General features: G+C 37.5%; 1 pseudogene; it reads left to right on the top strand.

The window, feature by feature from the left end:
• Positions 1 to 20,458: 20,458 nt before the first annotated feature.
• On the top strand, positions 20,459 to 33,966 carry LOC101084374 (annotated as a pseudogene).
• Positions 33,967 to 72,089: the final 38,123 nt, after the last annotated feature.

Genomic DNA, 72,089 nt, shown 5'->3' with positions numbered 1-72,089 from the left:
ATCGGTGTCTTCTATTTTTCTGTGCTTCATGCACAACTGTGTTCAGTGTGGTTTTTGTGTTGCAGAACTTCTGCAGCCCTACATAGCCAAGAATATATTTTCATACCCTCTATCTAAATGGCAATTTTCTGCAATAAAATTCTAAATCCTTTTCCCTCAAACTTTAGAAATACAATTCTGCCATCTTCTCTCATTCATGGTATAAGCTATTGTCCATCTCCTTTGTCTTGCTCTTTTATCTGTCGTCTCTTTTTCCTTATAATCTTGTTTGTCTTTCATGTTGTAAATTTCACTCTATATGAAGGACTGAAGTGTTTCTTATCTCTCCTCTTTGCTGATGCAACAGCCTTTTCAATAGCAAAAGGTGTCTTATTGTTTAATAAGTACCATATCGTTTCTTGCTTTATTTTCTTATTAGACTTATCTCTGTTGTTTTTCAAATATTTTTTTTCTCTTCATTTGTATACCCCAGTCATTATGAGACTCCTATAATCTGAATAGCATATTTCCATTTTTATACTTCATATGTCTTATGTTTCCCTTTTGGGGTGTCTCCTTCAGTGAGATTTCTAATTCTGATTTGACAATTTTCTAGTCTACAGTTTTATCTGTTCCATCTATTGAATTCTGTATTTCAACTCTCACATTTTTCATAACTAATATTTTACTTGGATCTTTTTTATCTTTTTATGAAAATATATTTTCTTATATAACTTAGTGTGATTATTAGGTTACTATAAAATAGGATGTTCTGTATTGATGTTTCTGCTCCTGATACAAATTGTAATGCAGTGTACTTTTGTTTTGTTTTGTTTTCCTGCTTTATTGAGGTACAACTGACAAATAAAATCACATACACTTAAAGTATAAAACATGATAATGTGATATATGTATACATTGTGAAATGATTACAATTAAGTTAAGTAACCCATCCATCTACAAATCCATTGCTATCGCTATCATAATTCCAATGGCATTTGGGGCAGAAATAGAAACAACAATCCTAGAATTTGTATGGAGCTACACAAACCCCAAAGAACCAAAGAAATTCTAAGAAAGAATACGTCTGGAGGCAGCACAATTTTATAATTTCCAACTCTATTACAGAGTTATAGTAATCAAAACAGGTATGGTACTGGCACAAAAGCAGACACATAGACCAATGCAACAGAAGAGACAGCCCAGAAATAAAAGCACCATATACAGTCAACTAATCTTTGTTAGGGGTGACAAGCGCACACATGGAACAAGAAAAGTCTCTTTAATAAATGGTGGTGGTAAAACTGTGAAGCTGGGGAGGAGACATTGGCACCTAAGGAAATGAACCTAGGTCTGAACCCTTCTGATAGCAAGGCCAGACTCGGGCCTGGCTGGGCAACTCCCACCTACCTTTGGGTTTGCTGGATTCCACAAGGAGGGTCAGGCATGTCTTTTATGTTCCTATATCCTTGATCTTTAGCATTTTTAGATCTTATCAATACTTACATAGTGCCTTTTACTATGTCAGTTAGTATTCTAAGTGCTTTATATAAAACCTCAAAACAATCCATTGAGACAGGGACTACTATTATAATTCCCATTTCACAGAGAAGAAAACTGAGGTGTGCAGAGGTTAGGTCATGTGCCCAAAGTCACTGATCTAGTAAAAGGAAGAGACAGATTCACAACCTGGGAATTCTGGCTCCAGAGGCCCACAGGTTTAAGAACCCTCTGTGTTAGACTGTGCCTCTGTTGTAGCTTCCTGTTTTCTCGTTTGGTGGCCCTCCAGACTATAAACTTTGTTTGAATAGGGTCTGTGTCAAGTTTTTCATCTTTACTTCCTTGGTAGTTGGCATACTGTCCAGGTCCTCAATAAAGAAAAAAACAAAGAAGACATACAAATGGTCAACAGGTACATGAAAAGGTATTCAAGATTAGCAATCATCAGGAAAACACAAATCAAAACCACAATGAGGTATCACCTCACATCTGTTAGGATGCCTATTATTAAAAAGACGAGAGATAATACATGTTGGTAAGGATGTGAAGGGAACCCTTATATACTGTTGGTGGGAATGTAAACTGGTACAGCCACCATGAAAAACAATATGGAAGTTCCTCAAGAGATTAAAAATAGAACTATCATATGATCCAGCAATCCCACTTCTGGGTATTTATCAAAGGAAACAAAATCATTATCTTGGTAAGATATCTGTACTTTTATGTTCTTAGCAGCATTATTCACAATAGCCAAGGTACAGAAACAACCTAAGTGTCTACAATGAATGAACAAAGAAAGAAAATGTGATACAATGGACTATTATCATTCAGCTTTAAAAAAGAACATCTTGTCATTTGCAACAACTTGGATGGACCCTGGCATTATGCTAAGCGAAATAAGCTAGACAGAGAGTGACAAATTCTGCATGGTAACACTTATTTGTGGAATTAAAAAAATACATATCAAACTCATAAACAGAGCAGAAAAGTGATTGCCAGGGATGGAGAAAATAGGGACAGTTTGGTAAAAGGGTATAAAATTTCAGTTATAATATAAATGAGTTACAAGGATCTAATGAGGAACAACAACAAAAGAAGAATGAAACTAGAACCCTATATTATGCCATTCACAAAAATTAACTCGAAATGGATTAGACTTAAATGTAAGACCCAAGACTGTACAACTCCTAGAAGTAAACATAAAGTTCCCTTTTCTTTTGAAAGAGATGCTCTGCAAATGTTATTTTGTTTTGTGAGCTCATTTTCCTCTGAGATGAATAGCTTCCCTGTTGAATATTGTGCACAGGGAAGGCAGGGTACAATTCTGATCCGCTCTTATGAGTCTAAGGTAGTGGCAGACGAGTTTCAGTCTTTCCTAGGGGAAGGAGCCAGCATTCAGGTTGGTTAGCGTGTTTTCCCACAGCACTCTGAATTTTAGAGGGCTCACAGATGTGGAGAAGATACCAAATCAGACCGCCAGGGAAGCATAAGTAGGGAAGAAGAGATTAAAAAGATAGTATGTTGCTCTGGCTGAAGGAAAGGTTCCAAGAAAGTTGTGCTAATCAAAAAGAAGTAGACCAGTAACTAGAGAAGGGGGATACAAAGATGTTGTTTGTAAGTTTGGAGAAATTAAAGTCTACACATTCTGTGCCAATATCAAAATTCTCCAGAATAGAGTCGGTGATGTTAAACTTCACTAAGTGATCATTTTATTTCAATTTGTAGTCACAATATACTCCCTATAGGTTAGTACTGATGATATCTTCTTTATTTCTGGAAAAATTATCCAATTTTTCTATTTCAAAAATATATATTTCATTAAAAAATAAATGCTAAGAAAGCTCAAAAATACATAATTTCATATTTATTTTTGACTCTAAGGCTTCTCATTATCCATATAAGTTTTGTAAATATGAACACCTTTTGAATTTTTATTCTCAGCACTGTTTCTGATTCTAATGGCTTTTAACCAATTGAGTCATTTGAGAAGACAAATCAGAAAATGTGTCAGTGTTTATTTAATTGCCATTCAACTTTAATCCATGCTTATCTATGCCTGTTTTGATTCTAGTTTAGCATGCTATTAGGAAATAATGTGCTTGTATTTATTCATGTTATAACTGTCCTGTTGCAACAATTAACTACCAGTAATGCCAATACAAAGGTTCATTACAAAAAGACTAATTTATTTAAGTAAGTATTTCACTGTGTGACCCCATAATCATTCAATTTGACACGCCAGCTAAACTGACAAATAATGCTCCCACTACATTACTTATTTTTTTTTAATTTGTTTTTCTTCCAACGTTTATTTATTTTTGGGACAGAGAGAGACAGAGCATGAACGGGGGAGGGGCAGAGAGAGAGGGAGACACAGAATCGGAAACAGGCTCCAGGCTCCGAGCCATCAGCCCAGAGCCCGACGCGGGGCTCGAACTCCCGAACCGCGAGATCGTGACCTGGCTGAAGTCGGACGCTCAACCGACTGTGCCACCCAGGCGCCCCACATTACTTATTTTTTATAAATAAATAGTGAGTGTGAGCAATCTTGCCCTCTCTGCCTTCACCCCACAATTCATTGTTATGCTTACATCTAAATTCTTACACCAACTCAAGTTGGTGGGCACATACTATGGATAAGTGGGTGTTTGCATGTCTCCAGAATGGTTCTGAAGGCATATATTGGCAAAAGCACTAGTCAAGCATGTTTCAAAGCAAATAATTGGTGTGGAGACTCTTAGCAAGCCTTGTTCATAAAACTAGAAATATAATTGGTATTATAGATCACCAGGTGTTACTGTTGTCTTCTCAAAATCACATGTGCAATTCTAAGCAATCAGTTCTGAGCTGATATATGTTGCATATTTTCTTTGAAATAAATAAACTTTATCAAACTAGTTTCACATTATTGAATAAAAGAGGGAAAGGGAAAATTTGGCAATATGCTGAAGTTAAAATTTGCCTTTGGATTCATAAAGACTTGAGTCTAGAACTTGCCTCTGGCAACAATTAACTATGTGATCTTAGGCAAATTATTTATCTTCTGTGAGCCTGATTATTTTTTATCTTTTGAAATATAGTTGTATCTTTCAAAGAACGGTGATGGATTTATGAACAAGAAACAAATCTCTGCAAGAGGGCTTCTAGTAGTCCTTGTCATTTAAGAAATGTTAGTGTTTTAAAAAATATATTATGCTATGTTTGATAGGTTAAATGAAATCAGAACCAGGTATACTTTGTAAATTTGTGAAATTTGTAGTAATCATTTCTCTTTCATTGTCTCTGCCTCCCTCTCTTCCTCCCTCCTTTCCTTCTGCCCAGAATCTTAAACTTTTCCTACGTTTGTGGAATTGTCTTATTTTGTTGATATCTTTTCTGCATAACAATCTCAAAATATAGTGGCTAAACAACAATGTATTATGGGTTCTCATGGTTTGAGGATTCCCTAGATTCAGTTGACCAGTTCTTGCTTGTGATCTCTTCAAGGGGTGGCAGTCATGTGTTATTTGAGACTACAGTGGTCTTACAAGTTTGACTGGTCTGGACATCTGACAGCTTACTCACATGGATGGCAATGGCTGACAACTGAAACTGGCTATTGGCTGGAAGTTCAAGTGAGGCTTTTGATCAGAGCATCAACACATGGCCTCTTATGTGTCCTGGACTTATCACTGTATGATAGGTGGGTTTTAAAGTGAGAAACTCCAAAGTAAATGTCCCAGAAGACTCAAGTAGAAGTCATAAGGATTTTTTTTTTCGCCTTACTTCCATCACATCTTAGCAGTAAAGAGCAAGTTGAAAAGTCCATCAGACTCAAGCACAGAGTTCCACAAAAAGATAGATAAAAAGTAGAGGGGAAGTCCATCTTTTAGATGGACTACCAGATCCCCTTTACCAATCTTGGGAGAAGTAACACTAAGAAGAAGCTGAACATGCCAGATACAGGCATGTTGTGGGAGATATTGTGTGTTTGGTTTGACCACTGCAATAGAGCAAGTATCACAATAAAGCAAGTCAAATGAATTTTTTGGTTTTCCAGTGGATACAAACATTATTTTTACACTATACTATGCCCTAATAAGTGTGCAATAGTATTATATCTAAAAAAACAATGCGCATATCTTAATTAAAAATATTTTATTGCTAAAAAATGCTAACCACTCTCTGAGCTATCAACAAGTCCCAGTCTTTTTGCTGGTAGAGCATCTTTCGTCAATCTCGATGGCCACTGATCAGAGGGTGGTGATTGCCGAAGGTTGGGGTGGTTGTGTTAATTTTGTAAAACTAAGACAGCAGTGATGTTTGAGGCATCAATTGACTCTTCCTTTCAAGACAGATTTCTCTATAGCATGAGATGCTGCTTGATAACATTTTACCTACAGTAGAATTCCTTTAAAAATTGGTATTAATCCTCCCAAACCCTACTGCTGCTTTACCAACCAAGCTTGTGTACCATTCTAAGTCCTTTGCTGTCATTTCAACAGTCTTCACAGTATCTTCACCAGAAGATTCCCTCAAAAGGGAATTAACTTTCTGTGCTCATCCATAAAAAGCAACTCCTCATCCATTAAAGTTTTACCATGAGATTGCAGCAATTCAGTCACATCTTCAGGCTCCACTTCTAACTCTAATTCTCTTGCTATTCCCACCAAATCTGCAGTTACTTCTCCCACTGAAGTCCTGAACCCCTCAAAGTCATCCATGAGGGCTGGAATCAACTTCTTCCAAACTCCTGTTCATATTGATATTTTTACCTCTTCCCATGAATCACATATGTCTTTAATGGCATCTAGAAAGGTGATGCCTTCCCAGAAAGTTTTCAATTTGCTTTGCCCAGATCCATCAGAGAAATGACTATCTATGGCAGCTCTAGCATTTCAAAATCTATTTTGTAAATAATAAGACTTGAATGTGGAAATTACTCCTTGATCCGTAGGCTTCAGAATAGATACTGTGTTAGCACGCAGCAAAACATTAATCTCATTGTACATCTCCATCAGAGCTCTTGACCGATCATTGTGCATTGTCAATGAGCAGTAATATTTTGAAAAGAATCTTTTTCTGAGCAGCAGGTCTCAACAGTAGGTTTAAAGTTGTCAGAAAAACATGTTGTTAACAGATGTATTATCATCCTGGCTTTCTTGTTCCATTTATTGATCACAGGCAGAGTAACTTTAGTATAATTCTTAAGGGCCCTAGGATTTTCAGAATGGTAAATGAGCACTGGTTTCAACTTCAAGTCACCAGCTGCATTAGCCCCTAACAAGAATCACCCTGCCTTTTGAAGTTTTGGAGCCAGGCATTGACTTCTCCTCTTTAGCTACCAAATTCCTAGATAATATCTTCTTTCAATAAAAGGATATTATATCTACATTGAAAATCTATTATATCTACATTGAAAATCTATTGTAGCCACCTTCATTAATTATCTTAGCTAGATCTTCTGGATAACATGTTATGGCTTCTACATCAGCACTCACTGCTTTATCTCATACCTTGATGTTATGGAATAGCTTCTTATTTCCCATGAACCAACCTCTACTAGCTTCAAGCTTTTCTTCTGCAGCATCCTTACTTCTCTCAGCCTACATGGAATTGAAAAGTTAGGCCCTTGCTCTGGGATAGGCTTTGGTTTAAAAGAATGTTGCGGCTGGTTTGATCTTCTATCTAAACTGCTAAACTTTCAGCAATAAGGCTGTTTCACTTTCCTATCATTCATATATTCACTGGAGTAGCACTTTTAATATCCTTCAGGGACTTTTCCTTTGCATTCACAACTTGGCTAACTATTTGGCACAAGAGGCCTAGTTTCCAGCCTACTTTGGCCTTCAACATGTCTTCCTCATTAAGCTTAGACATTTCTAGCTTCTGATGTAAAGTGAGAGACATGTGACTCTTTCTTTCACTTGAACACTTAGAGGCCATTGTAGAGTTATTACTTGACCTAGTTTCAATACTGTTATGTCTCAGGATATAGGGAGGCTGGAGAGAGAAAGAAAGATGTGGGAACAGCCAGTTGGTGGAGTAGTCAGAACATACACAACATTTATCTATTAAGTTGACCATCGTTGAGGAAACAAAAGCGAAAATGAACTTTTGGGACTTCAACAAGATCTTCTGCACAGTGAAGGAAACAATCAACACAACTAAAAGGCAACCTATGGAATGGGAGAAGATATTTGCAAATTACATGTCAGATAAAAGGTTAGTATCTAAAATCTATAAAGGACTTATTAAAATCAACACCCAAAAGACTAAATAATCCAGGTAAGAAATGGGCAGAAGATATGAATATGAATAGGCATTTTTCCAAAGAAGACACAAAAATGGCTAACAAACACATGAAAAGATGCTCAACATCACTCATCATCAGGAACTACAAATCTACAATGAGATACCTCCTCACACCTGTCAGAATGGCTAAAATTAACAATGCAGGAAGCAACAGATGTTGTTGGTGAGGATTTGGACAAAGCAGAAATATCTTACACTGTTGGTGGGAATGCATCCTGGTGTAGCCACTCTGGAAAACAGTATTGAGGTTCCTCAAAATGTGAAAAATAGAACTACCCTATGATCCAGGAATTGCACTACTAGGTATTTTTTCAAAGGATACAAAAATGGCTGATGCACCCCAATGTTTATAGCAGCATTATCAACAATAGAAAATTATGGAAAGAACCCAAATTCCCATTTACTGATGAGGGATAAAGAAGAGGTTACACACACACACACACACACACACACGGATATTACTCAGCCGTCAAAGAGAACCAAATCTTGCCATTTGCAATGATGTGGATGGAACTAGAGTGCATTATGCTAAGTGATATAAGTCAGTCAGAGAAAGACAAATACCATATACTTTCACAAATATGTGGAATTTGAGAAACAAAATAGCTGAACATGGGAAAAGGGGAAAAAAAGAGAGGGAGACAAACCATAAGAAGCTCTTAACTATAGAGAACAAACTAAGGGTTTCTGGAGGGGGGTAGGTAGAGGGATAGGCTAAATGGGTGATGAGTACTAAGGAGGCACTTGTGATGAACACTGGGTATTATACATAAGTGGTGAATCACTAAATTCTACTCTGGAAACTAAAAACACACTATATATTAATTGATTTAAATAAAAACTTGAAATATTAAAAAAAACCCACATCTGGTGAAGAAGGAATAGCCCATTCTACATGAAATGTTCATTACTACACAGTTTATTAATGTTAATGGCTTTCAATTCTTCTAAAAATTTTTCATCTAAATTATTTCTAAAATAGAAAGCAAAGTTTGCCATCTTATATGGGCATGATTCGTGGCACTCCAAAACAATGACAATAACATAAATGATTACTGACCAAAGATCACCATGGCCAACATAATAATAATGAAAAAGTGAAATGTTGTGAGAATTACCAAAATGTGACACAGAGACATGAAGTGAGCAAATACTGTTAGAAAAATGGCACCAGTCAGTTTGCTTGCAGTAGGATTGACACAAACCTTCAATTTGTAAGAAATGCAATCAATAGTTGCAAAGCAGGGTAAAGTGCCATAAAATGAGGTGAGCTTGTACTTATTTTCATGATCACATGCTTTTAAAGCACAGAATATGCCTTAGACTTAGCCAAAACATACAGCTGCCCTGGTCTTAGAATCTGTAGATAATGGTCCAAGAAAGTATTGCTGCAGGAAGTCATTTCTGGCAGTGGTTTCTCCAGTAAATAAATCTGAAAGGTTAGAGTCAGGGCACTGGAAATAATGTCTAGTCCTCAGCCATGATGGAGCAGGCTTAACTAGTCTTGACATTGGATGGGACTCCATGTTTACATTTTCTGACTTTCACCTAGAGGCGAAAGTGATTCTTTTTGCCACCAGTGATCTTTTAATATACTCAATTTTTGCTTACTTCAGCCAGGTTTAATTTTTATTTCTTATATCTAAGATTTCTGATTGATATAAAAAGAATTATCTTTAATGAGTTTTTTTTAATTAAATGGGCACTTATTGCAGGCTTCATGTCCAACTACACAATCTGATCACATTTGAACAATTGCTACAAAGTTGGACATATACACCTACATTATCTGACATTTAAGGTCTTGACAATTACCATGGAATTACTGTATACTTAACCTTTATTATTCTTCCTTTCCTTAATCTCTACAAACATGCTATGATAGTCAGTAGACAGCTGAGTTAGTAAACAGCACACAGCTTAACTCTATGCCTGCCCTCTGGTTTCACATATTCTAATGCAGAAATAAACTTGAATAATTTAAAAAAGTTGTGCAAAGTATTTGTATAAGATTAACTTTAGCTTTTTCCAATTTTGCCTTCAAACTTTTTGCTTTTATTTTTTATTGCTAAAAATATTTTAGGGGCACCTGGGGGGGGCTTAGTCAGTTAAATGTCCAATTCTTGATTTCAGCTCAAGTAATGATCTGACCGCTCATGGGTTCAAGCCCTGCATCAGGGACTATCAATGAAGAGCCTGCTTGGGATTCTCTCTCTCCCTCTCTCTCTGTCCCTCCCTCCCTCACTCTCTCTCTCTCTCTCACTCACTCTCTCTCTCTCAGAGTAAATTAAAAAAATGTAAAAAAAAAATATTTTAGAAAAACCTGACAGAAAAACTCGAGGCAGTGAACATGCTGAGAAAAATTCTGATAACACTGAGTCATCTAACCCACCAACCAAAACCAGAACACCAAATACGTGTAGGACTCATATTACCAGGAGCAAAGACAAAGGGCACATACTGAACGATGGAAGTAAATAAAGCAAAAGGAAATGCTCCATGAAGGATTCATCTTAAAGTACATGCAGCAAGTTACTTATTGGTTATACATCAGATTTTTCTCACAGTGAAAAAGATGTAAAATAAACACCAAATGGCAAAGTGCCAATAGCAGAGGTATACTGTGATTTTAACTCTTGTTTTCATATTCAAAGAAAAATTGACAATTATATGAAACCGACTTGGAAAGCACAGCTGGATATAAAATAAAAGGGGGGAAAGCTGTTAACAGGTACTACTTGAGTCCTGTAGTTAACTGCAGCTAATTCACAACAAACATCATATAAGCATTGAACATGCACCATGTTTGAATACGATTCCAGAGTGAATTTTTCAGACCTTATAGTCCTATGTGGCTTCTCTCTCAATGAATAAACCATTTAGATTTTCTGTTCAGAATACATCAGATGAGTGTGTGTGTGTGTGTGTGTGTGTGTGTGTGTGTGTGCATGCTCGTGTGTGCTCAGGAGGGAGAGGAAGAGAGAGGTAGAAAAGAATTTAACAGTGTAAAATATTATGAAGAACCTAAATAAATAATGCAAAGTTCATTCATGTAAATACCTTCCTATTTTCAGCAGCAGGCCATTTACCAATGTATGGATATCAAGGCATCAATTAAAGTTCCAATTACAGTATGATACTTCCTTCTTAAAAAAAGCACTTGTAAACTGATAATTTCCCCCAAGGAGGCTGCTCACTAAGTTTCATGAAGGACTTTCTCAGTTTTGTAAGGCATCTGAAAATTCATTAGTAAGTGAGAATAAATATCATAAAATATAACATTAATAATGTTAACTGAATTAACCTGCACTTCTGAAAAATAAATAGTATTTTTAATATTCTTCTATTCCTTAAGGGACAATGACTATGGCAAAAACATTTTTTTATATCCACTACCACGTCCTTCCCAGAATTTCTCTTGCTATTAGGCATGAAGTACGGTTAGTAAATATTTACAATGGTCATGTCAATGTCACTATGGAAATAGGCTCAAGAGTAGTTAAAGAAGACCCGATGTCTTATCAAGCTATCAGCAGGATAGGGATAACTTATGACTCTTACACTGACATCCTTTAAATATAGACTCAGCGATACTCATGTATATTTATTGTAATGAATGAATTATATACAATATTTACTTTCCTTTTTTTTTTGGTGCTGGAAACAGAGAGTGAACCATCATATAGAAATATTTCAGGGGCGCCTGGGTGGCACAGTCGGTTAAGCATCCGACTTCAGCCAGGTCACGATCTCGTGGTCCGTGAGTTCGAGCCCCGCGTCAGGCTCTGGGCTGATGGCTCAGAGCCTGGAGCCTGTTTCCGATTCTGTGTCTCCCTCTCTCTCTAACCCCCCCCCCCGTTCATGCTCTGTCTCTCTCTGTCCCAAAAATAAATAAACGTTGAAAAAAAATTAAAAAAAAATAAAAGAAAAGAAAAGAAATATTTCAAATTAACTGGCTAAGATAAATGATGAAAACAACCTCATATTCCCAAAATAATTGGCAATTTCTGTAGAGATAAAAAAGCCATATTAAATACTTAAAAAAAAACGCTTTCATATGATTATAATGAACCAAATATTCTATTCAGTTAATTCTTTAGATAACCTCTATGTCCAGGTATTATTATTAATCCCTGTTTTATTTATAAGGAAATTAAGATGAGAGGGAGTTAAGTAATTTGCCAAAGATTACACTCTTAGTGTGTGGTTGAGCTGAGATTTGAATGTGGGGGATTCTGGTTCCAAAGTCAATGTCTTCAAACCTTGGTACCCTATCTTTACAGAGATACAGCATGAGGCAACTCTTTTCACAGGTCTCTGAATGCACTTATGAAGATTTACTGACTTGATGTTGTCTTTATTTTCATTCATCATTAAATGTTGTTTAATTAGGGGTGCCTGGGTGGTTCAGTTGGGTAAGCATTGGATTCTCGGTTTCGGCTTAGGTCATGATCTCATGGTTTTATGGGATCAAGTCCACTTTGGGCTCCTCCACATTCACAGTGAGCAGCCTGCCTGGGATTCTGTTTCTCCCTCTGCCCTTCCTCCACTCACACTGTCTCTGTCTCAAAATAAACAAATTAAAAAAAAAAAACGTTTTCAATTATTTAATAGTTCAAGCACTAAAGAGTGCTTTAGTTATTGAAACAAGGATTCCACATAGGAAATGGAACAAAAAGATCATACTTTGAAACAAAAGCCCTATTTTGATTTAAGAATGTGGTGAATCAACGGAATAATGCTTCTAATTGTATTTCTATACTTGAGATTCTCTGATTATGTCACTATTTTCTGTTCTAGAAAGCCAAGAGGGCTTTTTAGTCTAAAGGGGTGGTCTCTAAGGCTTTGTTATTTATGACATATTCCCTCAGAGAGAAATACTGTTTTATTCTAAAGAAAGACCATAAAATATGTATACACAGGAGTAGTCACTTGGGCACTAGCATTTTTCACTTTGTTTGCACAGCTCACACCATTTAACCAGAAGACAAAGTAAGAAATCTTATTGTAGTGGCATAATCCGAAATATAATTATTTTTCAACTCAGAAAATGGTCATCAGATAATTAGAACAGTATATAAATTAAGATTTAGGTCAGGTAAAATGTCATTTCCCCCTTTATTTCTAAATATACTCATCTTTTTAAAAATAGGAACAAATCAGTGTTTGGTTTTTAGAGCAATTTTTAATTTTTATGTTTCCTCCGATGCTTCTGTTGACCCTCACTAGTTGCTGCATAATCTCAATGATGAGATCCAGCTCAATTCCCCCCTTAAGAACAGTGTGTATGTAAATACTCGGAAATGCTACGAATAGTACTGCAACTTTTTAAAGTATGCTTGGTTGATGTTATCTATGGAAGACACCAGTTTACCTAGTTACAATTTACACAGTTTCAAATTGCATAGAAATTTTATCTGAGTTTGAACAAAAAAATTACTGGTCATAATCAGTCAGCCTCTTAATATGTCTTAGTTGACTAGTCTCATATTCTAGGGGCAAGTGACATAAAGCAAACAGACAAAGCTCATGCTTCAGTAGAATTGTACACTAGTGGGGGAAGACAGACATTCACAATTGTTTTAAATGTTTACTTATTTATTTTGAGAGAGAGAGAGAGAAGGGAGGAGAGACAGGGAGAGAGAGAATCCCAAGCAGGCTTCACACTGTCAGTGAAGAGCCCAATGCACGGCTTGACCTCACAAAGTGTGAAATCATGACCTCGGCCAAAATCAAGAGTCAGATGCCACCCAGGAGCTCCCAGACATTCACAATTTAGGTAGATATAATTTATGTTTGTGATAAAATGCAATACTTAAAAAAACTGGAGTTACGGGATGGCGATAATATTTTCATAGATGCAGTTATCGGAACCCTCTCTAGTAGGTGACATTTAAGCAAATCGGAATGAATGACACTGGCTCCCTGACAAGCTGGGAAATGTGGGACAAGATAAAGCCCTATGATGAGAGACGCTTAGTGTCCAAACGACAGCACAGACACCAGGTGGCTGAGTAGCATGAGGTGAGGAGTAAGTTGTAAAAGATAAGAAGAATGATTTGAAATTTCATTATCTATCTGTCTATCTATCCATCTATCTATCTATCTATCTAGACTACATGACGAAATTCCATATCTAGATAGATAGATAGACAGACAGATATAACTATAATGCAAAGCAACCTTTTCAGTGACCGGTAGAAGGCTAACTTTGTAGTGATGGGATTTCTAAATTGTGAATTCATATCTCTTCCCATCAAAAGACGCATAAAACACCACAGAACTCACTACTGGAACATTATGATATGATATGCAGACATCATAATTAAAGTACAACATGGAGAAAAAGACCAAATGATAATAGATGGGTACTTTTGATGTCTCTATATTTTGCAGACAGAGGTAAGACATGACTGAATATTCTAATATGACCTCATTTCAGTACTGCAGTATATTTTTAACTGGTCAGCATTCCTTCATTTTCTTCCTTCTCAAAAGCCACCACACACACACCAATTCATCTTTTTAAAGTTTGCTTTGGTAATATCTTTCCTTTGTAGAGTATATAGACAGAGGTTAAGACTTAGGTGCTGGCAAATGCAAATATATTGTTACAAAATGCCACTTTGTGAAAAACCACAAAAATAACATTAGCAACCTTTTAATATGATCTAGACACACTTTTAAACATTCTACCTGGGACCGCATCATTTAATTCCTACAAAAATCCTATGAATGCAGTTTTAAAGACTGTTTTCATATCTATTTTCTACATGAGTGAACTGAGGCAGAGAGATTATCCTTTTTCCATGATGATATAGCTGGTGAATGATTGGGTTGGAATCTGAACCCAAGTTCTCAGACTTCAGAATCTGTCTTTTAACCACTAAAACACACAAACATACATATATGACATACAATATATATTATCTCTATAATACCACATTGAGTAGTCTACCATTCTTAATTATTTGTGATGTTTCTAGAATTGCAAAAATATTTTGTTTCTTTATGACGGTATCTTTACTCTCTCAGAACATTATTTTGAATAGAGATTCTAGACAATGGGGTTAGAGTATCTAAACATACAAACATGCTTAAGTCTCTTGATACATGTATTGTTTACATTTTTTTGGCCTAGCATTTATTGCACATAAAGCCAGATGATAAATATAGGAAATAGCTATATTTCCTAATCTTTACAAAAATATATGCTGTATGCTAAGGCTCATTCCCAGGATCTGGGCCAATCTCTGAGTATTCTACCATAGGAAAACAGCCATGCAGGTGGTAACATGCGAAGTCAGCATTTAAGAATGAGTAAAACATTAACAGCTTTAAGGAGAGAAGTGAATAGTATTGTAAATTGATAATTTGGTGCCTTTCTTCTGATTGTTCTCACTTTAGAAAACATCCACAGGGGGCGCCTGAGTGGCTCAGTCGGTTAAGCATCCGACTTCAGCTCAGGTCATCATCTCGCGGTATGTGAGTTCGAGCCCCGCGTCGGGCTCTGTGCTGACTGCTCAGAGCCTGGAGCCTGTTTCAGATTCTGTCTCCCTCTCTCTCTGACCCTCCCCCGTTCATGCTCTGTCTCAAAAATAAATAAATGTTAAAAAAAAATTAAAAAAAAATAAGAAAACATCCACAGGTATCCTAACTGTTCTTTGATTAGATATCTCTATTCTCAAACGAGCTACATAAAAATTTTAAGATCAATGCATTCCAAAATCACAATATTTTAAACAACCTTCTTTTTCTTGGAATGATCAACATAAAAACTAACTGGAGTTATTTTATGTATTGCCAGAAATATTGTTCATCACTCAGCCTAAATATATTCGTCTCCGTTTCCTGGCATGAATGTGACAAAATGTGTGCTTTTCCAGAATGTCAAAGCAAGTTATCAGTCTTTCCATAATTTTTAATATTTAATGTCTAGTGACTCATGTTGACTGATTTTTGTCACGATATATTATACGTGTTAAAAATTAAGAGTGGTACTGTCAGGAAGCCATGAAGCATTGAACATATGAGCTAATGCTTTCCATAAATACATCCATGCATTCACATTCACATCTTTACTTATCTCAGATAAAAGCCTATGGAAAGAACTTCATTAAAGCATTATGAAAAAGATATTTACTGAGAGAAAGGCAAAATGATTAATGCATAGCAGTCATGAAACACATTGGAGCTGATGGCCTCGCCATTAAAAGGAGCTATAAACATCACTGCTTGAAATGGTGGTCTTCGTCAATGTAACAGCGCCCTCTATGTTCGAGAGCATGCAATATGGAGAAGAGTCATACAATCTGCATAGTTAATGAAGCCTGATTTTTCCTTATCTGGAAAATTTTACCTTTACACATAAAGGTAAAATTAACTTCTTAACTTGTTTATCAGCCAATTTCATGGTCCACCTCCATAAAGCCAAAAGGATAATATTAAGATTTTATAAGAAAAAAATGAAACAGAATTTTAAATCCACAGCTGTTAATTTCTTTGGAGAACAACCACTTACCTATCGTGCTTGAATATTAAAAGCAGAAATGATTTTGAATGGGAAAATAATACATTTTTTAATACTGAAAATGTTTAAGACTCTTAAAAGTAATAGAAAAGAATTTGACTTTGACATAAATCATAAGCATAAATTATCGGTTTCAGTTATAAGGCATCTTCTTACAAATTATAAGGAAAGCCTGGCTGAATTACATAAAAACTTTCTACAAGGAAAATTTTATCATAGAACTAATACCAGAGGAACAGGTGAAATATACTCTTTTAGAAACTACTATCCAGAAAAGAAGACTTTTTCCTTGCTACTCTTTAGTATCCATAAATATCCATTAATTTCCCAATGTAAATCTTCAGATTATTTTATAAACTTTTCCCTCAAAGTGTTAAAGGCAAGATGAAAATTAAAATAGAATAGTCCAACTTTGTAAATAGGAATAGTTTTAAATGTTTGTTTTTATTAGTAATTTAAAATATTTGATCTTTTAAAGTACTTGTTAGCTTAAATTAATTACTATAGGCTATAAATACTTGTAAAAACTGAATTGTCTGACACAAAATGAAATGCGCAAAATGGAAGTTTTGGTTGAGAGTTTTTATTCTAAATTTTCCATTTATGCAACTGTAGTGCTAACTATATTGTTAAAAATAAGAAGAAAAGGAAGTTAGAAAAATTGGATAGGGCAAATAAGGTTGGAATTTTGTATAAAGAAGTTCATCAAATTAGAAATGGGAGTGACCTTAGGATGTCTAAGAAATATCAAATGTTTCTGTCATACACTTCAAATGTTACACAGTTAAGATATTTAAAGTACTATGACAATTTAAAGAAATAGTTCTCTTTTTTCCTCCAAAACTGTTCAACTTTTTCTACATGATCTATAGTATAATGGTACTGAAATTTGAATGTATAGCATTTAAGATAGAAGCCAGGTACACCTGGGTGGCTCAGTTGGTTAAGCGTCCGACTTCAGCTCTGGTCATGATTTCACTATTCGTGGGTTTGAATCCCACATTGGGCTCTGCGCTGACCAGGCTCAGAGCCTTGAGCCTGCTTCGGATTCTGTGTCTCCCTCTCTCTGCCCTTCTCCTGCTCATGCTCACCCGCTCTTTCTCTCTCTCGCTCGCTCACTCTCAAAAATAAACAAACATTAGAAGAATAGACAGCCAAACTAAAAAAAAAAAAAAAATTAAGCCGAACAAAAATTAAATACAAATATATCACAACAGAATCTTGTGACTTCCATCAGATGTATTAACAAGCTACACACAGTTAATAAAAAATTAAGTGTAGACATATTTAAAATTGTCAGGGGGCTTAAGAATAGAATTTATTCTTAAATTTCTGTCAGATCTAAATATAAAGGTGGAACCTTTCAAATTCCCAAATATCATTTTTTTCCCAAAAGAATGAGGACTTGGAAACAGGAGTATGAATAAAGGGTCTATGTTTTTGTTTCAAGAATCTGGTGGAAGAATGAGTTATTTTACAAATTATAATTATATTCTAACTTTAATATTTTAAAAATTATTAGATTGTTGAATATATTTCCTTTTTCAAAGCCAAAAATGTAATTTTAAAAGCACGCCCTCTATAAACTTAATATAACTTTAAAAATTAAGAAAAACAGAAAAGAAGCAAATTTATTTACTTTCTCTTTCAAGGGTAGGGGTAAAACTCAAATATCTATTTGAATATGTTGTTTTAAATACTATGAAGGAGTACCAGCATTCACATATGAAGTATTACAGAACCTGCCTAGAGAAGAACAAATTGCACAGTTCAAAAAAAAAAAAAAATGCACAAATGTTTACTAAAGTATGAAGGGGTGGACCTACGCCGGCCGACCACGCCTCCTCCCCTTGAGTAACAGGACTCAGACCCTCCTCCAGCCAATCGGCCAAGGCCACAACCCTTCCCCAGCCAATCAGCTGAGGCCACAGCCATTACCTCACCAACTGCCCCTAGACCCCAATAAAACCTTTGTGCTTTTGAAACTTGCTCTCTCTCCCCGGTATCTCACCGCTGTGTCCGTGCAGGTAGGGGATTGAGCTCGAGCTAGCTCGAATAAAGGCTCTTTGCTTTTGCATCGGACTCAGCTCCCTGGTGGTCTTTGGGGATCACGAATTCTGGGCATAACATTTGGGGGCTCGGCCCGGGATCCCCAAGACCCCCGAGGGACCCCCGACCCGGAGAGCCTGACTGGCCACGGTTAGTGTCTGTTCGTTCTGTCTTTTCTGTGTGAGCTCATTTCTGAAATTCTAGTAGTGCCCAACGCGGTCTAAGTGGACGCACTGGAGGACCACGGGCTGGGAGTTTCGGAAGATGTTCTGATCCTCCCTTTTGGAGGGATGTGGAATCCCCTCGTTGGTTCTGGAGGGATGTGGAATCCCCTCAAAGGTCTGAGACGAGGCAGGTCACTCCCACCAGTCGGCGTGAGGCCGTCGTCTAGCTTTCGGTTTAGGAGGAATGTGGAATCCCCTCATTGGTTTTGGAGGGATGTGGAATCCCCTCAAAGGTCTGAGCTAGCTTTCTGTTTTGCTTCCACAGAGTTGGAAGACTGTTTCTAACGGCCCTCTGTTTGTCTGTTTCTGTGTTTCTCTGTTTTGTTCTGTGGACTTACTGTTATGGGACAGACTCAGACTACCCCTCTACCCACCCTCTTGGCTTAAGCCCTTCCTAGCCCCATTCCCTCCTGAGCCAAAACCTATTCTTGCTTTGCAGGGGACAAAGAAGAAGGAAAACAAGAAAAGTCTTACCCAGCCTTCAGCACCCCTCTACCCTGTCCTACAAGGGGGGACTAAAGAAGAATTAATTTTTCCTCCCCCATGTAACCCCCTAGAATGCCGGAAGAACACCATCCTCCCCCTCCAGGGGAGGCAGACGCTGTTCTGAGAGCGGGAGGTGGAAACGCTCCAGTGGGAAGCCCGCCCTTCACCAGACAAAGGGCTCAGAGGGAGCAATCCGCCTCCGCTGCTGACTCCACTATTCTGCCCCTGCAAGCCACTGGACCCCCCAGACGCGGAGAGGAATCAGCCCCATCACTATTGGCCTTTCGCCACTAGTGACCTCTACAATTGGAAAGCTCAGAAGCCTAAGTTTTCCGGGAAACCGGCAGGGCTTATTGATTTATTAGACTCTGTTCTTTTTACCCATCAGCCCAAGTGGGACGATTGCCAGCAGCTTTTGCAGGTCCTGTTCATGACTGAAGAAAGAGAAAGAATCCTCAATGGGGCCCAAAAACTAGTTCCGGGCACAGACGGGAATCCCACCACCAACCAGGCTCAGATAGATGCTTCCTTCTCCTTAACTTGGCCCCAGTGGGATTTCGACATGGCAGAAGGTAAGGAGAGGCTCCGGGTCTACCGCCAGACTCTAATGGGTTGTCTCCAAATGGCTGCTAGAAAGCCAACCAATTTGGCCAAGGTAGGAAATGTACAACAGGGAAAAGATGAATCTCCAGCTGCCTTTTTAGAACGGATCATGGACCTATACCCCCATGGATCCAGAGGCTCCAGAAAGCAGGGCAGCTGTTATCATGGCCTTTGTAAACCAATCGGCCATAGACATTAGGAGAAAATTACAGAAAATAGATAGACTAAGAGAAAAAAAGTCTGCAGGCCTTACTGGTGGTAGTTGAAAAGGTATATAATAACTGGGAGCCTCCTGAGGACAAGCAGGCTCGCGCCATGGCGGCTGCCAGCAGTAAGCAGACTAGAGACCTGGCCAGAATACTACTAGCTACCACTGCTGACTTCCCTGAGGAAGGAGACCGCTGTCTCCGGCAGCTGGCAGACGATGCAAGAAAAGGTAAAGGAACCACCAAGGGGGGAGACGGGGGGTGGGAAGCAGAGGCTGCAGAAAGATCAGTGCACATACTGCAAGGAGAGAGGGCATTGGGCCCGAGATTGTCCGAAAAGGGCAGGCGGGAAGGGAAGCAAGCAAGACTGATCGAGTAAAAGTCCTAGAGCTAGATGAACTGAGTGATTAGGGGAGTCAGGGTTCGGACCCTCTCCCCGAACCCAGGGTAACTCTTAAAGTGGAGGGAACCCCTGTTGACTTCCTCGTCGACACCAGAGCATGACATTCAGTCCTCTGCACCCCACAAGGAAAACTAGCCAGCAAGAAGTCCTGGGTACAAGGGGCAACTGGTATGAGCCAGTATTCATGGACTATCCGAAGAACGGTAGATTTGGGGACGGGACGGGTATCCCACTCCTTTATGGTAATACCAGAATGCCCCTACCCCCTGTTAGGACGGGACTTACTGACCAAGATTGGAGCTGAGATAACTTCCAGACAAGGGGGTCCTCAGGTCACCAATGGCAAGGGCCACCCCATCCAGGTCCTGACCATGAAACTGGAGGATGAATACTGCCTCCACCAGGAGGTGCTCCCAAGAGAGGATAATATAGGCAGATGGCTACAAGAATTCCCCTCGGTTTCGGCAGAGACGGGGGGAGGATAGGACTAGCTGCTCACAGGACCCCAGTCCTGGTAGAGCTCAAGCCAGGAGAAAGTCTGGCAAGGATCAAACAATACCCCATGTCTCAGGAGGCCCGGAAGGGGATCTAGCCACACATCCGGAGACTACGAAGCCTAGGGGTACTAGTTCCTTGCCAGTCTCCATGGAACACCCCCTTACTGCCGGTCAAAAAGCCTCACACAAATGACTACCAACCGGTACAAGACCTCCAGGAAGTAAATAAGAGGGCCACGGACATACACTCAATGGTTCCCAACCCATATACTCTCTTGAGCTCCTTGGCGCCCTCCAGGATCTGGTATACTGTACTAGATTTAAAGGACACCTTCTTCAGTCTGCCGCTGGCACCCCAGAGCCAACCCTTGTTCGCCTTTGAGTGGCATGATCCGGAGGAGGGCTACAGTGGGCAACTCACCTGGACACGGCTACCTCAGGGATTCAAAAATTTGCCCACCATCTTCGACGAGGCACTACACGAGGACCTGGGTGAGTACAGAAGGGAGCCCCCTGGCCTCACCCTTCTACAGTACGTAGATGACATCCTGATTGCTGCTGACATGGCTGAAGACTGTGAGCGAGGGACCCAGGACCTGCTGGCTACCCTGGGGGCCTTAGGGTACTGGGCATCCGCTAAGAAGGCTCAGATATGCAGGGAGAGGGTAAGTTACCTGGGATATATCCTGGAGGGCAGACAGCGGCGGTTATCAGATGCCAGAAAAGAAACTGTCCTAAAGATCCCTACTCCCCCTCCTGAAAAGAAGTAAGGGAATTCTTAGGATCAGCTGGCTACTGCCGCCTCTGGGTTCTAGGTTTTGCTGAGATTGCCAGGCTCCTATATGAAGCTACCAAAGAGGGGAAAACATTTAAATGGGCTGAAAAAGAAGAAACTGCCTTTAATCAGTTAAAAAAGGCCCTCCTAAGTGCCCCAGCCCTGGGCCTACCAGACATTATGAAGCCCTTCCACCTCTTTGTAGATGAACATAAGGGAATAGCAAAAGGGGTTCTAACTCAAGCCTTAGGCCCCTGGAACCACCTGGTGCCTTACCTGTCCAAGAAACTAGACCCAGTGGCTGCCAGCTGGCCGCCATGCCTAAGAATTATTGCGGCGACAGCACTCCTGGTCAAGGACACAGACAAACTGACCCTAGGACAGGAGATCTGGATCACGACCCCACACACCATTGAAGGGGTTCTGAAACAGCCTCCTGATAGATGGATGAGCAACACACGTACCAGAGCCTCCTACTCAACCCTCCACGAGTGCAGTTCCACCCCAGTGCAGTCCTCAATCCTGCAACCCTGCTGCCCGACCCTGACCTAGGTGCTCCACTACATGACTCTGCGGGAATCCTGGAACAAATACATGGATTCCGGACGGACCTGACCGACCAGCCCCTCCCCGATGCCGAGGCTACTTGGTTCACTGATGGCAGCAGCTTTGTGCAAGATGGACACAGGTATGCGGGTGCAGCGGTGGTCACCAAAACGGACACTGTATGAGCGGAGGCTCTACCCTCCGGAATGTCAGCCCAGCGAGCAGAGCTCATAGCCCTCACCAAGGCGCTGATGCTGGGAGCTAGAAAAGGGCTTAACAACTACCGGACTTGGGAGACCTAGTTTTACCAGACCAGCCCAAATACTCCCAGGAGGAGTTACAGCTGATCAAGAAACTCCCCATGGCCCAGGAGATAAAGGGATGGTGGTATACACCTAACAAGGAGCTCGTGCTGCCAGACCGGCTCGGAGTCTCAATATTAGAGCAAGTTGTATCTGCCTGCAAGACCTGCCAACTCACCAACGAGAGAGCCACATCAAATATAAAAGGAACCAGGCTCAGAGGCACCAGATGGGAGCCCAATGGGAGGTCGACTTCACTGAAGTCAAACCAAGAAAGTATGGTTATAAATATCTTTTAGTATTTACAGACACCTTCTCTGGCTGGGTGGAGGCATACCCAACCAAGTATGAAACGGCTCAGACGGTGGCTAAGAAGCTACTAGAAGACATCTTACCCAGGTATGGTTTTCCTGCCATGGTAGGATCAGACAATGGACCAGCTTTTATCTCATAGGTAACACAGGCAGTAGCCAAGGCGGTGGGGGCAAACTGGAAATTACATTGTGCTTATAGGCCCCAGAGCTCAGGACAGGTAGAAAGAATGAATAGAACCCTAAAAGAGACCCTTACCAAATTAACCATGGAGACTGGCCCGACCCCGACACCTCATCAGTACAGGCCGGGAGACTGGGTCTATGTCAAGAGGCACCACCGAGAGACCCTCGAGCCGCACTGGAAGGGACCCTACATCGTGGTACTGACAACCCCCACTGCTCTCAAAGTAGACGGCAGCATGACCTGGGTCCATCACACCCACGTTCGGCCAGCGGACCCCTCCTTGATCTGGAAGGACTTCGTCATGCGATGGACCATCAATCGGGACCAACACAACCCTCTCAAGTTCAAGCTACAGCGCATTCGACCCACCTAATATTGGTAACTCTGTTAATTCTGCTTGTCATTGCTCATGCTGCCGGGAGTCCCCACGCCCCCCAAAACATCACCTGACAGATCACAGACACCAGCTCGGGGACAATACTTAGTCAGACCTCCCAGAGCCACCCCAGCGACACTCGGTTCCCAGAACTTTGCGTAAACCTCCAAACTCTGTTCCCCTTGTCACCATAAATGCAGCCGGTCCCATGATTGGGTCTGTAAGCTACATGACAAGGGGGGAATGAAGGAGCGGACCTACACTGGCTGACCACGCCTCCTCCCCTTGAGTAACAGGACTCAGACCCTTCCCCAGCCAATCGGCCAAGGCCACAACCCTTCCCCAGCCAATCGGCTGAGGCCACAGCCATTACCTCACCAACTGCCCCTAGACCCCAATAAAACCTTTATGCTTTTGAAACTTGCTCTCTCTCCCCAGTATCTCACCACTGTGTCGGTGCAGGTAGGGTACTGAGCTCGAGCTAGCTCGAATAAAGGCTCTTTGCTTTTGCATTAGACTCGGCTCCCTGGTGGTCTTTGGGGATCACGAATTCTGGGCATAACAAGTATATCATCAATTTGGGAAGTGATTACACTCTAACCTCTTTTTCTTTCCTTCCCCTCCCCCATGAGTTTCTGTTAAGTTTCTCAGGATCCACATAAGAGTGAAACCATATGGTATCTGTCTTTCTCTGTATGGCTTATTTCACTTAGCATAACACTCTCCAGTTCCATCCATGTTGCTACAAAGGGCCATATTTCATTCTTTCTCATTGCCACATAGTACTCCACTGTGTATATAAACCACAATTTTTTTATCCATTCATCAGTTGATTACAAATTTTTGAGTAGATTAGTAGATATTCCGGAGGAAAGAGAGATTCACTAACCACTCACTAACATGCTATGCAGTATTTAATTGAATGTGACTATGTCCCTATAATGCCCAAAAGAAAAAACGTCCAAAAAGTTAAGGTATTCATTATTCAGTAAATAGTACTCATTTGTGAATTGAAAATCAGGAAAAAATACCCCAAACCATCAAATTTAGTCCTAATGATTAAGCAAATGCTGGGCACATTCTGAAATCAAGAATGTTTATAATCAATGATATAGCAAAGATGATGATTGAGACTCAAGGTTAAGTTAGTAGACAAGGACTGGAAATACAATGACGAAGATATACACTACCTTCCCTCCATCATTCTAACTTTACAAAAAGGAGTTGGGGCCTAAATGCCTCCTCCATCCAATACTGCTCCATTTCTGCCCCCAACTTCCTTGTTGCTAGATCCCGAATCCTTAGCTCAGGCAACCATTCTCATTTGCTACTCACTGCAGCTCCTTCTATCAGGTCTTTTCTTGCTAGAGTTTATTATTTATGTTGCAACAGAATGACCTTTCAAAACCATCAATCCAGATAATAAGCTCCATGAGGGAAAGGGCCCTGACAATGACAAATTCACTGCAGTCTAGCTCCTAACCCATGAGCCAGCACCTGGCACACAGCTCACAAAACAAGCCTTTAGTGAATATTGTTGAATGACTGAATGAACAAATAAAAAACCTACTCGTTGCATTCCCCTCAGTGGCACCACATAAATTTCAACTGTATTAACGTGACCAGGAAGGTACTGCATACACAAATCTCATCCTTTTTAAATCTCTGCCTCCATGTGCTCCCTTCCCACACAATGGCCTCTAGTATCCAACAACAGTGCACTCCTTTCAGTTCCTTAAAAAAAACGAAAAAAAAAAAAAAAGCAAGATCTGCCTAATTTTCCATCCTTTTCATTTACTTTCTGTCATTTAGAATATTCCCACACTTTTGGTCTCTTTTTCCCTCTAAACTGCCCTTCTTAAGGCTAATACCTACTCATCTTTCAGCTTTAGCTCTCTGTCAATAGATCACTTCAAATCCCTGTCTCAAAGCTCCCCAAATCCCAAGGACAAATGTCATGCTGAATTTAGCATAGAATACAATGCCAGGCACATGAGGTACTCTCAATAAATGTGTTTTGAAAGAAAGAAAGGAAAACAAATGTCAACTGATTGATAATTGATTGCTTTAAAATTGTTCAGTCCATTTGTTGATCAAAGTTAACTCCCTTTTGCACTTGTTTTACCAATTTGATTATTGCCCTCATGACAGAAGTTCACACAATCCAGTCCTTCGAACAAAGTTTCCAAGATAAAATTATTGTCTAGGAAAATGACGACTGTATCTTGTTAATATTCAATAAGTCTGTTACAAACACTGTGCAAATATTCACACAGATGTAAATTCATATATATTCATATATATTCATAATAATTATGAATTCATTTAATAAACAAAACATCACTGATTGACAGTATGTCACAATAGGACAAACATGGATCTTCATGTTATGCATCTACCTGGGCTGAAATCTTAGGTTTACCAATTCAATTTTTCTGACCTTGAGCTAGTTACCTAATATTTCAGAGGTTCATTTTTCTCATGTATAGAAATAAAAGTACCTTGTGGTGTGACTGGAAGGAACACAGAGGTTAAGGTGTTCAAAATGGGTGTCATTATTCCAAACTCCATATGTTAAAACATATACCATAGAATGTTTTATTTTAGTGAAAATGGTTATTAATAAATAAGAGAGTACCACTCAAGAATACCTTAGTAGATACCTTGATAAGTCTGTTTTCCTTTTTAAGGAGATAATTAAGATTTGACCATGACTAATTACCTTAGAGATAGGTTTCCTGCCTCTATTGCAAATTAATTTGTGTCACATAAAGTGCACTAAAACATGCATTAAATTAAGTATTCATTGTCTGGCAATCAATTCATCTTAAAAAAAAATTTAAACACTTGTAAATGTATCATTGATGCCTTTACAATTTTTTTAAATGTTACCAGAGATTATGTAAGATTTTTAGATGATCTCTTCAAACATTTAACCCTTAATCCTTTACTCAACTGGACTTACAGGTAAATATCTAGAGTGAGTCTATAGATTAAAACAGTCTCAAATCATTCAAAGTGTTTAGTTTAGCAGGCTAATTAGAATTATTTCTGATATGTTTCTTGCATGCCAGGCACAATTCTAGGCACCAAGGAGATAACAATAAACAAAATGGGGAAAAATAGCTCTACTCTCATAACAGCTGAAAACATCACCCATTTATTATTTTGGTTCTTCAGGTCAGAAGTCTGACTGGTATTGGCTGGGACCTCTACTTAGGTTCTCACAAGGATGAAAAAAAATAAGATGTTGACAGAGGTGGGCTCTTATCTATAGTTTCTGGGAAGTAATCTGCTTCCAAGATCATTCACGCTGTTAGCAAAGTGAATCTTCTTACACTTGTGGGACTGATGTCTTCATTTCCTTATTGTCTGTCAGTCTAAGATCACGCTTAGCTCCTTGTGGCTGCTCCTTCCTTGCACATGACCCATTCCATCTCCAAAAGCAGCAACAGCACATCAGATTCTTCTCTCAATTTGAAAATCTGTCTTTCCTTTTTGCTACCAGCCAGAGAAAACTCCACCTTTTTTTTTTAATGTTTATTTATTTTTGAGAGAGAGAGAGAGCATGAGAAGTGGAGGGGCAGAGAGAGGAGACACAGAATCTGAAGCAGGCCCCAGGCTCTGAGCTGTCAGCACAGACCCTAACATGGGGCTCAAACTCACAGAATGTGAGATCATGACCTGATCCAAAGTCAGATGCTTAACTGAGTGAGCCACCCAGGCGCCCCATGAGAAAACTCTGCTTTTAAAGGGCTTACCTGATTGAGTCAATTCCACCTGGATAGATGGATAATCTCTTTTATGTTAAGCTTAACTGAGTTGAGATTTTATTCTATCTGTAAAATCCTTTCACAGCAGTACCCACATTAGTGTTTGATTAAATAACCAACAGACAAATCTTAGGAAGAGGGTATCTGCCGTAGAATCTGCGTATCAGGGCACCTGGTTTGCTCAGTCGGTTAAGCTTTCTGACTCTTGATTTCAGCTCAGGTCACGATCTCTCAGTTCGTGAGATCAAGCCTCATGTTGGGCTCTGTGCTGACAGCATGGAGCCTGCTTGGGATTCTTTCTCTCCCTCTCTTTCTCTGCACCTCGCCGGCTTGTGTGTGTGCTCTCTCTCTCACTCACTCAAATAAACATTACAAAAAAGAATCTGCCTACCAAAGCAGGGGATACCAACTTTAAAAAGAAATCAGTGACATGCATATTGTGTCAGATGATGGTAAGAGCTATAGGAAAAAAAAAAAAAAAAGCATTTAAGGTATAAGAAATGATCATGTGGAAAAGTATTGTAAACTCACATTCTACAGTCTGAAACATAATACATACTTAGGAATACCTGGGCTTTTGGAGGTGTCAGGCTAAAAAGAACACTGAGAATCTCCCCGGACTTTAAAGCAGAATGTAGTGGGATAATGCTGAGTATGTCAGAGGGGAAGATGGAGGGGGAGATCATAGCAGGAGCATTTCGTGTTTGGTAACTCCATTCAACTCCTATCAGTGCTTGTTCATAGATGAAGAGAGTAAGGGCACCTTATAAAAAATATAAACTGGGGCACCTGGGTGGCTCAGTTGGTTGAGCATCAGAATCTTGATTTTGGCGCAGGTCATGATCTCACAGTTTGCGGGATCAAGCCTCACATCTGGCTTCATACTGACAGCATGGAGCCTGCTTGGAATTCTCTCTCTCCCTCTCTCTGTGCTGCTCCCCAGCTCAAGTGTGCTCTCTCTCTCTTAAACTTAAAAAAATAAACTAAGCTGTACCATTTTAAGAGAAGTACAAATAAAAGCTGTACCTATTCTCAATTGCATCTACAAATGTGAATGTGGTGTTTATTACTCCAATGCATGTTCTTATCCTGGACCCTGAAACAGAAACCATATTACAAAACTGTAAGAGGGCTCACAAAACAGATAAACTGTATACCAGCGTGACATGCTAGATAAATTATCTGAGCATAAACCTTTCAGCATCAGTTTATTTAGACACACGCAGTCCATGCTAAAACAAAGACCATCTACCCTGATAATAACTCTACAGTGACATATACTTAAAAGGTACGACTACCCATCTTCCAGTAGCTACGTATTTTACAAAATCCATTCAGTCCCTGTGAATATAACCCTGTGACTTATTTCAGCATTCAAAATGCTATCAACAACCTGCCCTGACTCCCCATTTTGAGAGTCCTCATGGTTCCTCCTAGTTTGCATTTTTCTTTGATGTAGCAAGCTAATTAACCTAACACTAGTATATTCCTGATGGCCTTAGGCTGCTGAAGCTTGGCAAGTAGAATATCCGGCCAAGTCCCCCACTGATTCTGACAGGAAGCTCAACCCTATAATGGTGTGCACATCTGAGATATTTGAGTCTCCCTCTCCTGAGGGCCACCTTGTCCGTGAGTATGAAGTTTTATTTTTAATCTGAGCTCCAACAATTTCACAGAGTTCTCAGTATTAGGTTTTCTTCTCTGTCCTGAGAAAAGTCCATACTTCCTGGTCATTGGACAGATTTGTATACATTTTCCCTTGTATGGACCTTCCACAACCTTCATGTGCCACTAAACATCCTCTTTACTTATCTATTATGTCTAAGGCTTTATGTCTCCTAACAAGGTTCAACAAATGTCTTTCTATAAAAGGACAGAAAGTGAATATTTTAGGCTCGGTGGACCAGACAGTCTTTGCTGCAACTACTCCAATCTGTGCTGCAGCATGAAAACAACCACAGATGACACGTAATAAATGCAAGAGGTTGTGTTCCAATAAAACTTTATGTTATATACACAGATAACGGTCTGGATTTAGCCTTCTCACTGCAAGTTGCTGACCCCTACATTGCAAGTTGAAGTTCAGGGGCACCTGGGTGGCTCAGTTAAGCATCAGACTCTTGGTGTCAGCTCAGGTCATGATCTCATGGTTCATGGATCCTGCTTGGGATTCTCTCTCTCTCTCCTCTCAAAATAAATAAGTAAATAAAAAAAGTTCAAGTTCAAAGGGCAGGAGACCGAATTCAGAAAAACTGGCCTTTCAAGTGGATTAGAAGCTGACAGTTTCAAAATCTCATGTTACCCTAGTGCATCACACTAATGTCCTTTGGACAAATGTTACATCAATTTACCTTTCTGACACCTTATAAAGACATTCCTCAGTATTGTCCTTATGTTCTTGAAAATATTTTACTTAATTCCCTCTGCCAGGGCTAGAGGCTTCTTCAAGCTATTAGTCTTTGGCCAGGTTCTGAAGTCATGTGGTTTCACAACTATATCCTTGTTGACTATTACAGATACCATGGAGTTTCTTAAATCTGTGTCCTTTCCAGACTAAAACCCTACTTTATCTATGTTTCATGTTACAGTCCTAGCTAATATGCAAATGTCTCTAACTGGCATAGTTTTACTGAGGGCAATTTAGAATTGCAGTGACAGAGGAACAAATTTTTTTTCATTTGAGAGGCTCCATAAAACAAGCATTCAATGAATCAGATTTTAAGGTTTCTTACAAACTGTTGGAGCTCAAATTTGAACTGATACATTCTTTAGGTTTATATAAATTTAAAACAAAAAATAAAGAAAAAAATTAAATGTTTAACTTTCTATGCTTTAAATATTTTCTCTCCAAATATAGCTTTTTTTTTCCCTCTCCAAAACAGCTCCATGAAAAGCTAGATAGTAAATTTCTGTTCTGTAAAAAGCATTCTAAACTTCAGTGAGTTAAGCTAATAGCCTTAATCTTGGTTAGATATAAGAAGAAAAGTGTGACACTCAGAACTTACAAACATAATTTAAAGAGTCTTTTAAAATTACGATTTGTGAATACAGGGATTCATAATGTGTGCAAACAAAAGTTAATTTAATATTTCTGATAAGTAGAAGGCTCTTTTTAAAAATTAGCATTACTAATAGGAGTTTTAAAACAACTCTGTATATCTTCTTCCTAACTGTAAATAATGTAAATGATATTCTGCCTTGTATAAGACTAATAATTGTAAGAGTTCTATGTATATTTTAGATACTAACCCCTATGTATATTTTAGATCAGATATATGATTCATAAATATTTTTTCCCATTCTGTAGGATGTCTTTTCATTTTGTTGGTCATTTCTTTTGTTATGCAGAAGCTTTCCAGTTTGATGCAGTCCTACTTGTTTAGTCTTGCTTTTGTTGTTTATGCTTTTGCTGTCATATCTGTGAAATCCTTGGCAAGACAAGTCAAGGACCTTTTTCCTTTTGTCTTCTTCTATGAGTTTTATGGTTTCAGGTCTTACCTGTAAGTCTTTAATCCATTTTGAGATAAATTTTGGGAGTGGTGTAAGATATGGCCCAGTCTCATTCTTTTGCATATCAATATCCACTTTTCCCAACACCATTTATCGACTAGACTCAATTTTTTTCCACTATTGTCAAATATCAGTCAAAGATCAGTTGACCATGTATGCACGGATTCTTTCTGGGTTCTTAATTCTACTCTGTTGGTCTATGTCTTTTTTATGTCAATACCATACTGTTTTTTTGATTCCTATAACTTTGCAACAGTTTCAAATCAGGAAGTGTGATGCCTCCATCTTTGCTATTCTTTCTCGGGACTGATTTCACTAGTAGGGACCTTTTGTGCTACCATACACATTTTAGCACTTTTTTCTACTTCTGTAAAAATATCATTACACTCAGTGGCAAAACACCAAACAAACAGATAACTTGATTTAAAAATAGGCAAAGGACCAGAAGAGACATATTTCCTAAGATAATCAAATGCCCAATCGGTACGTGAAAAGGTGCTCAACATCATTAATCAACAAAACAAAACAAAACAAAAAACAAAAAAAAATGCAAATCAAAACCATAATATCACCTCACACCTATTAGAATAGCTATTATCAAAAAGACAAGAGATGTCAAGTGCTGGTAAGGATGTGGAGAACAGAGAACACTTGTACGGAGTTGGTTGGAATGCAAACCAGTGCAGCTACTGTGTAAAACAGTATAGAGATTCCTCAAAAAATGAAAAATAGAATTGCCATGCGGTCTAGCAACCCAACTTTTGGATATGTACCTCAAAGACAATAAATCATTATTTTGAAGACATGTCTGCACTCCCATATTTACTGCAGCATTATTTACAATAGCCAAGACATGGAAACAACCTAAGTATCATCAGTGCAAAAATGGATAAGGAAAATGTCACACACACACACACACACACACACACACACACACACACGTACGTATTTAATGAAATACTATTCAGCCATAAAAAGAAGGATAATAGAAGGATGTCAGAAGGATTTCTGATAAAATAAGTCAGAAAGAGAAGATATATTATTTCATTTATATGTGTAATCTAAATCAACAGATCTCCTAGAAAGAGAGAACAGATTGGTGGTTGTCAGAGGCAGGAGTGGCAAAGTTTTCAAGGGTACAAATGTCCAGTTATCAGACGAATAAATTCTTGGGATTTAATGTACATGGTGACTACAGTTAACAACACTGTATTTTATATTCAAAAGTTGCTAAGAGAGTATATATTAAAAACTAAAAACAATTTAAAAAAGACAATTATCTTATAATTTGAATTACAAATTTCAATATTTACTTTACATATGAATCAAAATATATTGTTTCTAAAATTTGGGTCATGTTACATACCTGTTCATTTTGAAGAAATGTAAAAACAAATGTATGTTAGGTATCAGGGTATATAGGCAGAGCAATGGATATTCATTGGTTTATCCAGGAAAAGAAGAGATTAAAAGAGAATATTTTCTTTTAAAGGGAGACAGTGTGGTTGTTTCAAAATGTAATAGAAAATAGTGAAATATATTTGAAGACATACAAGAAGCGCAGAAGGTACGAATGAAATGAATTTTGTGTGCCTGGTTTTATGGTAAGTGAAAATAATGAGACAGAAGCAATGAAATGTACTTAAAATTTAACAAAATTGGCTAGATATGATAGGTTTATTCACAAGGGATAAAAAAATGCTTGTGACTCCTTACTATAAATTGTTCAATGTATGACTGCAAACAAAAAAAAAGGAGTAAATAGAATTCTAGTTTTCTCCTTGTTAAATATAATTTTTCTGTGTCCAAAAAACAGTTTCTTTTATCACAAATATATTTTTAATTCTCTGTACTTTTTGACACATTTGTAATTATCTTTTTTTTTAATTTCAGGAGAATTTAGTGATCCATTGCTTACGTATAACACCCAGTGTTCATCCCAATAAGTGACATTCTTAATGCCCATCACCCATTTAGCCCATTCCCCCAACCAACACCCCTCCAGCAACCCTATTTTTTCTCTGTATTCAAGAGTATCTTATGGTTTGCCAAACTCTCTGTTTTTATCTTTTTTTTTTCCTTCCCTTCCCCTATGTTCATCTGTTTTGTTTCTTAAATTCCACATGAGTGAGTGAAGTCATATGATGTAAATTACCTTTGATAACTATTATTGAATTTTGTAAAAGTTAAAAGTTCCTAATATAGTCACTTACTGCAGAGTGTATACATACATGTGTGTGTTTGTGGAGTGTATATGTGCATGTGTGTGTTTGTGTGTATTTTAAAATATTATGTGTAACTATTTCTCACCTATTGAATATTGTACCTTATATTTGGATACCTGTGGCTTATGTTATTTATTTTTCTTTTGACAATCTTTTGATTTTTACCTTTCTCAAATTTAGGTCCCAAATTCAAAATAATAAAACTTATCTTCTATACCTAAAATAGCTGTATTTCCTAAATGGCCCTTGTTTTTTTTTAAATATAATTTATTGTCAAATTGGTTTCCATACAACACCCAGTGTTCATCCCAACAAGTGTAAATGGCCATTGTTAATGAAAAGCTATGCTACGTGTTTTATTAAAGGATGGGAAATTTGAATAATTAAGTTTATCTGGCATGCTCTAAATTTTAATTAAAAATTAAGCTGAGGCTTTCGACAAGCTGAGAAACACTTCTGGAGCTTCCAAATGCATGGCTAAGACTTTGTTCTGGATATCATCACAATGAGAAAACCAACAGGCAATGGCTACCCAATGGAATGAATGGTAGCAACCAAAGAAATTGCAGAAACCATCAGCAGCTCTGGACCACAGTATTTCAATACTGTATGGAAGAAATCCAATATCCTGTGCTGTTGATTTGGTCATCCTGGATGTAATTATAAGTGAAGACCTTCAAGGAAATGTCACAAGAGTAGGGAATTATCTTACTGAGTTACTGAAGGCTAAACACACTTTCATTGGCAATATCAGCGGTGTTACCCTTTTTATTAAAATTGACTTAGTTAAGGACCATAAGAAAAGGAGTCCTGCCATAGCCAAAAGTCGACACACTGTCTACAAGATGAAAGAAAAACAAGTGGTTCCCACTGCTGATGGACCTCATAGATATGCTTGAAACCACCTACGTACTTGATTGAAGAAGATCCAAAGTTTATGGTGGATCAACCCGATGGAATTTTAACAGCTTTAGGATAAGCCATGGGAGCCAAAAATGAAAGTGTGATCTTTGAGAATACTCCATGCACGACAAAGATACCTAATGAAACACATTCAGGATTGTTCACTGATGGCACCACTGACTCTATAGAAAATCCCAGAAGGAAGAGAAATGGATAGTGCACGCGGGGCCCCTGGGTGGCTCAGTTGGTTAAGTGTCCCACTCTTGGTTTCAGCTCAGAACACAATCTCACGGTTTTGTAAGTTTGAGGCCCACATCGGGCTCTGTGCTGGCAGCATGGAGCCTGCTTGGGATTCTCTCCCTCTCCATCTCTCTCTGCCCCTACCCCACTCATGCTGTCTGTGTCTCTCTCAAAAATAAATAAACTTTAACAAAAAAGAAAGAAATGGATTGTGCACAGATAAATATCCACTACTTAGTAAGAAGGTTAAATCACAAAAGATTATCATTTTAATGCAAGATAAATGTGCAGAGATACAACAAGTGGATCTGTCTCTTCCATTCATAGCTCTATTGTAGCATTCAAAAGTAAATTTTAATTCTATTTTGATTTGTAAATAAAAAATTAAGTAACACGAATAAATCAAGTGATGATCAAACCATGGTAAGAGTATTGGTACAACTTCTAGCCTGTTAATTTTTTGACTTGAGATTTCTGAAGTACTTAATTTATTCTACAAACGTAAGCCTCAAATTTAATACTAAGTTGGCAGCTTGACTTCTCATGTTATAATGTTTGAAATTACAGAGCAAAGTACAATAGGTACCTTAATTTGGGAGACTTGGCCGTCTTACAATCTGAATTCTGTAATAGTTTAATGTACGTAAGTATAGTCATAGACCGTAATAAAAGATGATATAAACAAGAAAATAATATGAGTCTTTTTGGTTCCTTAATTTAGGACAAATAAACAAAAAAAAACAAAAAGCACCTCAGTCTCTTATTTTTTTAATCATCTACTACTTATCAGTAGTTGGCAAAACTAGACATAGTATCCATTAAGTCATATGCAGATAAGGCACACTATTCATATAATCATTCAAGTATAAACTGGCATTATGGTAAACGCTTTAAAATATAAATATCTATAGTATCAGAAGACTATGTAATTAGTGATACTTATTTGGGGGAAAAAAGATATTTGACTTATTTGGGGGAGGTGTGTTCGGGGAACTTTGAGGAAAAAGCATTTGAACTGGTATGTCCAGAGAGCAGAAAGTGTTCCAAGTAAGAGAACAGCCCTTATAGAGGCCATGTACTGGGAGGAAATCTGGCCTGTTCAAATACTTAGAGCTTAGAAAACAAGCTTAGAAAGTAAGAGTGCTTGATCTAGAGATGTGGGTAAAGACAGACATAGGGTTGAGATCACGTTACAAACTTTATTTCTTTTCACCAAAACAACAAAAGAACATTCAAGGATTTTAAGCAGGGGTGTTTGTAACAAAAAACAAAACAATAGCAAAATTGGATAATATATGCTATGCTTTACTGTATGCCAGGGATTGTCTCAAGGGTTTCCTATCTCATTGAGGAAGCACTGATAAGCTCAGATTAGTTCATCAAAACACTAAGAGACTAAGAAATTTTGTTTGAGTCAATATTTGTATGTGCAACTTACTTGTGATGACCACTTTTAAAAAAATAGCAGTGTGTTCCTAGTTATTAGAGTTTCTCATTCAGTAAGAGACCCAGGAATTTGAATTTTAATAAGCATGGTCCATAATCCTGACAGACTGTCCATGGACCATCGATGGATAAACACCTACTGTGTAACACTTCTTATTTCACACACATACCAATGATCTGATCCCCTGCGAAAGGTCACAGAGTATATAGAGTCTGATTTTTCACTACCAAATTCCTATATCCAGCCTTCAAGGATTGGCATATACAGAAGATAACAGTTTATAGATCTTCAAAAAATCAAGCACATCAAACTGAAACAATGTAACTATAATCTTAGCAAATATTATACAAGAAAATCAAGATGATAAACAAATTTCCTTAACTGGTAACCTCACCAATTACAAGCTTTTCTATTAGAAGTATTGAACTTACTGAACTTTTCCTAAGACAGAAAAATTCATCTAAGTGCTGAACAAAATTAGAAGAGTGGTTTCCTGACATGGGGTGGGGTGTGGGTTGGGAATGATAAAGACATGGTGTGAGCAAACTTTTACAGGCGATGAAATGTGAATCTTGAGACTGTTTTAGTTATACCATTATACACATTTGAACTCATTGAACTTATACTCAGGATCTATATGCTTCACTATATCTAAGTTATACCTTAATGAAATAAATCAATCAATAGAAATATAAGTATCTGTGACATAATGCCCTATTTCATGCCCCATTCTTACAATACCTCTCAACTTCAGTCAGTTGTCCTGGCATTTTCTTTTCCTATGATCTTCCTGTGAAGAGGTCCTTGGGTACATAGCAGTTCTAGAAACACTCTGCCTTTATCCACTCTACACAAACTTGTCCATGTTACAACAACACATCATTTCAACTTACATGTTTTGACTGAGAGCAACTAACAAAACAACATTAAAATGTTGAGAGGTTGAAACAAATTTTCATGCATTCTTTCACTGAGCTTATATTTAACAACTCTGTGAGAAGTGGAAAAAGATACAATGACAGTTCAGCAGCAAAAGGGCTAGGCCAAGAATGAACAGTGCCACTGTAAGTGAATATAGTTGACAGTGACAAAAATGGAATTTTTTACCATTTCTGCTGTTTTTGAGGTAGAGAATAAATAATGTGCATATAAATTCACTTTCCCCCAGAAAAACTTCAAGTCACCTTTATTATAGAATTCAGTCTGAAGACCAACAAGGTACTATAAAGCACAAACTGAGTCACTGATGGAACACATACTCAGTATAAAGAAAAACACAAATGATGATCAAACTATATCCAATTAACTATTGAAAGATCAACTTTTCATTCTAATCCTTGACTTTTAGAAATTTTCACTTTTCCATTTATTAAGTGTAAAATAGGAACAGAGTATGTATTATTTATTTAAAAGTCACATAAAGTGCAAGATAATGTAAAAAACCTAAAAACTATAAAGTTATAGAATTAATAAAAACTGTAAGAAACTCAAATAATTCAGTTTCAAATCCTTTTTTTTTAAATTAGTATTGGAAGAAAAACAGTATGTTCATTTTTAAACGTCCCAACTAAACAAAATGAGGCAGGTAACAACACACACAAAAACATACTCAAGTCCATTAATTTTGTTCAGGTTTTACTTCCTCATAATCAGTAGTGACTACCTAAGTCCAGTGGCTCCAAATAATGGCAATCAATAGTTACGTCCTTTGAAATTAAAGCTACAATGAGTTCAATCCCCATGTTTGGCTCCATGCTGAGCTTGAAGCCTACTTAAAAAACAAAAACAAACAAACAAAAAACTAGGGGCAGCTGGGTGACTCAGTAGTTTGAGCGACCAACCCTTGATTTCAGATCAGGTCATGATCTCACGGTTGTGGGATAGTGCCCCACATCAGGCTCAGCACTGACAGTGCAGAGCCTGCTTGGGACTCTCCCTGCCCCTCTCTCTCGGCACTTCCCCATACTTACTTTCTCTCAAAATACCTAAAATAAAACCATTAAAAAAACATTGGTACAGGGAAACTATAAAGATAAATTGGTGAAAACAACTTTACAAACATTAAATTTGAAGTAACATAGTCCATATTAATGGACTATAATGGACATAAAGAGAATAAGAAGTACACATACATAATAATAAAAAGAAAAAAAGAAAAATAATATATAAGAAGAAACCTTGAGTACGTGCATTATAATGACACACAAAAAAATTTAAACCAGAAAGGGTAAATAAAGAAGATCACTGAAATAGTTTCCTCCTTACAATTTACAAAGAACTTCTGATGATACTTTATCAAATTTCCTAACTAAAACAGATAAAAAAGTAATCTGTGGTATTACACTTATTTTTCTCTCCTTCAATATGCCTTGGATATTTCAGATACAGTTTATCTGAATCCCATACTTCACAAAAATATTCTTACTTCACATGAGCTAAGTGGTCACGTGACTCATGAGGCTGCTTCTCTATAGAAGCAGGATGAACGTCCACCTAAAATGTGGTTAGGATGCCCAGACCATTGATGCCCCATTTGTACCAATAGACTATGAAAGTTTTTTGTTGTTGTTGTTGTTGCTATTGTCATTTTTCTCACATGAAAAATCTTTCTGGGAAGAGAAAGGCAGACTTAATAAGTTGTTCTTAAAATTATTTAAGAAAATAGAGGAAGGATATTGGTTTTCTGCTTTTATAGTTGAGTAGGGAGCAGACCCAGGGTGAGCATTCCTGTACAAGTTTTGAACTTGGCATGCCCTGCTGTCAATGAAGGGAATATCAAGGGGGCTTTCTTATCAGCCTGTTCAGATGTGGGGCAGAAAGGGAACAGGGAGGGGTAGGACTTAAAAGCTGCCATTAGTCAAACATCAAAAATGGAATCATGGAATCGGACTATTACAGTAACAACAACAGTAAATTTTTATGCATAATTAACATTTATCAGGTCCTATGATAAAATCTTCATCTCCACTTCCTCATCTGAATATACCTGGAGAACAATGGGTGCTATTATTTTAAGTGTTAATTTCTTTGTATTAAGGCAGCCCATGATAATAATATCAACTAACATTTTCTGAGCATTTGGTATGTACTCAGGTATTTGAAGCTGCTTACAGGGATTTTCTCATTAAATCAACAACAAATCTATAAGAGAAATAGTTCATAATCCTCATTCTACAAATGGTGATGCTGGAGAACTGAGTGGTTAAGTAGTAGGATGCAGATTAGAATTAAAGAACGCAGACAGTCCTGCTCCAGAAAACAAGCTCCTAACCACAATGTTATGTTGTTTCTTGGCAGGCTTTTCAAGTTCTAGATGTCTTTCTCTTTGGAGGTCATACAAACCAGGTTTGTTTCACTCATGGTTACCCTGTATCTGGTTAGCATTACAGTTCACGCCTCACCTTTATGTCAGCCTCCTAACTTCTAACCTCAAGGACAGGTTGAATGTGCCTGTTCCTTGACTATTCCCAGGAGAAATACAGTCCCACTAAAAATGATTAAAAAGTTAAACTCCTGTATAATAAACCTAAGGAATATAAAGCTATGATAAAGTAATGAAAGGAAATGTCTTGTCACTCAAAAATGAAAAACCATTCTAAAGGTCAGAGTATTTTATTTCTTTGCTCTAATTCAGGGAGTTGAATTTCTGGTACATCCTCAAAACATAGATTTTTAACAGGTAATAGAAAGGGAGTAGTACATATCCCTTTTTTTTCTGACAATGAATAAGCAGTCAGAAAAGGTAATTAGCACCCAGCTCCCACACTCCGTCCCTGTCCTTAGCACATTATGCTTAAAAATGATTGTCCAATAAAAGATATGTTTCTGGCTATCATTTCGTATACCAGCAAAAAGTTAAGTGTAAGTATATACATATCTCCTAGGTGCCTTCTTTTTTTTTTATTTCCCTTGAGGAAAAAAATTTTTTTCAAGTAAAAAATTTTGCCAACAACTCCAATATATTTAATAAAGTTACATTTCTATTAATTAGTGGGGGTCCTGGAGCCTTCGGCATGTTCCTGTTCCTTGTGCATCACACCAGGTCCTTTGACTCCATAGTAATAATGTGAAAATCACTATTCTAGATGATTGCCAAAAGCAGTCACTAGACAATCTACATAAATATCCTGATCAGAGACTTAAGCATCTCTGAGGCACTCATATTTTGGTGTCTAGGGTATTAATAATCCAGTAGAAAAATAAGTCATTTTTCTTAAATATGTTTTTTAAATGGCTTTTCTGCTTGCTTCACAAAGTTGTCATGAGGATCAACCTGTAGAATATTAGGAGAGATGCCTTAGAAGTTAATCAATTCAATTCTCCACCTGATGATTGGATTCTATATGCACACCATTTTAGATGCAGGTTGTATCAGTTTGAAAAGTTCTGTTTTTGATAAAATTATTCTCTACATTATCAAGACTTCTTTGAAAATATTTAATAAACTGCAAAGGACTCTACAAATACAAGATATTATTACTCTATTGTGCCAGGTAACACAGTAGCTACAAAGATTGACAAGAGATAATTCCTGGGTCTAGAAGCTTATGATCTGGGGAAAGGAAGAATACGAACATGCAAATAACTAAAGAGAAAACAGAATTTCATATGTGCCATAAAAGAATAAAATATTTAATTCCGAGTACTCAAAGAGATATTTCAAATCCAGTTGAGAAAATCAGGAATGACCTTTTAAAAGTAAGGTGGGCATTATTTGGTATGTAGGGTTCTTTTAGAAAATGAAATGCAAGGCATTATTTCAGTAAGGTTATGGAGATGAGGAATAGTAAGATCTTTTAATAATAATAGGTCCTATGTCCAAATTAAAGCATATTGAGAAATCAGATGTAAGGTATTGAATGTAAGGCAGCATTAACAATGTTCAGTGCAGATCTAATACCACAGGCATTATAGAAAAATAAAGATGGGTTCAAATCCCAGCTCAGCTAATTACTATGTAACATGGACGAAGAATCTACCACTACTTTTTTCTTCTAAAAACAGGGAATAGGCTACAACTAAGTCGCTGGGGAACTAAGGAATTAGCATGAGCAAACTGTTAGTTATTACTGTCAACTTTAACAATGGCATGAATTATTGTTAACAATATTCTGGTTTTGAGATGAAAGTTTAGTGAAATAACAGGTTTTATTTTTTTCTGTTCAATTTTGTCTATATAACTAATGTTAATTTTACTGTTCAAGGTTCAAAAACAATAGCAGCTAATTCCTCTTTAAATTTGTCTGAGAAGCATTTATTAGAATAAAGATGACAGTTTTAACTCAATATCTGTCAAACCAAATCATTACTGTAATAACCTTATAAATACTTATAACCTAACTTTCATGTATACTTTGAGTAACATCCTCAAGAGTGAAAATTAATTTATTGACAATATTGTTTTTCCATTTATAATAAATGTACAGCTTTTTAAAGCCACATGCAATGGCAACATTCATCAGGGAGTAGCATGAGGCCTACAATCGCAAGTGGCAGTCTTGCAATTCATATAAGACTATATATTTATTCTACAAAAATATACTGAGTATACAGAATGGACCACGTGTTATGTTAAGTCCTGGAAGCTGAGAGATAAAGGCACTCTTTATCCCTGAAGATTTCAGAAAAAATAAACTGGAAGCAATGATAAAGGCTTTAATAGTAATATTAATGTGAGATGTGGATGGACATAAACAGCTACAATTAACTTCCCTAGGTTAGATAACAACTCATGTTTATTTGCACTGTATAACAAGGATGTACTTTTCAGATGAGATGACAATTATATTGAGCCTTATAAAAACTTTACTTCGACTTAGAATAAGGAGCTAAAATATATGCAGATTATATTAATAACTGCTCTCACCTCCTACCCTCTACCATTTTTTCCTCACCCAATGAAGGTAAATCAATGAGGCAAAATATGCTCTTATGTTTATGAAAGTCCCTGTTTGAAACTGAAATGCAATTGTAATGACCCTTTCTACAGAAATGCTGGTTACCTTTATTCAAGTTTAAGACAATCTTAAAAACAGTTGTACCACTGGCTCTGATTTCAACTCAACTATTAGGAATTATTCACTATGGGTAGTATTGATTAATGTGAGGAATTCAAAGCTGAGTCAACCATAGTCCATGGTTCACAGTATGATTTATAGGCATGTCCACAACAAGATAACTAGAAAGAACACAACATTCAACAATAAAGATAAAGATGTCCTGTGGTATATTTAGAGATAGAGGATGGTTTATTCCAAATGAGGATCCTGGAGAAATTTTCACCGAAGAGTAGACATTGAAACAGAATGAGTGGAGACAGGCTATGCACATAGCAAGAACGAGGGCAGAAATACTAAAATCTTGGGGCACCTGGGTGGCTCAGTCATTAAGTGTCCTACTTCGGCTCAGGTCATGATCTCACAACTCATGGGTTTGAGCCCTGCATCGGGCTCTGTGCTGTCAGTGTGGACCTGGTGCCTGTTTCAGATTCTGTCTCCCTCTCTCTGTGCCTCTCCACCCCCAAAAATAAACATTACAAAAATTTAAAAGAAACATTAAAATCTTACTAATAGAATTCTATCCAAAGAAAACTATAAATAGAAAGAATTTAGCAATGCTATCTCATTTTACTCAGAATATACATTTTCACTAGATACAAATTTATAATTTTATAGGTAAAAGAAAAGTATAACTACACAAAACACACAAGTGTGTGTGTGTATATATAATATATATATACATATATATTATATATATACACAATGTTTACAATAATAAGAATGTTACCAAACAGATATGCCAAATGTGTAGCACTTAATTACATACTATCATAATAGCAAAAAAAAAAAATTATCTTCTAAGAATGCAGAAATAAGTTAAATACAGAGTAGGTATTAGATTTGAGTAACTTAATAAAGAAACACAGGCCATATTTGAAAATATTGCAAGTATTTGTTTCTGATCAACTAATTCACCTTGTATGCAAGACTAATAGCAATGTTTCTTGTGGGTATGGTTTTAATTATAACCTTAAACTTCCAAGGTATTAAAAATATACTAGCTTCTAATATATCCATCATTATAGTTGGAGAACAATAGTGTTACAGACTACATGATACTCCTAATTCTAATTTACAGTACTATGTTTGACTAAAAGTTCAGATTTTTCTTTTCAGTCACCTCAAACAATGATGGGAAAATAAGATTACTAAAAGTATTTCACTCATAACATGTTATGAAGCAGTCTACTGCATAATATACATGTAGGTTACACAGTTGAAGCCAGCTGATATCATGTAAACAGGAAAAAATAGTTTAACTGGATATTTTTCATTGAATTCAACTTTGTTGACTATCTCACATGTGTAGGTGATGTAGACTTTTAATATATTTTTTCCACAAGAAAAGGCAAATTATTTTTTCCTCAAGTATTATACAGCTTATATTATTAGTTTTATTAAAATTAATGTTACCCCTTAGCCTGGAATCCAAACAATTTGTAGTTAATTAAGAATGTCTAGAAATTTCGCATACAAATTGCCAAGTTTCCTAGAGAATATAGCCATAAAAAATAAGAAAAAATTTTGGTTTTTTCTATTTACTCAATGAATGATAAAGATTGAATAACAAAATATTTTCAGAACTCAAAAATCCATGTTAATAATTTCAATGTATAAACAATATCCTTGACTGCTTATTTTTGATGCATTCTATAATATGGTTTAAAAGTGGAATCCAGTTGAATTCATGGTGTTTAAATGCCTAGTCATTGAAAGAACTACTGGTAATATTTTAAAATTTTTGGTTAAAGGAGATCCAAACGTCTTGGGTAAACATGGAGAATTTTGAAGAGACAAGAGGTCTCCTTGGAGTTGAAGACTACCTGTTCTCAACCATTTCTCCCTGAGATCCTAGGTATTTATAATCCCACTCTGGTGGGAGGATAATAGACCCACATAATTAAGAAAAAAAATCCTCTGGGAGGAGAAAGAAGTGGAACAGGCAGGACTGCTACTGCATTGAGTAGAGAACAGGACGGTTATTTTGCAGTAGAGAGCTCACCTAATCCATTCAGCGGACAGACTTTACTCTGAAAATGTGACAGTGTGAGCAAAGCCAGGTCTTTTTGGTTTTGCTTTTTATTTTTAATATTAGGATTTAAGTCAGTTGGGCATGGGGTGTCATTAGGCTCAACATCATCCCAAAGTGGGGGGGGGGGTCTATATTATTTCACATCTTGAAACACTCCTGTAGTATGAGCAACATTTCACACTAGGGGTGGAAGAAATGCTCTGAGTGGGAAGCCTGCCCCAGGACTTCATCTTGCATTTGTGATTGTAAGTTCCAACTGCTGCAGCAGGTATAGGACCTGACCAACAGTGCAGCAGCAAACAAATTTCTTAAGTGCTAATGGAATTCAGCTCTAGAACTTTACTACAGTGTGAGAAGTTCAATGACTCTTTGACAAAGAGGCTCATTCTAGAATAAGCAGCTTCTAGAAAAAACTGAGGAATCCTGAGTTTCTTTCTCAAGGGACCCATACAATTAAGACTCACATAGTTAATTATGATGTTCCTTTCTCATCATGGTCAGATAAAAAACAGCAGGGATATCTTTTGGGACACAACGAAGCACCACACATTTCTGGACTTATTAGGAGAAGAGATAAAAACAGGAAAATTGCACTGATCACTGCATTTTGAGACTCCTTGGGTGGGGGTGGAGGCATTTTCCTTACCCCAATTTGTTAACCAAAACATTATAAACTACTAAAATATGGTTTTAGGGTTAGAACTAGTCACAGATGAAACACAAGAGTCAGTCAAGTTAATGGTAGAAAAGCCACTGTAATTATGTACAGGAGCCCCACAAAGATATGAGACTCCAAAAAGACAGCAAGCAATTGAGCCTTATATACTATACCATCCTGAGCTAAGGAAAGGGAGAGGGGGTCTGGGCACTACAAAAGCTAAGAAGGCAGATCACAGGAAGATGAGACAAAGAAATATTTGGTAAAGAAAATTTTTCCTGCCACACAAGAAATATCACTATGAGTAGGGTAATAAAATAACCGAAGTCACAACAACAGAGAGCAAGTAACAATCTCCAGAAAAACACCTCCTGAAGGGCCAGGCCCTGGACAGTGTATGATCCTCCTTTAATACAGCAGTGCTCACAGATACAGGCACACGCGAGCTTTTAAAATGCATAAGGGACATAAAACTAGACAAAATGAAGAAACGGAAGAATTCTCCTCAAAAGAAATTCCAAGAAGTAGCGACAGCTAACGAACCGATTTAAGCAATATAACTGAACAAAAAATTAGAATAATAGTCATAAAGTTAATTGCTGGGCTTGAAAAAAGCATAGAGGACAGCAGAGAATCTATTGCTACAGAGGACAAGGGACTAAAAATTAGTCATGATGAATTAAAAAATGCTATAAATGATGCAAAATAAAATGGAGGCGACCACAGCACAGATTGAGAGGCAGAGGGAAGAATAGGTGAATTAGAAGATAAAATTATGGAAAAAGAGGAAGCTGAGAAAGAGATTAAAAAAATCCAGGAGTACGAGGGGAGAATTAGAGAACTAAGTGATGCAATCAAACAGAACAATATCCATATCATAGGAATTTCAGAAGAAGAAGAAGAGAGAGAAAGGGGCTGAAGGTGTACTTGAACAAATCATAGCTGAGAACTTCCCTGATCTGGGGAAGGAAATAGGCATTGAAATCCAAGAGGCACAGAGAACTCCCTACAGATGTAACCTGAATCGATCTTCTGCACGATATATCATAGTCAAACTGGCAAAATACAAGGATAAAGAGAGAATTCTGAAAGCAGCTAGGGATAAACGAGCCTTAACATACAAAGGGAGACACATAAGGGTAGTAGTAGACCTATCTACTGAAACTTGGCAGGCCAGAAAGGAATGGCAGGAAATCTTCAATATGATGAACAGGAAAAATATGCAGCCAAGAATCCTTTACACAGCAAGTCTATCATTCAGAATGGAAGGAAAAATAAAGATTTTCCCAAACAAACAGAAACGTAAGGAATTCATCACCACTAAACCAGCCCTACAAGAGATCCAAAGGGGGACTCTGTAAGTGAAATGTTGCAAGGACCACAAAGTACCAGAGACATCACTACAGGCATGAAAGCTACAGATAACATAATGACTCTGAACCCAGACCTTTCAATAATAACACTGAATGTAAATACTAAATGCTCCAATCAAAAGACATGGGGTATCAGAATGGATAAAAAAACAAGACCCATCTATATGCTGTCTACAAGAGACTCATTTTAGACCTGAGGACACCTTCAGATTCAAAGTAAGGAGATGGAGAACTATCTATTATGCTACTGGAAGTCAAAAGAAAGCTGGAGTAGCCAGACTTATATCAGACAAACTAGACTTTAAATTAAATGCTGCAACAAGAGATGAAGAAGGGTATTATATAGTAATTACAGGGTCTATCCATCAGGAAGAGCTAACAATTATAAATGTCTATGCACTGAATTCGGTAGCACCCAAATATATAAAACAATTAATCACAAACATAAGCAACCTTATTGATAAGAATGTGGTAACTGCAGGGGACTTTAATACTCCACTTACAACAACAAATAGATCATCTAGACACAGGATCCATAAAGAAACAAGGCGCCTGAAAGATACATTGGATCAGATGAACTTGACAGATATATTTAGAACTCTGCATCCCAAAGCAACAGAATATCCTTTCTTCTCAAGTGCACTGCAACATTCTCCAAGATAGATCACATACTGGGTCACAAAACAGCCCTTCATAAGTATACAAGAATTGAGATTATACCATGCATACTTTCCGACCACAATGCTATGAAACTTGAAATCAACCACAGGAAAAAGTCTGGAAAACCTCCAAAAGCATGGAGGTTAAAGAACACCCTCCTAAAGAATGAATGGGTCAACCAGACAATTAGAGAAGAAATTAAGAAATACAGGGAAACAAATGAAAATGAAAATACAACAATCCAAATGCTTTGGGATGCAGCAAAGGCAGTCCTGAGAGGAAAATACATTGCAATCCAGGCCTATCTCAAGAAACAAGAAAAATCCCAAATACAAAATATAACAGCAAACCTAAAGGAAATAGAAGCAGAACAGCAAAGGCAGCGTAAACCCAGCAGAAGAAGAGAAAAAATAAAGATCAGAGCAGAAATAAACAATATAGAATCTAAAACAAATGGTAGAGCAGATCAATGAAACCAAGAGTTGGTTTTTTGAAAAAATAAACAAAATTGATAAACCTCTAGCCAGGCTTCTCAAAAAGAAAAGGGAGACGACCCAAATAGATAAAATCATGAATGAAAATGGAATTATGACAACCAATCCCTCAGAAATACAAGCAATTTTCAGGGAACACTACAAAAAATTATATGGCAACACAAAGGACAACCTGGAAGAAATGGACAAATTCCTAAATACCCACACACTTCCAAAACTCAAATGGGAAAAAATAGAAAATTTGAACATACCAATAACTAGTGAAGAAATTGAATCAGTTACCAAAATCTTCCAACAAATAAGAGTCCAGGACCAGATGGCTTCCCTGGGGAATTCTACCAGACATTTAAAGCAGAGATAATACCTATTCTTCTCAAGCTGTTCCAAAAAATAGAAAGGGAAGGAAAACTTCCAGACTCATTCTATGAAGCCAGCATTACTTTGATTCCTAAACCAGACAGAGACCCAGTAAAAAAAAAGAGAACTACAGGCCAATATCCCCAATGAATATGGATGCAAAAATTTTCAACAAGATACTAGCAAATCAAATTCAACAGCTTATAAAAAGAATTATTCACCATGATCAAGTGGGATTCATTCCTGTGGTACAGGGCTGGTTCAATATTTGCAAATCAATCAATGTGATACATCACATTAATAAAAGAAAATATAAGAACCATATGATCCTGTCAATCAATGCAGAAAATGCATTTGACAAAATACCACATCCTTTCTTAATAAAATCCCTTGAGAAAGTTGGGATAGAAGGAACATATTTAAACATCATGAAAGTCATTTATGAAAAGCTCACAGCCAATATCATCCTCAATGGGGAAAAACTGAGAGCTTTCCCCCTGAGATCAGGAACACGACAGGGATGTCCACTCTCACCACTGTTGTTTAATATAGTGTTGGAAGTTCTAGTATCACCCATCAGACAACAAAGGGAAATCAAAGCCATCGAAATTGGCAAAGATGAAGTCAAGCTTTCACTTTTTGCAGTTGACATGATATTATACATGGAAAACCCAACAGACTCCATCAAAAGTCTGCTACAACTGAAACATGAATTCAGCAAAGTCACAGGATACAAAATCAATGTACAGAAATCAGTTGCATTCTTATACACTAACAATGAAGCAACAGAAAGACAAATAAAGAAACTGATCCCATTCACAATTGCACCAAGAAGCATAAAATACCTAGGAATAAATCTAACCAAAGATGTAAAAGATCTGTATGCTAAAAACTATAGAAAACTTATGAAGGTAATTGAAGAAGATTTAAAGAAATGGAAAGACATTCCTTGCTCATGGATTGGAAGAATAAATATTGTTAAAATCTCAATACTACCCAAAGCTATCTACACATTCAATGCAATCCCAATCAAAATTGCACCAGCATTCTTCTTGAAGCTAGAACAAGCAATCCTAAAATTCGAATGGAACCACAAAAGGCCCCGAATAGCCAAAGTAATATTGAAGAAGAAGACCAAAGCAGGAGGCATCATAATCCCCAGACTTTAGCTTCTACTACAAAGCTGTAATCATCGAGACAGTATGGTATTGGCACATAAACAGACACATAGACCAATGGAATAGAATAGAGACTCCAGAATTGGACCCACAAAAGTATGGCCAACTAATCTTTGACAAAACAGGAAAGAATATCCAATGAAAAAAGACAGTCTCTTTAACAAATGGTGCTGGGAGAACTGGACAGCAACATGCAGAAGAATGAATCTACAGCATTTCCTTACACCATTCACAAAAACAAACTCAAAATGGATGAAGAACCTGAATGTGAGACAGGAAACCATAAAAACCCTAGAGGAGAAAGCAGGAAAAACCTCTCTGACCTCAGCTGCAGCAATTTCTTACTTGACACATCTCCAAAGGCAAAAGAATTAAAAGCAAAAATGAACCATTGGGACCTCAACAAGATAAAAGCTTTTGCACTGCAAAGGAAACAATCAACAAAACTAAAAGGCAACTGACAGAATGGGAAAAGATATTTGCAAATGACATATTGCACAAAGGGCTAGTATCCCAAATCTATAAAGAACTCATCAAACTCCATACCAAAAAAACAGAAATCCAGTGAAGAAATGGACAGAAGGCATGAATAGACACTTCCCTAAAGAAGACATCCAGATGTCCAACAGGCACATGAAAAGATGCTCAACGTTGCTCCTCATCAGGGAAATACAAATCAAAACTACACTGAGATACCACCTCATGCCAGTCAGAGTGGCTAAAATGAACAAATCAGGGGACTATAGATGCTGGAGAGAATTTGGAGAAAGGAGAACCCTCTTGCACGGTTGGTGGGAATGCAAACTGGTGCAGCTGCTCTGGAAGGCAGTGTGGAAGCTCCTGAAAAAATTAAAAATAGATCTACCCTATGACCCAGCAATAGCACTGTTAGGAATTTACCCAAGGGATACAGGAGTGCTGATGCATAGGGGCACTTGTACCCCAATGTTTATAGCAGCACTTTCAACAATAGCCAAATATGGAAAGAGCCTAAATGTCCATCAACTGACGAATGGATAAAGAAGATATGGTTTATACATACAATGGAATACTACTTGGCAATGAGAAAGAATGAAATCTGGCCATTTGTAGCAATGTGGATGGAACCGGAGAGTATTACGGTAAGTGAAATAAATCAGGCAGAGAAAGACAGATATGTGGATCCTCACTCATATGTGGATCCTGAGAAACTTAACAGAAGTACATGGCGGTGGCGGGGGGAAGTTACAGAGAGGGAAGGAGGCAAACCATAAGAGACTTTTTAAATACTGAGAACAAACTGAGGGCTAATGGGAGGTGGGGGAGAGGGGAAAGTGGGTCATGGGCATTGAGGAGGGCACCTGTTGGCATGAGCACTGAGTGTTGTACGGAAACCAATTTGACAATAAATTATTTTTAATATAAAAAATAAAAGAAAAAATATGGTTTTAATCTTATAGGCTATATTGTGTTTTCACTATTGTTAATAACAAAATCATCCAACTTTTTTCTTTTCTTTTTTGCTGTCATACTCTCACGGGTACCAGTTGATTAATGACTAACTGGGGAATGGAAATGTTTCTAAAGATAGACATGCAAATAATATGCTTACTTCTAAGGATCAGAAACGCATTAACAGAAGCAACTGTTGTATAAATATCATTATTTGTACTCATTATAATTGGAGAGGAAAAAGTGAATGCTTCCAAAATTTTTTATAATGTACTTAAAACCAAAGTAAGCATTAAAATAAAAGTTAACAATTTTCATAATTTAGAACAAGATACCAACAAACCGTTTCTTCTAAGTATATTTTTTGTGGTTCAGACAAAAACAATAACACTTTTGTTGTTGTTGTAGTCATTGTTTTTGTTATTAACTTATTTTATCTCTTTGGGCAAAAATATTTATCCACAACAGCAATCAGTTTTTCAGTGATGTGGATGTTAGGAGTCACTAGGATAATCAGATAACCATTGTGGTTGCTGCCTTAGATATTTTTGAGGTAAGCAAATTTGATTTTTTTCTCTGCATAAAGAATGACATTTGATGCACAGTATTTCCATTGTAGCCACTCCATAAAAGCAGGATAGATCACCCTAATCAAAATTTAGTTCAATGTTAGCATGCCACCAGATGCCATGTATTCACACAAATAAGGTGAAATAGGGTAAAAATAGTATTCATGACATAAGTCTTTCTGGGAAAAGCAGTGTGGCATCCAAGGGTGGTCCCAAAATGACTTTGGAGAATGGGGAAAGGAAATGGGGTCCTCTTTTACGGTGGTTAGGGTGGGCTTGGCTCGATGTTTCTCACAAACCTTGCATGGCTTGCATGATTTCAACTCACCATTGGTGCCAAAGGAGAAATCATCCAGGCTACCTCATACAGTTAACCAGATGTGGAGGAGAAGGTGAACAAGAGTGGTAGGGCTTGAAAGCTGTCAGTCATAAAATATCACAAAAGGAGTTGGATTCTTTATTATAATTCACCTCAATGCTTGATGACTAACATGTGCTAAGTTTCATTTAATTGAATTTTAACCTGTTTAACACAGGTATTGTTCTATGAGATATGTATCCTAGTGCTGACAGGGAGGTAAAAGTTCCAATATACGTATTGTTTAAGAACTTAACAACACATATTTTAAGAAGTAAAAGGAGTGCCCTGTTCACCGTCAATAATGTCTAAACTCAGGTGTTGATGAGGCCTTGCATCGTGATTTCAGTATGGGTAAAGACACGTGTGACTTTGAATTTTATTGTGCATATCTGTGAGTACAGTGCTTCCAAGAATTCTATTTCCTAAAGATAGCAACATTGGATAAAGAATTGTTATTGCTGCCACTGACTGGACCAGATGGCCAGACCATTGACAATGGCCAAAGAATCTATAAAAACATACAGATGGGGCCAATCTAGTGCTAAGATAACTGTCTGAAAATCAGTCAATGGTGCTAGCCTTTGGGTTCCATCACTGGCTAGAGATATTCTTATTAAGGGATGAAAACTAGCAGCTCCAGCAAGCTCCATCATGTATGAGAATGTTGCTGCCATACATAAAGTATAAAATTGCCATTGCTAAACTATTCATCCGTTTAATCTCAACAGGCTGCCCAGGTAGAGGGGTGGGAGAAAGACTGACTTGCCATGGCATCATGTATGTGACAATGGACTAGAGACAAGAAGGTCATTCCTCTGCATCCAGAATATGTCAGAGGACCCAGATTTAGTTCTTCCTTGTAGGTATATTTTTCATTTCATGAGGAAGACTTTGGTGGCTGAACCAAGCATACATGGTGCTGCTTTCATGACCTAAGGCCTAATGAGCAGCTAGCTATAAGCATAGAACCTAGGTAAGCTCAGTATACAGCCAACAACAGATGCTCTAAAGGTATGTACTGCAGACATCCATGGGAACTTTATATTCCGGAAGTCCAAAGGACATTTGTTGCCATCAGGGTCAATCCAGAATAGGCATTAGAGGATATTGCTAAAGCTTCTACAGTGAAGGGGGGCCCGGGAGACATTAAGGAGAATGCCTATTGTATGGCAATTTGGATGGATTCTAGAGCCTTTAATAGTAAGATACCTCATTCAAAATGGGCTATTTGTAAGTAACGGCCTAAATGGATTTACATAAAACTTATAAAATAAGAAGGCCTGAAAGATGTTTGGCTTGTGTTAACATTGCTATACTGAGTAGATAAATATTGTTTTATTTCTTGACAGTGTCAGTGATGAAGCAACACTTGACTGATCAATAATTTTTAGGAATTTAAACAAGATGGAAGGGCTTTGTACTATAGGTCAACAGCACACGTTGTGGTAAAACTCCTTTGTGATTTTTTGTGTGCCCTGAATGAATTTGCCAAATGAATCCATGGAGAATGATGTCACTGATGTGATGTCATACCTGTGCTCCTGGAGAAATCTGAATAGCGTTCAGTTCTTTCCTATAAAGATTGTACGAGATGGCAGGGCACTGAGGTACTCCATGGGTAAGCAGGTAAGGATGCATTGTGTTTCTCTGAACTTAAAGGCAACCTGCAGCTAACAGACTATTGAAATAGGGAGGGAACAGAAAACATTAGCCAAATCCATAACTGCAAAGTGTTCACCAGTTTCAGATTGGATGGAGTCAGTATATTCAATAATATTGGACATGAGTATCTTAATAGGGGAAACCACATTATAAAAGTGGCTATAATCCATAATGAGTCTACATTCATTCATTCCAAGTTTGAGATCAGGTAAAATGATGCTGTAAATTGAAGAAATGGTCAGGAAAACCATCCCTTGTCAAAATTTTGTATAATGGTTTTCAATCCTTAAAGGCCTGTTTTAATTTATATTGAACCATATTAACTATTTTAACTGGGTTGGGGGTGGCAAATGGAGGTCCACGGCAGATCTCATTGTGTCAAGCTCATTAATTAGTAACAGCTTAACTATTTAAATGTACCATTCTTTGGGTCAGAATGGTCATGCACTATCCCATGATGGGTCATTGTAGGGTAATAGGTGTTATGGCCATGGGGAATTTTAGGCAAATCAATAGTGCCAACAGTTAAGGTGAGACTTAAATTTGGTAACACCTCCAATTTAAATTTAAATTTAGTGGAAGCCCAGGTATGAATGTAACTTGAGCCCCGGTATCAGTTAAGACACTTAAGGTTTGCCAGTTGGTGCATTTCAGTCAATGTAAATTCCGAACCTACATTGTAGAGGCATAAAGGTCAATCAGTGCAATTTTATCTTTTTGTTGTTATAAATTACTTTAGTAAATTTTGGGTTTCCAAAAAGGTCAAATTTTGGACTTTTATTTTAGTTTTCTGTTGCCTTCCTCTATATACAGGCAATGATTATAGCTTCTTCTCCTCCTCCTTCTTCCTGTTGTTATTGTTGTTGCTCTCTTTCTCCTCCTCATCCTCTTCCTTCTCCTCCCTTATCATCATCATCACCATAGCTGAACGGACTGCCTTTGTAGTACTGGATTTATTATAGGGGACATTCTCCCTAACCTTCCAATATTTAAAAGTTTCTTCCTCCAGAGATTGTTAAATCAGTATCATCAGGGTTAGGGGTTTCCTTCAACGCAATAATAGCTTTATAGAGCTTAAGGATCCTGAATTCCAATCAAGTTTGAATGAACCCTGTGACTGTGCCACAGGGGTGCCTTGGGTATTTTCTCTAAAACCCAAAGGATCAGAATATCTCTTTTGGTCATAGAGGCATAGGCAGTAGTAACAGCAGAAGCATTTTGTAGGGTTCTATTAGGCCATTTGCTTTTTAGAAATGTGATCTCAGCAAGCCACATGCTGACTTTTCATCCACACAAGCAACCATCCAGTGTATCCATTTTTCCTCTGAGTAGTCTACCAAATGGGAGCCTATGTCTGGTTTAGACAAATAATCAGCAATCACAGGGTAAGAGCTGCTCTCATAACCCTAGCATCAATCATAACCTATACTGAATTGAGATACACAATTCAATCAAAGACACAAAGCCAGAACATTCAACTCAGGGTCACTTTAAGGAGGGCCAAGTCCCATACTCCTGTCCTTAAATGTCCTGGTCTGGGCCAGGACACTTAACTCAGGGACACTTGAAGGAAGGCCAAGTTCCATACTCCTGTCCTAAATGTCACAGTCTGGGCCAGGACACTCAACCTAGGGCCATTTGAAAGAGGGCCAATTCCCATACTCCTGTCCTTAAATGTCATAATCTGGGCCAAGACACTCAAATCAGGGCCATTTTAAAAAGAGCCAAGTAGCATATTCCTGTCATTAAATGTCATGGTCTGGGCCAGGACACTCAACTCAGGGCCACTTTAAAAAAGGCCAAGTCCCATATTCCTGTCATTAAATGTCATGGTCTGGGCCAGGACACTCAACTCAAGGCCACTTTAAACACAGCCAAGTCCCATATTCCTGTACCTAAAGGCCATGGTCTGGGTCAGGACACTCAATTGAGGGCCACTTTAAGAAGGACCAAGTCCCATATTCCTGTCTTTAAGTGTCACAGTCTGGGCCATGACACTCAACTCAAGGCCACTTTAAAAAGCGTCAAGCCCCTTACTCCTATCCTAAATGTCTGGGCCAGGACACTCAACTCAGGACCATTTTAAGGAGGGTCAAGTCCTAAACTCCTGTCCTTAAATGTCAATTATAAAAACTTCTAACATAAGTTTATTAAGTTACAAGAAGCTCAGTAGGACTCAACTACAGAGAAGCACAGCTAAAAGATCATGTTTGCCACTGGGCATCAAATCAAACTGAAAGAATAATGATGACTAGTGGTGGTGATCATTGCGTAGACAAACTGCTTACGGTTTTAGCCATGGCAGCCAATTCACAAAGACGGGATGGACACCCCATTTAGCATTTGGTTCAGGTTGAGATTAATGATCACACACACACACACACACACACACACACACACACACACCAGGAAGGTATAAAAGAGGTTATCACTTAACATATTGAGACTTTCTGGGGTATGAAAATTTTCCAAGATAGTCCAAAGGAGACTGGCTATACGTTCACAGGGATCAGAGCTGGGGTGAGGATACGTATACGTGGGCCAGGGATTGCATGCTTTGAACTTCCCACCAGCACTAAAAGAGAAAGTAACCACTATGAAGGGGATGTGGTAGGGCTTAAAAACTGTTCGGATTCAATCACCAAAAATGAAGTAAGCACATACCACATTCCAAATGATTCCTTTGGTCTCTGTTTATTATTCAGTTTTCTTGTGAAAGGACATTAGGGAAATATTAAATACCTTTGAGGAATAAGGAAGGTAAAAATAAGTTTATGCTTATGTAACATTAATACTAATATAGGACAAAAATTTTAAATTGAGGAACACTAGAAAATGAATGTTGAAAACATTTAATGATACTGAAGCTAAATTAGAATTGTATGTGAAGGAGAGTATAACAATTTAGATAATACTATGAAATGATATACACATGTAATTAAAGTTTCAGTTCCTTTGTAAAGAATTATTTTATGGGTTGTACCAAGCTGCCTATGATATTACCTTTCAGTGATTGTGTAATCAGATTTAATTCTGAATAGCCTAATTTGCTTAAATTATCAAGCACTAAAATTGAATTTAAATAATTTAGTTCTGAATATGGATAAACATTGAGAGGAAAGAGTAGCTATTTATTTCAGCAGAAAGAAATTAAAGCCAGCTAAAATTCTAAATATCCAACAAGTTCTCCATTGACCAAAATGACAGTATTCGAGATAGAAATAGAAACATACTTTTTACCCAAGATTTAGGTATCAATTTCATAAACAGCCTGCTAGTCTCTAAGCATCTCAGATGTGCATGAGTCATGCTTCGCACTGAATAGCCTAAATAATGTGATCATTCCTAATTCTGTTACCAGCAACCTTATGTTCTAAATGCTATTTAGTGCAGACAATATTCTCTGACGTTATTTTCAGATATCCCTCTTTTTTAAGAGGAAAGTAAGTACCAAAGTTAATAAATATTTGTATGTATAAGTGTTTTTTGGGGCTATACTGAGGACAGTAGAAGGAAATCTCATTATTTGTATAAATTCTTTGATTTCTGCATACTGTCATCCACGTATAATTATAAATAAATTAATTTTGACAATATTCATTGCAATTTATTTTTTCTCTTTAGTAGATACTCTTTTAAGTGTTTTTCTTCCTACAAAAGAGAAAATAATAGAGGCAAGAGTTTAAAAACCTATGAGAAACAAAATATTATAAACTATTTATTGAAATAAGATGCTTTTCTTTTGAGGGAAGCCTAGGATATTTTAATGCTAGAAAAGCTTAAGCATATACTTAGAAATTTAAATATCCAAGGTATAATTTAATCTATGGATTCATAAAGCTCTGGTCAAATAACTTAAGATCAACAGCTAATTAATTGCAAAATCAGACTTCAACCCTCAAAACAGTAACTCCAACATGCCATTATAATCAGAGGCTAATGAAAATCAATCCTTGAAGATTAAAGACACAATGTCTACTAAAAAATTAACAATTTAATTAGAATTGTGAATTTTCACTCTTATGTGGATCCTGAGAAACTTAACCGAAGACTGTGGGGGAGGGGAAGGCAAAGAAAAAAGTTAGAGAGGGAGAGAGCCAAACCATAAGAGACACTTAAAACTGAGAATAAACTAAGGGTTGATGGGGGCTGGGGGAGAGGGGAAAGTGGGTGATGGGCATTGAGGAGGGCACCTGTTGGGATGAGCGCTGGGTGTCGTATGGAAACCAATTTGACAATAAATTTCATATTAAAAAAAAAAGAAATGTGAATTTTTTCCATGCAACTGGTGATCAAAACAAAATTATGGGAAATAAGCTTATAGAGACAAAAGCCACAGTATGTTAAATACTGTATGCTCTAGAAATACATTGGTAATAAAGCTATAGGGGAAATTTCATCTCTAAATAAATATTCTTGATGTTGTGTGATAGGATTATTTCACTGAGCTTCCCAAAATTTATGTCAAAAATCCCCTCTAATAAAATAATAAATACATTTATTTTCTTTCATATGGTTTCATGCTTGCCATGTGTATTAGAAGGGAATACTTCTGGTTTCAATTAACAAAATATGTAAGTAATAGTGGCTTGAAATATAAGGAAATTTATTGTTAAATTAAGGAGTATCATAGACTAGATGGTAGTTACCCAGCTGTTAAACAATATACTCAAGGAACTGAGATCTTTACATATTACTGCCCTATCATCCTTAACATATTGGCTTTTTTTATTTTAAAAAAAATGTTTATTTATTTTGAAAAAGAGAGAGTACATGCATGTGCAAGTGGGGGAGGGGCAGAGAGAGAGAGGGAGACAGAGAATCCTAAGCAGGCTCTGCACTGACAGGGATCATAGAGATCATGACCTAAGCAGAAATCAACAATGGGATGCTTAACTCACTGAGCCAGTCAGGTACCTCTGGTTTTTCTTCCTTTTTTTTTTCTTATTTATTTTGGGGATTGTGCAAGCAGGGGAGGGGCAGACAGCAGGGGATGGAGGGTCCGCAGCAGGCTCTGCACTGACAGGCTGAGAGCAGCAAGCCCGATGTGAGACTCAAACTCACAAACCTGGAGTTCATGACCTGAGCAGAAGTCAGATGCTCAACCAACTGAGCCACCCAGGTGCCCTGTTTTTACTTCTTTATGCTGTCCTTCAAGTTTACAAAATGGTGGCCACAACTCCATGCATGCATTAAAAGCAATAATACAGGGAAAGGAGTAGGGCACTTGGATGGCTCAGTCGACTGAGCGTCCAACTCTCAGTTTCAGTTGAAGTCACGATCTCATGGTTTGTGGCTTTGAACCCTGAATCAGGTTCTCATGCTGGCAGGGCAGAGCCTGCTTGGGATTGTCTCTCCCTCTCTCTCTGCCCGTCCCCTGCTCACTTACACACACACTCTCATAAATAAATAAATAAATAAATAAATAAATAAATAAATAAATAAATAAATAAAAGGAAGGAGAAAAAGGGAGAAGGAAAAAGAGAGGGAGTGGGAGGGAGAGAAAGAAAGAGAATGAGAGAGAGGACCTCAGTCTTCCTTAATTGGGGTAGTTGACGTCTGGGAGATTCTGATGCATGTCAAGATTCTCTGTTATGTGAGCAATTCCTCAGTATGCATGTTGATGAGAAGATCCTACCATAAAGCCTGAAAAACCTAGATATTTGCCTTCCTAGATAACCTCATGCCTGAGGCAAAATTACTAGTCCTAGACTCCAGTAATCAGATGCCTCTCTCCCAGACACTGAATCAAGAACTGAAGAAACACGAACCGTGTACAATACATGACTACAGTGGCTGTGGCAACAACAAATCCTGTTTCTGAGACGATGATGGCAAGGGTGCCAAGACCGGGATTCAGTATTGAATGGCAATGGTGGCAGCGGTACCAGCCTTTAAGTTTATTTTCCTTGTAGAAAAGAAACAATATTCTCACTGAACTGACACTGTCACGTCATTTTGGGCATGGTTCTGTTTGTTACTGAGCTCCCCAAGATGACTCAGTTTAAGCTAAATTATGTCACTTAAACTCGAATCTCAGAAGTCAAACACAGTAAGCATTTATTTTGGGGCTTTGCACCTTAGGAATAGTCCCTATGTGGGACATGCTGAATTTATGAGAGAGAAAAGAGAGATGGTAGAATCAAGCAATGCTTTTTAAAGCTATTTCTCAGAAGTGGTGTAAAAATATTCCAATTATATTCCTGTGCCCAAAGAAAGTCACAGAACAAAGCATGATGTTAGTGGGATGGGGAACCATGTGCTCTTTTTCATCTTTTCGTATGTGTGTATATATATATTTTTTAAGAACTTGGCTCTTAAAGTATTTTTTGGCAATACTGTGAACTCTGCAATATCAGAAAACTGCTTTCCTGCAAGAGTTAATTTCTGTTGCCTGCAACTTGATTGATGACTACCCCTAGTAGACAAGGACTAAACCCTGACTTTGGTGCTCTGACTACACACACATGGGAGCAGACAAAGAACCTAGTGTGAGGAAGAGAGAACAAGTTGGTAGAATCACTGGCATAAAAATGTTTCCCCCTTCCGTATAGCATAGTGGTTAAGAACTTGCCTTTGGAGCCATAATGCTTTGCTTAGGATCTCAACTTCTGTGCATATTATTTCTAATGACCTTGAGCAAAATATTAAACTGTGTCTAAGTTTCACTGTCTGCAGAAAGAGAGTAAGGTACCCACTTCCCAGGGCTGTTGTGGGTATTAAATGGATTAACATATGGACATAGAACAGTATGTGGACCACAATGAACATTTACTTTTAGATATTATTACAATTATTGTTACTCCTGGAACATAGCTTAGCCTTTATTTTATGATATGTGATGGTGATCCAGGAAAATGCAGAAAATAGCTCTCCTTGTCAGAGTGAAACAAGAAGTCAGAGCGGGATGAGGTCAGTGTGAGCCTGAGTAATTATTTTAAATCACATCTCATAGAAGGTAATCTTGAATTTATACTATGGCTAGCTATATTTGCTTATCAGCCTCTTCAGTGGCTTGGGGATCCAATGAACCAGAAACACCGCATGGTACTCATGATAAGTTTCCACATAAATGTTATGCTTTCAAATATCCTCTGGAGTAAATTTGTTGGAAAATTTACTTCCCTGGACAGAACTTAGTGCAACTTCATTTTAAAGGAGTGGCTGATAAGATTGGAGGCACTCCTCCAATCTTGGCTGAAATATTGCCTTGCTACTGTATATATATGAGCTTGATGACAACAATACCAGTGAAGAAAATATTATATTCTGAACCTTTCCACAGTCCATTGTGTCAACTACACTATGCACCAAGTAATGACACTTGCATAGAGACTTAATGTTGTCAGTTGGGTCTAACATATTAAATTGCATTCAACACCAATCCGACAGTTACAGAGAGAAAATAAGAGGGAAGGAAACTTGCTGTCATTAGGAACCTATTTATTTTTGTAGTTTAACAATGGAATTTGGGATGGAGAGTTTCAGGAGGTAAAGGACAAAGGTGGATGGTGGTCAGCACCTAAAGTTCCTAAATAGAAAAACTTCTGCTGATTGCATCTTTTAAAAAATAAAATAAAATATGGACAGAAAGGGAGAAATAAGCATATTTGTTTTTATTTTTCTTCACTCTCACTGGGAATAAAAATAAATTTCATTAGTCAATAAAAGGGGGAAAGCTAATGATCAAATAAGTTAGATGGTTTGAAATTGGAAATTGCAGAAATACGCGAAGTACAAATGTAATACATTTATTCAAACACAGCACATAGCTATTATTATAGACTGCTAAATGAACTGTTGATTATGCAGTATGTGTAATTTTAGAAAAGCAATATTATGAAAAATAACATTTGCATTTTTCTGACTTCTTATTTGGAAATTTCAGATATTCCTGTGAATTAGTTCTTTTTTTTTTTTCAATCAGCTTCTTAGGTTTTAAGAAAAAGAAGACAAAAAATAACATTAAGCAGAGAAAATGTCTATTTCAGGGTATGTCTATTTGAGGATAGTTCACAAATCTGTAATTATATTGCATTAGTTTATTTTGTCATAAAAAACTCAAATGCTTAAAAAACAGTCTTTAGAGCAAGGTAATTTCCAAGGGGCTACATTTTGGGAAACAGCCCAGCCCAAATGATCTTTGCTGGTAAACAGGCAGCCATGACAACATCTTTGAGAAGCCAAAGAACATATATTGTTAATCGGTAACATGGATGGAAAAGAGTTCTTTAATTAATTTGAAATATATGTAAAAATGAAGGTCTTTTTCAATTAAAAATTAAGACATAAGGTGTTTGACAGAAAATATAATAAGAAAGAAGTGGGTTGCAAAAGTGAATTATCTAATGATTAATAAAAGCAATTAGGCACAATGCTAGATGCTTTAGATGGATTCTATGACCCACGAGATTCCTATTAGAGGAGTAAAGAACCCTATTTTTACATTTGGGAAAGCTCACGTTAAGAGAAAGAAAGTAATTCCTCAAGGTTATATGATTGGCAAAGAATAGAGATAGACTAGAATGGATTCATCATCATACATGGCATTAGGACTACAAATCCAATGACAAAATGCACAGATACAAACTTTATGGAAGAAGGAAACTAACATCAAACAAACCAGATATTCCACAGATATGTGCTCCAAGTCAAGGTAGTGGAAAGGAAAATAGTCACTTGAATCGGAAGTTCCTTCCCTCCAAAACTGCATACCACATTAGATGCATGCAGTAATACAGTCCAGTTGTAAGGTAAAGGTCAGTCACCATAGTTCATTCATTGAGATGGACATACAGCATCTATATCTCTGTTATACTTACTTTTAAAAATCAGGAAAGGGGCAGAAGATTAATGAAAGCACATTTTATATTTTAAATGTATTTAAATTTCTTTTAACAGCTTTTTTGAAGAGTAATTGATATAGAAAAACTACATATTTAATGTATACAATTTGGTGAGTCTGCTCATATGTCAACACCTATGATATCATCACCATAATCAGGGTAACAGGTATGTTCAACACATCCCAGAGTTTCCTGGAGGGGAGGTAAGGACACTCAACATGAGATCTATCCTCTTAGAAGATTTCAAAATGCACAATACCATACTGTGAACTATAGGCACCATGATGTACAGATCTCTAGAACGTATTCAACTAGCATAACTAAAACTTTATACTCTTTGAGTAACAACTCTCCATTTTCCCCACCGCCCACCAGCCCCTGGCAACCATCAGTGTATTCTCTGCTTCTTTGAATTTGACTATTTTAGAGACCTCATCTAAGTGGAATTGTGCAATATTTAAAATACAACACTTTAAGTATTAATTCATGGCTATGGAGAATACTGTTGCTCTTCAATGACTGCTGGTCTTACATTCAGCCTAATGTTTACAATTTTCAAAGCTTACACATGGTCAAAAATTACATTAAGATATACCTCAGTAAATGGAGTATTCAATCTGGAAGATTCAGATACTTTCTAGATAATATTGTTCAACAAGCACATTATTTTTTTTAACTTTACAAATGACACATGAACCACTCTTGTGAAAACTTCAAACATTACAGGCCAAGCAAATTACCCCTTACTCTTCTCTCTGCACCACACTTCTCACTAGCAATGGCTTTTGGGGCACCTGGGTGACTCAGTGGGTTAAGCATCTGACTTTGGCTCAAGTCATGATCTCATGGCTTGTGAGTTCAAGCCCCATGTCGGGCTTTGTGCTGATAGCTCAGAGCCTGGAGCCTACTTTGCATTCTGTGTCTCCCTCTTTCTCTGCCCCTTCTCTGCTTGTGCCCTGTCTCTCTCTCTCAAAAATAAAAAAACATTAAAAATTTTTTAAAATATAGTAATGACTGTTATTTATTATTATCATTTTAGCATATTTCTCCCAGAACCCTATGTTTATTATATGTGTAGATTCATGGGATATACATATGTGTATATATATACAAATAATAATAAATACACACATAGTTACATGTATATGTTATGTGCATACAATTACCTATGTACAGGCACATACAATTTTTTCTTTGAGGTTTTGAGAGCTGAAGTGAAATAACATTGTATGTATTTTACCATCAGCCTTTCACATTGTATGTACTTTACATCAGCCTTTCACTCAGAATAGAGATTTTCCATGCCAATTACACAGATCTATCTTATTCTTTTAAGCATCACATTTAAGTTATTAAAGGTTTTCACTATTACAAAACACTACAGGGAACATCTGTGTAATAATTCTATAGATTAGGATCCTGAAACTGAAATTATTTGCTATGCAACTAATGAGTATGATGCAAAATATAGTAGGTACACTGAAAACCAAAACTGAATATGAGTTCCCATTCACTAAAATTCATCAATGTGTAGATCATCATCTGTTTAAGTGCTTTCATCTTGAGAAAAAAAGTATCAGTGTATTAATTTGCAAAGCACTGTTTACTTGTGAGGTTGAATTTATTTTCATATTTTATTGGCTAACTAGGTGGTATTTTTTTCCTGTAAAATAGTTCTTAACATTATTAGGCCATTTAAAAATTGAAGTTTTTTTTTTAGATTTAATATTTATTAAGATTTAATAATTATTAAGTTAAAAAAAATTTTTAATGTTTATTTTTTACAGAGACAGAGCATGAGCAGGGAAGGGGCACAGAGAGAGAGGGAGATACAGAATCTGAAGCAGCACAGAGCCCTGAGCTGTCAGCAGCACAGAGCCCAATGCGGGGCTCGAACTCACAGACCACGAGATCATGACCTGAGCCAAAGTCAGACACTCAACCAACTGAGCCACCCAGGTGCCCCAATTATTATTAAGTTTTAAAAATGTTAAAATATTCCTCTTAGAATTGAGAATATTTCTCACCCAAACTGTCACTTGTCTTTTAACTCTGGGTATGTTGTTTAAATGCCCTACTTTTTTGATAAAGTGGTATTGACTTGAGTGAACTTGGCTCACTATCTGCAGAGTTGATAGCAAATGCACTTTCCCCTAAGTCAATTTCAGCCATTCCTGGTTACTATGCATCCCTACATTCTATCTATATTAATAAGTGACTTATTTATTCTAGTTTGTCAAATAAGTCAATGGAAAATTCATAGTATAGCTGTACCTAAAAGATGATGTACGTGTAAGTATTTTAACATCCTCATTAAATCATTTGGTCATCTCCATCCTTCTAAAGATTTCTTTCTGTGTGTGATCTCCAAGCTAATTGCTTAAGACCAAGTATACTGATAGAAGACTGAATCTCCAGCTACTAAGGATGACTCAGAATTACCTTCTTAATCTCAGTTTATCTATAATTTCCTTTACAGTAATAGGCTTTAAAGAGAATTTTTTTAAACTTGACCAATAGGTGGCAGGACAGGGAAATGCTGTCATGCAAGCACAGACTTCACATAACCATACAAATGAAAAGGAGTTTATTCTGTAATCTCCTTGCATCTTTTCAGACACTGTTACCAGGTTAACCTTCATGAATCACTGTTTTTTTCATGCTACCCACTACTAACATTGTAATAGTTCTCTGTTGCCTATAGGTCATTGGAAGACATACTGAAATTCAAGGCTCTGAATATTCTGGTCTTACTCTACCTGTCTTTCCTCATTTCTCATTCTTCACTCCCTCTTGACTCAATAATGAATCTTTCATGCTATCTAAGCTTGCAGTTTGGCTCTACATGAACTGGTCATTTGCATTTTCAACTCTAAGGTCTTGAGGAAAGAGGTTGAAACAACATACTGCATTTGTTAAGACTCAGAATTTATATTAAAGGCAATAAAGGGTACTGAGAAGTTCATCTCTCATCAAGAGGAGGAAGATACATCTTAAAAAGATTTATGTAACACCTTTTTCTCTTTTGACTTTCTTTTAGTAATGAATAAAACATAGTCAATTTAAAAAGTTATGCTCAATAGTTAACAGTATCAAAAAATTTGTTTTTATTAAATATCAGAATTCCAAACCAGAAAAGGCAAAATACAAGCAGGAACTTCTATATCTTTTTCTTAGCATGTTCTTCTTTCTAGGCATTTATATTTCAGTTACATAAATGATTTTCTAGCCTATAATATATTGAATGGTAGCATAATATAGCAAAAAATTTCATTGGCAGTAATGAGAACTAAAGTTTTAAAATTCCAATTTAATATATATGAACATATTCAATAATTTTATGAGTTTTTATATTAAGCATTCTAATAATATAGATAAAAAATAGGATACAATAGCTTATTTGAATTAAATTTTAATGTGCCTTAACATTCATGTGTGTATAATGGATTTGGTTGATACTATTAGAATTCTGGTTTAGATGAATTACGTTGAGTAACGCCTCTGTGTGAACATGAAAGGCTCTATAATTGGGGAAAACCTGTATTTATATTTTATTTTACTAAGAATTGAAATATACATTTTGAATGAATGGAGCTCTATTCTTTATTTTCTTCTTCTGCCTTTCTATTATGGCAATCACTTGGGGTTCTAAATTTGGTTTAATCTCCATGACATCGCCAAATGAAATTTCAGGTCAAAAAAATAGAAATAGAAGTCTGGACACATGTGAATGATTTTTGATAGAATCTTCCTAAGAGTTAAGTGCATTGAGAGGACTAGAAACAGGATTTAGAGAAAAGTAATATTTATAGCCAAGACTATGACAATAAGGTAAGTATATAAAACATACAGATGACCAAATCCACCGAATTTTCCCTTTGTTCAAGTACATGATCATGAGAAAATCAAAATTTTATCAACCTGTCATAAAAATAACATTAAAGATCTTAAATAAAATTTAAAAGTTACAAATGATTTATCTACCCATGTTTATATGTTCCCTTGCTTTGATAATTGTGTAAGCACTTTGTTTGAGGATTGAACTCCCTAAACACTGCCCTTGATTGCTCTCATAGCAGCTGGTTCTCTGTTGCCTAGGGGCACATACTCAACTTCTGACCATTGTGACTTTGAACCTGAGTTTCTTTTCTTGTTGCCTTTCCTGCTTGATTCATAGCAAGCATAACAGATATTCAGATAAATAAAATAATGAGATAATTGTCTCTTCCACAATTCTGGATGTCATAAACCTACACGTTTTCCTAACTGAAAACTTGAAATTGCTAAATCTTGACACTGTGTCTTGTCTTTCTCCAACTGAACCTTGGTTCCTCAATAGGCCTATATCTCCCACTTCTGAAAAATTCTTACGTGTGGTCTGACAGGACCCACTCCCTGTTATTGTTTGCTCCTCATCAGGAATCTTTGAGGTAAAAGTTTATATTTTCTTCTTGAAGGCTACGTATATTTTTAATCACTTTCTGTAAAACACCTATAAAGAGGCATATTTGTCTCAAGGTATCAGAAAATGAGCACGTAGTAGATAGTAGATATGATATTGCTATAGTATCCAAAGAGTAGAAGATCACATTCAGAATCTGAGATGTAGCTACTACTGAATTTTCAGTTATGACTCATAACTTAGGAATTTATCTCTTAGGAGATGTTACTTTATTCTATTAAATTATCTATCTACACTAAGAAAATATGACCATGAGGAAATATGTCAATAATAATAATTATTATTATTACCCGTGGTTTAGTATTTGAATATTTATAGCAACGCTTTATGTTCAGAAAAAAACATAGGACACAATTTTTGTCAACAACTGTCTTCTCTTCTAGAATGGAGAGGAAGCCATAAAAGTCAAAACTTCAGGGGCGCCTGGGTGGTTCAGTAGGTTGAGTGTCCGACTTCGGCTCAGGTCATGATCTTGTGGTCTCTGAGTTTGAGCCCCACGCCGGGCTCTGTGCTGACACCCCAGAGCCTGGAGTCTGCTTCCGATTCTGTGTCTCCCTCTCTCTCTGCCCCTCCCCGACACATGCTCTGTCTCTCTCTGCCTCTCAAAAATAAAGAAAACTATTAAAAAATTTTTTAAGTCAAAACTTTGTAAAAAATTGTGTTTATTTATAATAAATTATTTTATAAAGCATTACAATAAAAAATAAGAGTATCAGCTTAGAGATATATATATTACAAAAGAATATATATGTGTGTGTGTGTGTGTGTGTATACACGCACATACACATCAATCTTTATTCTTCTCTTTAAACTTTATAACTTAATTGGAGTTACACTACACCTATACGTAAATCTGAAAAAAAAATTACCTCATCTGTAATAATGCCTCTTTACAATTATCTAAATCTACTTTTGATCTCAAATATGAACATAACACAGATATCTTCAATATGCATCGAGTCAAGAAATTTACTCTCCTTTGCTGAAGATATTACTTGAGGATAAGCTCTAACAAAATGAGAGCACTGGATAAAATTACAGGAGGTTTCCCATAAGAGAGGCATGTAGGCTAAGCAGGGTTGGGTATTGAAGATTAGCCTTGGAAGAGTAGAGGGGTAAAATGTGTACATTCTGGATTAAGAAACTAGTATGTAAAGAACTATAAGGCAATAGCTGTGGCTGATACATGGGCTATGAGATGGAATCAAAGGAGATGAGGCTCTGGATCCCAGCTTTGGTCAAATCGCAGAAGACCTTACATGCTTCACTAAGAAATATCAGTTTTATCCTATGGATAATGAAATTGCCTATCAAATAAAAACACACATTTAATAAGAATTCATATGTATTAGAGATGAGACAAGGAAATCTAAGTAGGAAACTGGGTAGATATATAAGTTAAACAGTATGAACGATGTATCTAGTTCAACGTAAGATATAGGAATCACAGGGCAATACAGATTGGTCAAACACATGGCTTGACACTAAATTCTAGGCACTCAGAGAAATAAGAAACTACTATGACTGGTGATGTATATTTACACAGACCTTGGAGGATCTGAGTAGTATTAGTTCTCTTCCTTCAAGCAGGGTATGATAGGAAGAAAGCAAGGAATGACTTCAAAGTTCTGAGAAAGTAAATCATATAGTATAAACCTGAAATGCATATCATTGCAAAAGACAATATTATTCTCAGAATTTTACTCAAACAAAAAAATCTGTATGGCTTAACATTAACTTAATAAAAATTGCCCCCTTGGCTTTTTGTTCAATGACATAAAACTCAGAATTACTTCCTGTCTCCCTTATTGGTTATTAAAAATTACTTAGATATTAAAAATAAGAGCCATAGTTATACATTATGAATAAATAGCTCACTAACACCAAATGTGTAATTTTGGGGTGCCTGGGTGGCTCAGTCAGTAAGCAACTGACTTTTGATTTCATGGTCGTGAGATTGAACCCCAACCATGTCCCTCATCAGGCTCAGTGCAGAGCATGGAGCCTACTTGGGCTTTGTTCTCTCTCCTCTCTCTCTCTGTCCCTCCCCCACTTGTTCTATTTCTCTCTCTCTCTTTTTTTTCTATCTCAAATAAACTTTTAAAAATGGAATTTTAGGGGCGCCTGGGTGGCGCAGTCGGTTGAGCGTCCGACTTCAGCCAGGTCACCATCTCGCGGTCCGTGAGTTCGAGCCCCGCGTCGGGCCTGTTTCCGATTCTGTGTCTCCCTCTCTCTCTGCCCCTCCCCCGTTCATGCTCTGTCTCTCTCTGTCCCAAAAATAAATAAACGTTGAAAAAAAAAATTTTTTTAAATGGAATTTTAATGCTTAAATTAGACTAGTTTCAAACTTAAATCAGAGTTGGTGATTGTATTTTCTCACAAAACAGTTTCTCAGTCATAACTATAACTGTCTACAAAAATATGTATAATAAGCCTGACAAACAGAGGCAAGGTTACTCATCCTCAGTTTGATTTTCAGTAGCCTTGACGCAAATATTGCTTTGTGTTCATCCACCTATTCTCAGTATTTAGGTTATCTTTCCCACTCAGAGTAGAAGGTTAACAAGGATGACAGCACAGATGGTGACTTTTTCTTCTTCACAAGTCAAAGTGATGAGCCTTATAAAAGACTGTCACCTGCACCCTCTCACCTGTCTGGTCCCTTCTGTGCCCCCATCTGCACAGAGTTAATCTGATGACTTGTACTTCCTTGACCTCTTGAAAACCAGGCTTTGAGGATCAGCTCAGAAAATGCTCAAATTACTGGCTTAGGTTTTCTTTTTAATTGTATATATATTATATTAGCAAATCAGTTTGATGATGCAAGGTCAAAATGGGCTATATATTTTTTACACTTAAAATTCAAATACTTTTAACTTTCATGATCTGTAGCTACTTTAATGTAAAGTCTAATGCTCCTTTTGAGTCAATACATATCATCTTTCTCCCCCAGTTTTATTGAGATGTAATTGACATATAACGTTGTGTAAGTTTAAGGTGTACAGCCTGTTGATTTGACACACTTTTCTATGGCAATATGATTACCATCATACCATTATCTAACCATCCATCGCATCACACAATTACCATTTATTTTTTTTGTAGTGAGAACAAGAAATAAGATTTACTCTCTTGGCAACTTTCACATACAAATACATAATTGTTAGTGATGATCACCATGCTATGCATGAGGTCTCCAGAACTTACTCATCTTCTAACTGTAAGTCTGTCTGTACCATTTGACCAACATCTCCTCATTTCTCCCCATCCTCCGGACCTTGGTAACCATTATTCTACTCAGTTTCTATGAGTTTGGCTTTTCTAGATTTCACATATAAGTGATATCATATAGTATTTGTCTCTCTCTGTCTGACTTTATTTCATTTAGCATAATGCCCTCAAGGTCTGTCCATGTCACAAGTGGCAGGATTTTCTTCTTTCTCATGGCTGAACATTCCAATGTGCGTGTGTGTGTGTGTGTGTGTGTACTACATACATATATATACCTATATGTATATACATATTATACACATTGTGTGTTATATGTATATTGTACACATATTGCATACACTATATATGCGTATATACTTATACATATTTATTATCAAGTTAAAATAAAAACCAAACCAATAATGTACTATTTGAACTGAAAACAATCCTTTTCCCTATGCTGCTGAATAAATGCAGCCACTATTACATTAGTGTCAATTCTACTCCTCCAGGTGAGTACTGTTTGTCATATTTTTTCAAAAATTTGCTATAATGCGGTATTTCTGGTGAGATTCAAGAGTTGTGTATTTTTTCACAGCTTCAATAGTCTGTTCTCATTTAAACCTAAAGTAGGCAGACATTTTATTCCGTTCCTAACTCTGAATGGATCACATATTGCCTTCTTTTCCAAAACTGCCAATCTTTTTTTTCCCTTTATCCTTCAAGTAAATGCTTTCAAATATATGCAGGTCTGCCTTGGTCCTGACTGTAAAAATGAACAAAAGTAAATGAATAAAAAACCTTCACTAGAAAACTAATAACTGTTTTGTTCTTTCCTCCGTTCTTTTTAAACAAAGATTTAAAAAAGTTTGTCTGTTGATGGTAGCCTCTAAATATTTGTAATTAATTTTCTTTCTCTTGTCTTCCATTCTGACTACTAGATTTACTGTTCAGCTGAAATCATTTACTTCAGGGCATCTTCCAGGTCTAAATTTTGATATATCTAACTATCCCCACACAGAGCCTCTGTTAAGCCAGAGTTCTAGAATGTGTTTTACCAAGTTTGACTGTTGATTGGAGGACTATAATCAGGAAACTAAACCAACTGAAGATTATTTTTAGATTAGGTAGAAACCAATGAAGTTGCTAGAAGCAAAAGACCAGCTAGCCCATGAATGTAACAACAGGGGCCTGGCAAATTTGTGAGGTCCTTATGACAGATTTTCTCCAGAACATACGGAGACAACGAACCCATTTAATGGCAAAAGAATGAAAAAGACACTCAGAAAGAAACAGAAAATCATATAGACCTTAAGATTCAAATTATTTTTGCTAGAGTTTCCTTATGTCTTAGGGATGTTCGGGTCCCGTCAACGCATATCCCCAGGAAAGTGAACACGGACAATATTGAGTAAAATCCAGTCTTGGGAGTAGGGGTGGGGAAAGGAGCAAATATGCTATTTTTATAAATGTAAGTGAATGTGATTGTGACTATAGGGAAAAAAACACAAAGTAACAAACACAGCTGAAATTGACTTTGTCCCTATTCATCACCTGAGAAGAGTTTTATCTTGCAGCAGCAACTCAGGCTCTAAATCCAGAGGATATGGAGACTTAGGTAAATTTTAATAACACGACTAGGCTTTTATTTTGATAATTTATATAGTTACCTTCTATTTATGGTAAGTTAAACTAGTGTCCTCTTTACGGTAGGATGATATTTAAGATGGATTTAAGGGCCAAATTTCGAGGTTTGGAGGGGTTAAAACCATTACAGGAATAGCAACAAGGTTCTCCTGTAAAATGGAAATAGGTCAGGATGTAGCAGGACTCAGTGCAAATGCTTCTTCCCAGCTGCAGCAAACTGAATCGCAGGGAGGTGGCAGGTTCTTTGGCAAGCTGTAACCAGAGTTCTGGAAATGGATGTCAAATGATACAACTGGCCATTTCCATTTACAGATTCACTTAGGAAGAGTGAATATAACCAGCCACCATTTAGATATTAGGAGACAGGTTCCCCTCCCCATACCAAGGTTGGATTGGCTTCACCAACTACCAAGTGGTCATGTCAGGAGTCTGAGAGGCAGTGAAGAAGCCAGAAGGCTGAGATACCCTCAGGCAGCAGCTTTTAAAGCATACAAATCTAGGGGTGCCTGGATTTGGTGCCATGACTTGGGCTCAGGTCATGATCTCAGGTCAGAGAGTTCAAGTCCCACATTGGGCTCTCTGTCACTGTAGAGCTGCTTGGGATCCTCTGTCACCCCCTTTCTCTCTGCCCCTACCTGGCTAGCACTGGATCTCTTTCAAAAATAAATATTTTTTAAAAAGTATGCAAAGACATAGTCTTCTGGGGGCCCTCAGAGTTAGTCCTGCATGTCCCTAGAGCCAGCCACCAAAGAGCAGGCCACGCATCCAAAGTCCCAAGGACGGGTCACCAAGAGTAAAACTTTGACCCAGACTCAATCCAGGGCTGGAAGTAAAACCGGGATCCAGACGCAAACCGAGACGCCTAACGCAAACCCGGGCCTCAGGCGCAAAACAGGGGTCCAGACACACCCAGAAGGCCAAGCAGAGAGTCCTGAGTAAAAACCACCCCGACGCAAACCAGGTGAACAGCGCAAGGACCCTGCGGGGGACACAGCCCTGGAGCAGGGACAACAAGGACGACAACGTGAACTGAGCCCAGGCCAGCGGAAGCCGCCCCATCTCAGCTGAGTCTGTCTAGGAGCCAAGCTCTCCGTCCGCGTTGGGGTAGACGCGAGGGAGGGTTTGCAAGTGAGAGGTTTGCAAACCTCCCTCAGGAGCACATCTGAAAAGCTTGGGTTCCAGACATGGCTTCAAAGCCTCCCCCCTCTCCGGGTCTCAGTTCCCTCCCCTCAAGCTCACGGCGACACCTGGCTGGCCCTCCTACCTGCTTCCAGGCGCCCTCAGCCAGGGGCAGGTGCTCCAGGCAACCTCGTTCCGCGTGGAGCAGTGGCCTCATGCGTCCCAGGGAGGTCCCCCGGCGTCTCCGTCTTGAGCTGCGCAGCTGCACCAAGTGGGTCAAGGCTCTGGCCAGCGCGCGAGGCGGCCCGCAGGGAGGGCGGCAGGTGACCAGGACTCTGTTCCTCTCTAGCGACGGCCCCTGGGGAACGCTGGCCCGCTCCTACTCCGGGTGCTCAGACTGTCCTCTCTGGCTCCCCCTGTCACGTAGACGAGTTACTAAACGTGGAACCAAACACATGCCTGAGCTTGAGCGCGAAGGCAGCTGTGGGCCTGGGCGGATCGTGTTTCCCCCCAGAAACCAAGGGCTGGCATCGCTGTGCACACTTCTAGGGCGAAATAATCCCGAGGGAGAGAAATGTCTCTCTGAAAAGTTGATTGATGATATG

Source organism: Felis catus, chromosome B4 (genome assembly GCF_018350175.1).
Source record: "Felis catus isolate Fca126 chromosome B4, F.catus_Fca126_mat1.0, whole genome shotgun sequence".
Lineage (NCBI taxonomy): Eukaryota > Metazoa > Chordata > Mammalia > Carnivora > Felidae > Felis > Felis catus.
This window is presented reverse-complemented; position numbering and strand designations above follow the sequence as displayed.